Here is a 71,382-nt window from a genome sequence, read left to right as displayed (position 1 = left end):
TCATCAGCCAGGTCTCAATCTTATTAAGCACCTGTGGCCAGACAGCAGGAAGGAAGCCGCTGGCCACTGGTGGGCCAGCGGTGAGAACACCCTGCTGCCCTTGCTCTGGATTCCCCTCCGTACTGGTGAAGAAGAGGCCTCACTTCCTGTGGACTGCTCTCCACCATGCAGTGGGCATGGCAGGGGAACTGAGGCAGGCTCATTCTGGCAGGATGTGCATCTTTGGCTTCAGGACTCCCCATCAGCCTGGCTACTTTTCTTGGAGCTACAATGCAGGCTTTGAACCTTCCTACACACCGTTCCTTCCTTCCCTTCTCCTTCCACAGGTGTCGGACTTGCAACTTGGTGCATAGGCCCTCCTCACCTTTTCTTGCTTTCTCCCACAATGGATCTCTTACCTGTCTAGCCCATCTTGGCATCTGCTTCTTGTCCTAATTAACACACACACTTTCTCCCTGCCACACATCCAATAAAACAGGGCTAGGGCCAGAGTTAACAAGGGCTAGATGTGCTTCTGGAAGCTGGTGTTTTTCTTCAGTGTCTGCCCCCTCCCCTCCCCTCCCCTCCCTCCTTCTTTTCTTTCTTTCTTGTCTCGCTCTTGCCACCCAGGCTGAAGTGCAGTGGCACCATCTTGGCTCACTGCAACTTCCACCACCTCCTGGGTTCAAGCAATTCTCCTGCCTCAGCCTCCCAAGTCGCTGGGATTACAGGGCATGCACCACCATGTCCAGCTAATGTTTGTATTTTTGGTAGAGATGGGGTTTTACCATGTTGGCCAGGCGGGTCTTGAACTCCTGACTTCAGGTGATCCGCCTGCCTCTGTCTCACAGAATGATGGGATTACAGGCGTGAGCCACCATGCCCTTTTTTTTTTTTTGTGACAGGGTCTCACTCTGTTACCCAGGCTCTGGAGTGCAGTGGCACAATCTCAGCTCACTGCCACCTCTACCTCCCCAGCTCAGGTGATCCTCCCACCTCAGCCTCCTGGGACGACAGGTGTGCACCACCACACCAGGCTAATTTCTGTATTTTTTGTAGAGACAGGGTTTCGCCATGTTGCCCAGGCTGGCCTTGAATTCCTGGGCTGAAACAATCAGCCCTCCTCAGGCTCCCCCAGTGCTGGGTTAAGGGCATGAGACCCCGCACCCAACCCTTAGGAGGGTGTGTTTCTATTAAAAGAGAAGGAGGAGGAGGAGGAGGAGGAGGAGGAGGAGCAGGAGGAGGGGAAAAAGACAGTGAAAGGTCTACTTTGGATGAATGTGGTCAGGGAAGGCTGCTCTGGGGAGGTGGCCTTTGAACAGGACAAGTGGATAAATAAATTGCCTTAGAGTCAAGCAATAAGATGCCATACCCCAGCTACTCCAGTCAAGACACATAAATGTCGGCCGCGCGCGGTGGTTCACACCTGTAATCCCAGCACTTTGGAAGGCTGAGGTGGGTGGATCATGAGGTCAGGAGTTCAAGATCAGCCTGACCAATGACCAACATGGTGAAACCCTGTCTCCACTAAAAATACAAAAATTAGCTGGGCGTGGTGGCGCGTGGCTGTAATCCCAGCTACTCAGGAGGCTGAGGCAGGAGAATCGCTTGAACCCGGGAGGCGGAGGTTGCAGTGAGCTGAGATTGTGCCACTGCACTCCAGCCTGGGACCAGAGCGAGACTCTGTCTCAATGTCACAAACATAGCAGTGACCAAAATAGAAGGGAAATTGCGGAAGAATGCATCTAATGTGACACTTTTATGTACAATACTAAGATAGGCAAAAATACCATTATACTGTTAATGGGTTTCTGACTAACCAAGTTATAAAACCAGGCAGAGGAGTGATCCCTACCAGATCCTGGACAGTAGATAGGTCTGGGTGAGTGGGCAGTGGAAGGCAAGAAGTGGTTAAGAGGAGGAAAAGGAAAAGGAGGAGAAGCCAGGCAGGGGGAAAGAGCTGCAAGGAAAAAAGGAAGGAAGGGAGAGGGAGGGAGGGAGAGAGGGGACAAGCAAAAGCAGAAAATGCCAAGATAGGAACTTTGGAACCAGAAGGTTCTTTTGACTGTAGCCTGTGTGGTACTTAAAATAACAGAAGTAAACGGCGTTTGCGGTCTCCAGAAACATCATGTGTCTGCGGTCCTAGAAAGAATATTGTAGGAGTTTGCAATCATTCCTTAACTGGCGGGCTTCCTTTTACAGATTAATGTTGCCAGGGAGTGGCATCCTGACCCTGAACCGTGAGGCAACTGGGAGAATGGCTGGTTGACCCGAAGCTTATTTCAGCTTCCACCACCCCTACCCCAACTCTGCTACATTTGCAAGGTCCATACAAGTCCTGACAACGCCCCCAAGTAAAGGCTTCAGACTAAAAGGGTGGGACTGAGAAGGACGAGTCCCAAACATTTAGAAGTCGGCCTAGTTGTTGTGTTCTACCACTTGATTTCAGCTCTCCAAAAGCGAGCAGACGAGCAGTCCTCGTGGTCTGTTCCTGGGGTGGTGGCTGCTTATGCCTGTGCAAGGTTGGCGCTTTCAGGGTATTCAAGTTTAAGCAAATAGGCCAAGCACGGTGGCTCACACCTGTAATCCCAGCACTTCGGGAGACCAAGGCGGGAGGATTACCTGAGATCAGGAGTTTGAGACCAGCCTGGCCAACGTGGTGAAACCTGCCTCTATTGAAAATACAAAAAGTAGCCAGGTGTGATAGCACATGCTATGATCCCAGCTACTGAGGAGGCTGAGGCAGGAGCATTGCTTGAACCCGGGAGGTGGAGGTTTCAGTGGGCTAAGATCATGCCATTGCACTCTAGCCTGGGCAATAGAGTGAGACTCTTGTCTCAAAGAAAAAAAAAAACTCAAAACGGATCAATGACCTAAGTGTAAGAACTAAAACTATAAAGCTCTGAGGAAAAAAAATTGGAGTAAATCTTCCATTAGGCAATGGCTTTCAAATAATGACATTATGACAGCAAAGGCACAAGCAACCAAAGGAAAAATAAACTGGACTTTCTCAAAGTTAACCACTTCTATGCTTTAAATGATATCATCGAGAAAGTCAGCCAGGCACAGTGGTATGTGCCTATCGTTCTAGCTAGTCAAGAGGCTGAGGTGGGAAAATCATTTGAACCCAGGAGTTTGAGTCCAGCCTGGGCAACATAGCAAGATCTCTTTTGTCTTCCCCTCCCCTCCCCTCTCTTCTCCTCTTTTGAGATGGAGTATCTTTCTGTCGCCCATGCTGGAGTGCAGTGGTGTGATCTCAGCTCACTGCAACCTCTGCCTCCTGGGTTCAAGTGATTTTCCTGCCTCATCCCCTTGAGTAGCTAGAATTACAGGCATGCACCACCATGCTTGGCTCATTCTTGTGTTTTTAGTAGAGACAGAGTTTCACCACGTTGGCCGGGCTGGTCTCGAACTCCTGACTTCAGGTGATCCACCTGCCTTGGCCTCCCAAAGTGCTGGGATTACAGGCAATGAGCCACTCTGCCCGGTCCCTCATTTCTTAAAAAACAAAAAAAGAAAAAGAAAGACAACCCACAGAATGGGAGAAAAATATTTGTAAAACTTGTATCTGGTAAGGAACTTGTATCCAAAATATATAAAGAACTCTAGGCCAGGTGCAGTGGCTCATGCCTGTAATCCCAGGACTCTGGAAAGCTGAGGTGGGCAGATCCTCTGAGGTCGGGAGTTTGAGACCAGCATGGCTAACATGGTGAAATGCTGTCTCTACTAAAAATACAATATTAGCTGGACATGGTGGTGAGCACCTGTAATCCCAGCTACTCAGGAGGCTGAGGCAGGAGAATCACTTGAACCTGTGAGGCAGAGGTTGCAGTGAGTTGAGATTGCACCATTGCACTCCAACCTGGGTGACAGAGTGAGAATCTGTTCCCCACCCACCCAAAAAAAGAACTCTATCTGGGTTAGGAGCGGTGGCTCATCCCTGTAACCCTGGTATTTTGGGAGGCTGAGGTGTGTGTGAGAATCGCTTGAGCCCAGAAGCTGGCAACACGGAGAGACCCCATCTCTAAATATATATGTGTGTGTGTGCATGTGTATAACTCTTACAGCCCAATAATAAGACAAATTAAGTCAATCAATTAAAAAATGAGTAAATGATTTAAATAAATGTTTTTCCAAAGAAGATAGATAAATGGCCAATAAGCACAAGAAAATATGGTCAACATTATCAGCCATTAGGGAAATGTAAATCAGACCACAATGAAGCAGCACTTCACACCCATTAGGACAGCTCTAACAACAAAAAGACACATAATAGCAAGCATTGGTGAGAACATGGAGAAATTGGATACCTCATACATTGCTGGTGGGAATCTAAATGAAGTAGCCACTTTGGAAAACAGTTTGGCAGTATATTCACCATGTTAAATATGGACTTTCCATATTACCCAGCAATTCCACTCCTAGGTATACCTCCTTGAGGTATATACTCAAGAGATATGAAAACATATGCCTACACCAAAACTTGTACATAAATGTTCAAAGCAGCATTAGTCATAAGAGCCAAAATGTAGATACAAATCAAATGTTCATCAACTGACAAATGAATAAGAAAAATGTGGCCAGGAGTGCTGGCTCAAGCTTGTAGACCCAGCTACTCAGGAGCCTGAGGTCGGAGGATCACTTGAGCCCAGGAGCTCAAGGCTGCAGTGAGATATGTTCACGCCACTGTACTCTAGCCTGGATGATGGAGTGAGCTCCGTCTCAAAAAATAAACTAAGAATAAAATAACATGGCCAGGCGTGGTGGCTCACGTCTGCAATCCCGGCACTTTGGGAGGCTGAGGCGGGCAGATCACCTGAGGTCAGAAGTTTGAGACCAGCCTGGCCAACATGGTGAAACCTCATCTCTACTAAAAAATACAAAAATTAGCTGGGTGTCGTGGTGCATGCCTGTAATCCCAACTACTCGGGAAGCTGAGACAGGAGAACCGCTTGAACCCAGGAGGTGGAAGTTGCAGTAAGTAGCCCAGCCTGGGCATCCCAGCCTGGGTGACAGAGCAAGACTCCACACACACACACAAAAGAATAAAATAACACCATAAAAAAAAACTTTAAAAGAAAATACGGTGTAAACATACAAAGAATATCATTTGGCAATAAAAGGAATGAAGTTCTGATCTGTGCTGCGACATGGTTGAACCTTAAAAGCATCACGCTGAGTGAAAGAAGCCAGTGAGAAAGGACCACATATGAAGTCTCCAAAATGGGCAAATTCATGGAAACAGAAAGTAGATTAATGGTTCCCAGGGGCAGGGGAGAGGGTGGAGGGAAGGAGGATTCTGGAGTCTTTTTGGGAAGTCATGAAAATGTTCTCCAGTTGATTATAGTGATGGCTGCATGACATATACTAAAACCATTATACTAAATATACTAAAACCATTTCATTGTACACTTTAAACGAGTCAATTTTATGGTATGTGAATTATATCTCAATAAAGAGTTTTAAAAGGAACTTCTTGTCTCAAAGCAAGAGCATTTAGTTTGCTCGTGAATCTCCGGTTTGAAGAGGCCTCCCTTGGGAGAGCTCACCTATGCTCCACTTGGCGTCAGCTGAGACGGCTCAAGGGCTGGGGCTGGAATCCTCTGGGGGCTGGTTCACTCGTTCACTCACATGTCTGGTGACTGAAGCTAGGTATGGCCTAGGACTCCAGCTGGGGCTGTCAACTGGAACAATTTCATTTTGCGTGTGGCCTAGGACTCTTCCCTACGTGGTGGCTGGGTTCCAGGAAGGACAGGTGGCTGGGTTCCAGGAAGCATGAGCATCCACGGAAGAACCAGGGGGCCACTCAGAAGCTGCATTTCCTTGATTTATTTTTTATTTTTGGAGATGGGGTCCCTCTCTGTTGCCTGGGCTGGAGTGCAGTGCTTCGATCATGACTTGCCCCAGCCTCAAACTCCTTTATCTCAAGTGATCCTCCTCCCATAGCGGAGTAGCTGAGACCACGGGCTCAAACCACCAGGCCTGGCTAGTTTTTTAATTTTCAGAAAAGACAGTGGTCTCATTATGTTGCCCAGGCTGGTTTCAAAGTCCTGGCCTCAAGTGATCCTCTTGCCTTAGCCTCCTGAGTAGCTAGAATTACAGGCATGAGACATCACACACAGCTGTACTTCCTTTTATGACCTAATTTTGACAGTCACACACTGTCCCCTGTTTGTTAGAGGGCAATAACTGAGGGCAGTCCATAATCAAGAAGAGATGAATTAGATCCCACCTTTTGTGGGAAGAATATCAGATAATTTGCATTCATGCTTTAAAACATTACACTTGCCCTTCCCTATACACATCACAAATCTTTACAGAGGGGAACCCAGGCAGCACATCGAAGTCAGGGTACCCCACTGAAATGCCTGCGGAGACCACAGGGCCACCTAAATAGGCAACCTGAGCGAACAGATCCCCTCCATCTGTCTCATGGTTATCCCTGAGTGTGGCAGAGACAGACTGTGCTGAACTGAACGACACGTGACCTGTTTATAGGGACTGGGCACTGCTGCAATGGCACTCTGGGCTGCCAGGTCTTTAGACTTTTCAGAAGAGAAGCCAGAAATGTAAACTTTGAGATGAACCCTCAGAATCATTCATGACACTGATCAAACACGGAGGAAGCCAAACAAAACATCTCCAAAGTGTGTTAGGCCTGGGGCCCACGAGACTGCGAACTTTCCTGTCAATCTGTGCGGAGTTTTTCACTCACAAAAATATGGAACAAAAGGTTCCAGAAATATGCTCTTCCTTGTCTAGATTATTCACACCTTGTGTAGGGGCAAGGAGATCATTTCAAGAACCTCTGTCTAAAACCCTCCCTAGAGAAATAGTACAGTGAGTTCACTGAGCCTCAGGTCTTGGTTAATTACCTGGTAAATTAATAAGTGAATCCAGTGTAGAACATGAAGTTAAAATGTTTTTAATTTAAAATTTTTTAATTCTTTTTTACACAAGTGAGCTACCAGCTCGTGAAAGAGAGGAGGAGAAGGCAAGGTTTTGGCGAATATGCTTTTAATGTTCTGTGTCTATGCATATATCGGTTTTGCTTTGGTTTTGAAATATTGTACAGGTGTTTCATACTTGACTTTTGAAATTTAATATGTTGGCCAGGCATGGTGGCTCATGCCTGTAATCCCAGTATTTTGCAAGGCTGAGACGGAGAGATCACCTGAGGTCGGGAGTTTGAGACCAGCCTGGCCAACATGGTGAAACCCCGTCTCTACTAAAAATACAAAAAAAAAAATGTTTTAAATTTAAAGGCACATGGTGTTGGGAGTCTGTAGTCCCAGCTACTCAGGAGGTTGAGGCAGGAGAATGGCTTGAACCCAGGAGGTGGAGGTTGCAGTGATCAAGCCACTGTACTGCAGTAAGGGTGACAGAGTGAGACTCAGTCTCAAAAAGGAAAAAAAAAAAAAAAGAAAATTAACATATGATGACCACTTTTCCAAGCCCATAAGTATACTCCTCCATCACTATTTCTTTTTCTTTTTCTTTTTTTGAGATGGAGTCTTGCTTTCTCACCCAGGCTGGAGTACAAATGGTGCAATCTCAGCTCATTGCAACCTCTGCCTCCTGGGTTTAAGTGATTCTCCTGGCTCAGCCTCCCGAGTAGCTGGGATTACAGTAGGCACCACCACCATGCCCAGCTAATTTTTGTATTTTTAGTAGAGATGAAGTTTCACCATGTTGGCCAGGATGATCTCAAACTCCCAACCTCAAATGATTTGCCTGCCTTGGCCTCTCAAAGTGCTGGGATGCCTGGCCTTTTTTTTTTTTTTTTTTTTTGAGCTAGGGTCTTGCTCTGTAGCCCAGGATGGAGTGCAGTGGTGCAATCACAGCTCACTGCAGCCTCAAACTCCTGGGCTCAAGTGATTCTCCCACCACAGCCTTCCAAGTGGCTAGGGCTACAGGTGCGCGCCACCACACCCAGCTAAATGTTTCTTTTTTTTGAGATGGAGTCTGGCTCTGTTGCCCAGGCTGGAGTGCAGTGCCACGGTCTTGGCTCATTGCAACTTCCACCACCCGGGTTCAAGTGAGTCTCTTGCCTCAGCCTCCCGAGTAGCTGGGACTACAGATGTGTACCACCACACCTGGCTAATTTTTTTATTTTTAGTAGAGACCAGATTTCACCATGTTAGCCAGGCTGGTCTCATGCTCCTGACCTCAGGTGATCCTCCCACCTGGGCCTCCCAAAGTGCTGGGATTATAGGTGTGAGCCACCTCCCTAGGCCCACCTGGCTAATTAAAAAAAATTTTTTTATAGAGACAGGATCTTGCTATGTTCAGGCTGATCTCAAACTCCTGGCCTCAAGCCATCCTCCCATTTCAGCTTCCCAAAGTGCTGGGATTTTAGGTGTGAGCCACCACGCCTGGTCTTTGTTATTATTGTTGATGGTTAACTTGGTATTTGACTACTCTAGGATTTATTTCATCAGTGCCCTGCTTTACCAGTCAGGAATAACCTTGGCTTTGACTGCAAAAACAAAAAAGTAAGCAACAAGGACCATCAGAACAATAATAACAACCACAAAACATGAATGAAGCTGGGCACAGTCGCTCATGCCTGTAATTCCAGCACTTTGGGAGGCTGAGGCAGGCGGATCATGAGGTCAGGAGTTTGAGACCAGCCTGGCCAACATAGTGAAACCCCGTCTCTACTGAAAATACAAAAAATTAGCCAGGCCTGGTGGTGGGTACTACTCAGGAGGCTGAGGCAGGAGAATTGCTTGCACATTGTATTTTATAAAGTATCCTAGCTAATATATGAAGTGATCGAAGATCACCATTTGGCAGCTTCTGATGAACTAGGCATCCAGGCAGTAGTTACCAAAAGGCCTAACGTTGCAAAAACAGAGAGACAATGTCTTTCTTTTTTTTTTTTTTTTTGAGTCAGGGTCTTGATCTGTCACCAATGCTGGAGTGCAGTGGTGCAATCGCAGCTCACTGCAGCCTCCACCTCCTAGGCTGAAGCAATCCTCCCACCTCAGCCTCCAGGGTAGCTGGGACTACAGGCATGTATCATCACACCTGGCTAATTTTTGGATTTTTGTATAGACGGGGTCGCACTATGTTGCCTAAGCTGGTCTGGGGCTCCTGGCCTCAAGGGATTCATCTGCCTCAGCCTCCCAAAGTGCTGAGATTACAGGTATGAGCCACCACACGCGGCCAGAAATGACAACTTGATATAACATAACAGCGTCTTGCCAGAAAGAAAAATGAGAATTCAAATCCAAATGTGAGCAAAGCTTGCATTCTAAATACCAGTTTCTGAGAAATACATGTCAGCAGAACATGTCAACCGCCATCCTGGGGAATGCCATCAGCAAAACCCAGCTTCTGGAATGCTCTCAAGACAAATGATCTGGCTTGTTCAACACTCAAATGCTAGGTCGGAAATTACCCTTCTCACGTTATTATAAGAATGCTAGTACCCTGGCAGGGAGAGGTGGCTCACGCCTATAATTCCAGCACTTTGGGAGACTGAGATGGGTTGATCACCTGAGGTCAGGAGCTCAAGACCAGCCTGGCCAACATGGTGAAACTCCAACCCTACCAAAAAATACAAAATTAGCCAGAAGTGGTGGCACACCCCTGTAGTCCCAGCTACTCAGGAAACTGAGGCAGGAGAATCATTTGTACCAGAGAGGTGGAGGTTGCAGTGAGCTGAGATCATGCCACTGCAGGGCAGATCGAGACTCTGTCTAAAAAAAAAAAGGTTGGCCCCTGAGTCCTGGATCCCTTCCCCACACTCACCGCACTACCACCACCCTGACCCTTTCCATGGCTCATTGGGGTCGTTTCCCACACCTAACATGTAGACTAAAGATCAGACACAGCCACAACCAGGAACAGAGGCCCAAGGACACATGGTTAGGCCTGAACGCTCATGAATGCTCTGAAGTCCCCACTTTCTGGACTAAAATGTGGTCCAGGCTTAGGCCCTTTAGTTCCTGACAGATCTGCTGCTGTCACCTGGGTCTTCTAGAAACTTCTGCCTTCCCTCACATTCCTTCCTTTCTCTGCCTTTCTCCTCTCCTCTGTCCCTACCCTATACAAAACCCCTGCTCTCCACCAAAATCTCCAACCACTAGCCCTGCCCTCTTGCCTTTGCTTCTAAAATTCCATTGGGCCTATTCTTTTTTGTTTTTTGAGACAAAGTCTTGCTCTTGTCATCCAGGCTGGAGTGCAGTGATGCAACCTCCGCTCACTGCAACGTCTACATCCCGGGTTCAAGTGATTCTCCTGCCTCAGCCTCCCGAGTAGCTGAGACTACAGGCACCCACCACCATCCCCAGCTAATTTTTGTATTTTTAGTAGAGATGAGGTTTCATCCTGTTGGCCAGGCTGGTCTTGAACTTCTGACCTCAGGTGATCCGCCTGCCTCAACCTCCCAAAGTGCTGGGATTACAGGTGTGACCCCCCGCACCTGGCCCATTGGGCCTATTTTTACTGGTTAGGCCTGGCTTTGTCTCACTGTGTATCCCCTGTCTAATGTCAGACTGCCAGGTCTTAGCATCTTGAAAGGGAAAGGCATGCCTAAGAGTGGGCCGAAGGGGTGGCTGGGAGGGAGGGGTGTATAAGCACAGACTTGGTAGGGGTGGCTGGGAGGGAGGGAGGAGTGTTGGTGAGGGTGGCTGGGTAGGGCGAGGAGAGTTGTTCTGTTCTGAAAGGAACTCTCTGGAGACCAGAAGAGCACTATTTTCCATGTGCTAGGCCCAGTCTCCTCCTACTGCCCTATATCCAACTCCAGCCTTTCCCTGCCTATGGCCCATGTGACGCTCTGCAGTTTCCAGCTCAAGATGCCCTCTCTGTTTCCTGAAATCCCCAGTCAGGCGTCCCTCCACCCCTTTACACAGCCCCCCATCCCACCTGTCAGCTTTCCCCACAGCGTACGCATGCCTGAGGCCCTCCAGGTCATCCTCCAAACCAACCCGAGTTTGGCAGAACCGTCCCTGAGAACTGCTCTCCTCTTTCTCCCCCAGGTCCAAGCTCCCAGCAGAGCCAAAACTCAGGCCATTCTGGGCCTGGCAGCAAGGCTGTGTGGCCTCAAATACACACTCCCACAGCCCATTTTCCCTTCCAGTTCCTCGGAGGGACCACCACCACCACCACCACCACCTCTGCGCAAAACTTTCCAAATCTCACCTTCTCCCTCAAAACAGCCTCTTAGCCCTTTCGGAAACGAACCCCACAATTCAAAAAATAAATGAAACAAAATCAAGTGAAATTTAAGCCACCACCAGTAATCCATGCTTAAAATGAAGTTTCTGGAGACAGGGGTGGAGGTGGGGTGTCTCGGCTGATTTCTTTTCAGGGCTGGGAGCAGCACAGGTGCACTACATTTCCGCCCTTGCTGTGCTCTAAGTTCCCCAAGCACAGTCACCTAGGCCACCTCAGCCCTCTGCACACAGTGGTCCCTCCATTAAAGATGTGGGCAGATTTGGCCTGGGTTCCTTAATTACTGGTTTAAAGGAGGGAGGCGATCCCACCTCTTAGCCCTCAGCCACTCTATATACGTGCTCTGTGCACCGGCCACTTTGTATCCCAGGCAACCTACCTGCAGGAATTTGTATTGTCTGTTACTAAACCGCAAGATCTTTGAGGCTGAAGAGAGTTTTCTTTGTATACCCTCAGCCCTGGTTAAAAGTACAGAAATGGTGGGGCACGGTGGCCCACGCCTGTAATCCAAGGCCGATGCGGTTATGTCTCTTGAGGTCAGGAGTTCAAGACCAGCCTGGGCAACATGGCAAGACCCCTGTCTCTACCAAAAAATACAAAAAATAGCTGGGCGTGGTGCCTGTATTCCCAGCTACTCAGGAGGCTAAGGAAGGAGGACTGTTTGAGTCAGGAAGGTGGGGCGTTGCCGTGAGCTGAGATCGCACCACTGCACTCCAGCCTGGGTGACAGAGCAAGCAAGACCCTGTCTCAAAAACAGTAATAAATAAATGAATGAATAAATAAATGAAGTGCAGAATTGTACCCTTCTCCTGTCAGCAAAGAAAAATCACAGGGAGTCACCGGTCCCTCCGAGAAGCAGAAAGCAGGAATGCCTTTACTTTTATTTATGTTTGTTTACTAGCTAGTTAATTAAACTATCCAGCATCTTTCTGGAAAGAAGAGGCTCACCCATTTCAGAATTGAGGTCCCCACCCCAAGGCAGCAGTGCCTTTGACCCTAGAAGCTATATGCTGTATTCGCCAGCTCACCAACACTGAGAAAGTTTCTGTTTTCTTCTCCAGTTCCATTTTGGGGTGCTCTTCTCAGACCCATATCTGTCCTATCCAGCCGTCGTGCATGGTTTCCACAATTCTACGTATTCTCCTTTTTTTTTTGAGACAGGGTCTCACTGTGTCGTCCAAGCTGCTGCCCAATGATGCCATCATAGCTCACTGCAGCCTTGAACTTCCAGGCTCCTGCCTTCCTCTCACGTCAGCCTCCCGAGTAGCTGGGACTGCAGACGTGTGCTACCATGCCTGCCTAATTTTTAAAATTATTATTGTTTTGTAGAGTTGGGGGTCTCACTATGTTGGTACCGAGGCTCCTGTCATTTTAATTGGGCAATCCACAAAGCAGACAAGTCTTCCTTGAAGGTACCACCCCACCCCCACCAACCCCTACAAGAAAAGAAAAAAGAATTTCCTTGGATTTTATTGCTGGTTTTTAAACAGTTAAAAAGGCACTACTTTTCTTGCATTCTAGGCTGTTGATTTTATTATTTGTTTCATTTTATTTTTGAGATGGAGTCTTGCTCTGTCGCCTAAGCTGGAGTGCAGTGGCTCAGTCCCAGCTTACTGCAACCTCTGCCTCCCGGGTTCAAGCGATTCTCCTGCCTCAGCCTCCCAAGTAGCTGCGATTACAGGTACGCACCACCATGCCCAGCTAATTTTTGTATTTTTAGCAGAGACCAGGTTTCACCATGTTGGCCAGGCTGGTCTCAAACTCCTGACTTTAGGTGATCCACCTGCCTCGGCCTCCCAAAGTGCTGGGATTACATGTGTGAGCCACCGCACCTGACCTATTTTTAATTAATTTATTTTTTTTTGGAGATCAGGTATCATTCTGTCACCCAGTCTAGACTGTAGTGGCAGGATCATGGCTCACTTCAGCCTTGACCTCCTGGCCTCAAAGAATCCTCTTGCCTCAGCCTACAGAGTAGCTGGGATTACAGACATGAACCACTGTGCCCTGCCTGATTCTATTTTTTAATTAAAAGAAATGGCCAAATCACACTACCACTTTAAATATAACCTAAGTCCTGGGCTCTGCACAACTTTGTGACTCTGCCAAATTCGCAAATATCTGTGAATTGCAGGGTATCAGGCACAAATGGAGGACCCACAATGCCCATTCCCCAGAAACTTACATAGAGGACTAAGGCAGACAAGCCCCTGTCCAAAGCTAATTTTGCTACCTGCTTGTAAAGAAAGGGTCCAGGGGAAAGGAGAGCCCCGCACTCTCAATGGCTTGGTGTGTGATTTTATATTAGTTTCCTGGGGCTGTTGTAACAAAGTACCATATCTGTGATACTTGTAATTGTCTCAGTTATTGTCTCCTGTTCTGGAGTCTGGAAGTCTAAGATCAAGGTGACGCTAGGGTTAGTTTCTTTTGGGAGCTGTGAAAGAAAATCTGTTTCGTGCCTCTCACCCTGTTGCTGGTAGCTTGCTGACAATCTTTGGGATTCTTTTGCTTGTGGAGCATCAAGCTGATCTCTGCCCTCATCATCATCATCATCATCTTCTTCTTCTTCTTCTTTTTTTTTTTTGAGACGGAGTTTCACTCTTGTTACCCAGGCTGGAGTGCAATGGCGCAATCTCGGCTCACCGCAACCTCCGCCTCCTGGGTTCAAGCAATTCTCCTGCCTCAGCCTCCCGAGTAGCTGGGACTACAGGCATGCGCCACCATGCCCAGCTAATTTTTGTATTTTTAGTAGAGACAGGGTTTCCCCATGTTGGTCAGGCTGGTCTCAAACTCCTGACCTCAGGAGAGCCACCTGTGTTGGCCTCCCAAAGTGCTAGAATTACAGGTGTCAGCCACTGCGCCTGGCCTCATCTTTTTTTTTTTTTTTTTTGAGACAAGTCTTGCTGTGTCACCTAGCCTGGAGTGCAGTGGCACCATCTCTGCTCACTGCAACCTCTGCCCCCTCGGTTCAAGTGATTCTCCTGCCTCAGCGTCCTGAGTAGCTGGGATTACAGGCACCTGCCATCATGCCCAGCTAATTTTCTTTTTAGTAGAGACGAGGTTTCACCTTGTTGGCCAGACTGGTCTCCAACTCCTGACCTCAACTGATCCGCCCACCTCAGCCTCCCAAAGTGCTGGGATTACAGGCATGAGCCACTGCGTCCGGCCCTGCCCTCATCTTCATGTGGTCTTCCCTCTGTGTGCATATCTCCAAATTCCCCCTCTTTATAAGGAAACCAGTCATCCTGGATTAGGAGCCACTGTATTCTGGCATGACCTTCTCTTAACTCATTGCATCTACAGCCCACTATTTCCAAATGAGGTCACATTCTGATGTACTGGGGGTGAGGTCTTCAACATGTGAATACTGGGGAGACACAATTCAACTCACAGCAGATGTGTTCTAGAGAAGTGACAAAATACATTTGAAAGACAGTGGCATCCTTTTTTTTTTTTTTTCGAGACAGTTTTGCTCTGTTGCCCAGGCTGGAGTGCAGTGGCACAATCTCGGCTCATCTTTGCCTCCCGGGTTCAAGCGATTCTTCTGTCCTCAGCCTCCGGAGTAGCTGGGACTTCAGGCGCACGCCACCACGCCCGGCTAATTTTTTTTTTGTATTTTTTAATAGAGTCGGGGTTGCACCATGTTAGCCAGGATGGTCTCGATTTTCTGACCTCATGTTCCACCCACCTCAACCTCCCAAAGTGCTGGGATTACAGGCAAGAGAGCCACCGCACCCGGTCTGGACGTGGCATTTCAAAAGCAAAGTCTAGGAGAAGGGCCCTTGTAAGCAGACGCAGGAAGCAAGAGACAGAGGCAGTTAATAGAATACAGTCGAAGAGCTGCCCGCACCCTGATATTCACTTTATTCCGGAACTACTTATTGAGCACTTCCTAGGGGTCAGGCAACAACATATTGGGAGCTGGGGTACAATGTCAAACACAGTTCCCAACTTCCTGGAGCTTACCGTCTAGTGGGAAGGTGAGTGGAAAAAACAAGTTTATCTTCTGCTCTCACACCATAACAATCAACACAGAAGAATTCTGTGACCAGATGTGTGGGGCTTTGTCCCCACCAGCAAGCAAGCAATCACCCCTGCAGTGGACACCAATTGGGTGTCCTCCAACTCAGTTATTGTTGCGAACTGAACGTGAGCCCGGGAATCTCATCCAGCGAGAGGGTCCCGGGAATCTCATCCAGCGAGAGGGTCCCAAACCTGGAAGAGAGCGCACACCGAAAAAAAGGAGATAGAAAAGGCGAGGTCTGGAGGGCTACATGCGCTATGCTCATGCAGCAATTTTATTTCTGTAATGTGTTTCATTATATACTTTTCTGAAGTTAAAGTTGTTTACACAATATTAACGTACTTAAGTTACAGTAAGCAAGTTACACCCAGTAAGTAAGTTAAGCGCAGTAAGTAGGCTACGCCCAGTAAGTAGGTTACTTCCAGTAAGTAGGTTACGCCCAATAGGTCAAGGTGAGTAAATTACAGTCACGCCTTGTAAGCTATAGTAAGTTACAGTTACGCCCTGTAAGTTACGGTAAGTAAGTTACCAAGTGTAAATATTTAAGTTAATATATTACAATGAAGGTAACACGGGTCCAAAATGAACACAATGAGACAATAAACCATAAGAAGCCGAAAGTAGACACAATGCCTCCCAAGTCCTCATATCCATAAAGTAATGTCTGTTAATTATTTTGGATAACATATAGTTCCTCTCTCAGTTCCTACTTTCCCTCAGCTCGACTCCCCCAACCGGGGATCTGTGTCCGGGCTCAAGCTCACCATATGGTGAGGCCCATTTCCCAGGTGCCTCAATCGGGAGGGATCCCCACAGATCCCTCAGTTCCCCCTTCTGTTTTAGATGCAACTCAAAAAGCTTGAGCCACAATTGTTGAAGGGAGGAGAACACAAGGGAAAGAGTACCAGGAGAAGGAAATTGTCATGAGTCCAAATTCCTTGTAAACGGGCCTTAACAAGAGGCCACTGCCATTCAGTGTCATTATATGGAGTAGTAGTCACCAAGAATAGTAACAGTTTGTTCCAAAGCATTACGTTTTTCATCAATTTTCTTACCAATATCTATTTGAGTTCCCATCATCATACCAAGGTCCAGAAACATTAAGGAACTCAAAAACCTTCAGGTGTTTGATCTTCTCGTCCATGGTGATCTTATCGGTGATCTCTTTTACACCAGGAGGGTAAGCAACCTTCCCGTCAGCACTCACGACACCACAGAGGGCAGTGGCAGGCTTGGGCTGCGCGGTGAAGTCCATCCTGGGGGACAACTTTTCGTTCACAGTCCTCTACCGGCCTCTCCTCCTCATGCGGGCGGAAGGTGCATCTAGCGCCTGGGTCTCTGTCAGGTGGTTGCGCCGCCGTCCCTCCTGGGGTTGCACACAAAGCAACTCCGCGGGTCCCACCGCCGCCAAATTCTCGAGGGCTGCCTCTGCCAACTTCTCTCTGGCCGGGCCAGGGCCGCTGTCGCCTTTGCTGACTTACTTCCTGCCGAGCTGGGGCGACCGTCTCTGCTGACTTCTCTCTGGCCAGCCCCGGGAGCGGCACTGGGGTGGGCAATGCCAAGGAGCAGCCGCCGCAGGAGGAGAAGCGGGGTGAGTGAGCGCTGGGCCCACCCGCCTGCACCTAGCGCCGACCTGGGTAGCCTCCTCGGACCTGGATGCCCCTCGCAGTGGCGCGCGCTTGGTAGTCCATGTCCCGGGAGCCGGCACCTTGCACACACACCGGCCAGTCACGCGAGTGGCGCAAGAGCACGCGAGAGCAGTGCACGCTCCATGCTCCCTCAGTTTTAAGTTTAATCTCAGAATCCACAACCCACAGACAAAGCTCACGCACTATGTGCACAAATTCCTCAACAGTTTTAAGTTTAATGTCACGACCATGTGACTTAATCATATGTTGCAAAAGCTGTCCAATTTATGCTCTTTAGATTCTACTTGCCTCATGTTTTACTCCAGATGAAAAGGTTATTCACTCACTTACTCTGCAGCTTCACCTCTATAGTTTGTAGGCGTCACGGTTGTCCCTCGTGTCCAGGTCCCATGTTTGGGCGCCAGCTGTTGTGAACTGACTCGCCCCATGTTGGGCGCCAGCTGTTGCGATCTGAACGCGAGCCCGGGAATCTCATCCAGCGAGAGGGTCCCAAACCTGGAAGAGAGCGCGCGCCGAAAAAAAGGAGATAGAAAAGGCGAGGTCTGGAGGGCTACATGCGCTATGCTCATGCAGCAATTTTATTTCTGCAATGTGTTTCATTATATACTTTTCTGAAGTTAAAGTTGTTTACACTAGATTAACGTACTTAAGTTACAGTAAGCAAGTTAACGCCCAGTAAGTAAGTTAAGCCCAGTAAGCAGGCTACGCCCAGTAAGTAGGTTACTTCCAGTAAGTAGGTTACGCCCAATAGGTCAAGGTAAGTAAATTACAGTCACACCCTGTAAGCTATGCTAAATAAGTTACAGTTACGCCCTGTAAGTTATGGTAAGTAAGTTACCAAGTGTAAATATTTAAGTTAATATATTGCAATGAAGGTAACACGGGTCCAAAATGAACACAATGAGACAATAAACCATAAGAAGCCGAAAGTAGACACAATGCCTCCCAAGTCCTCATATCCATAAAGTAATGTCTGTTAATTATTTTGGATAACATATAGTTCCTCTCTCGGTTCCTACTTTCCCTCAGCTCGACTCCCCCAACCAGGGATCTGTGTCTGGGCTCAAGCTCACCGTATGGCGAGGCCCATTTCCCAGGGGCCTCACTCGGGAGCGATCCCCACAGATCCCTCAAGTTATAACACTACCTACCCGGAGACAGCATCAGATCCCACAGGTTGAGGGCTCGGTTTGCAAGACTGCTCCCAGTCCCCACCACTATGTCAGATTCCAATTGCAAACTCCAGGTTGTTTTACCTACTGGCTGTTTCACCTACATCAGGATTCCCGTGACCCTCTCCTTGGATGCAATTAATTTGCTAAAGCAGCTCCCAGAGCTCAGGGAAACACGTTTGCTGGTTTATTATAAAGGATATTACAAAGAATACAGAAGAAGAGATACACATGGTGAGGCATGTGTGAAGGGGCTCTGAGCTTCCATGCCCCCTTCGGATGTACCACCCTCCAGGAACCTCCATGTGTGCAGCTATCCAGAAGCTCCTCAAACCCTGTCCTTTTGGGGTTTTGTGGAAGCTTCTTTATGTAGGCATGACTGATTAAACCATTGGACATTGGTGATCAACTTAATCTCCAACTCCTCTCCCCTCCCCAGAAGATGAGGGTAGGGCTGAAAGTCCCAACCCTCTAATCCTGTCTTGGTCCTTCTGGTGACCAGCCCCCATCCCAAAGCTGCATAGGGGCTGCCAGACATCAGTGATCTCATTAGCATACAAAAAAAATCATCCCTTTGTTGGAGAGTCCAGGGATTTCAGGAGTAGTATGCCAGGAGATGAGGAGAACAGCAAATATATATTTCACCGTAGCACAGGGAGAAGATCCCAGAAGACACTGGGTTTGAGGACAAGTAACACCTTTTTCCTCCATCCTACAGATGGGAATGGCAGCATGATGGCTGGAGTTCAGGTAGCCACATCATGCTTAGGATGCTGGAACAATACAAGAAGACCAGGTCCCTGACGTGGAGTGCATATCAGCCCTATACATCCTCCAGTGGAAGAAATCAGCATCTCTCAACTATTATTATAGGCTTTCCATGTCACATAACCAACCCTAGTACTAATTGATACAGCAGACATATGCACACAGGGAGATCACAAGTTAACTTGAGAATGAGTTATAGAAAAAAAACAAAAACAAACAAAAGTGAAGAGAATAATGATCAGATCTACCCTTCAACTGGGATCTGAGTTCAAATCGGTTTCTTCCTCTGTAAACTAGAATAAGAATAATGCCTACCCTATAGGATTGCTGTGAGGTTTAAATGAGATCATATGGGCTTGGGACAGTGGCTCATGCCTATAATCCCAACATTTTGGGAGGCCGAGGTTGGAGTATTGCTTGAAGCCAAGACTTCAAGACCTGCCTGGGCAACATGAGGAGACACCGTCTCTACAAATAGTGTTTAAAAATAATTAACCTGGCGTGGTGGCGTGCAATTGTGATCCCAGTTACTCAGGAGCCTGAGGCAGGAGGATCACTTGAGCTTGGGAGGTGGAGGCTGCAGTGAGCAGTGATTAGTGATCATGCCACTGCACTCCAGCCCGGGTGACAGAGCAAGACTCTGTCTCAAAACAAAGAAACAAAGAAAAGCATAGAATAAAATAATATGGTTACAGGGCCAGGTGCAGTGGCTCACATCTCTAATCCCAGCACTTCGGGAGGCTGAGGCATGAGAATTGCATGAACCTGGGAGGCAGAAATTGCAGTGAGCCAAGATCGTGCCATTGCACTCCGGCCCAGGCGACAGTGTGAGACTCTATCTCAAAAAAAAGAAAAAAAAGGAAAGAATACGGTTACAAAAGAAGCCAACTATATTGAAATGCAGTTACCAAAATAATAAAAAACAGCCGGGCACAGTGACCACGCCTGGAATCCCAGCACTTTGGGAGGCCGAGGTGAGTGGATCACCTGAGGTCAGGAGTTTGAGACCAGTCTGGCCAACATGGCGAAACTCCATCTCTATTAAAAATACAAAAATTAGCCAGGCATGGTGGCACATGCCTGTGATCCCAGTTACTTGGGAGGCTGAGGCAGGAGAATCATTTGTACCCAGGAGGTGGAGGTTGCAGTGAGCCAAGATTGTGCCACTGCACTCCAGCCTGGGTGACAGAGTGAGACTCCATATCAAAAAAAATCCAAGCAAAGAAAACAAAAACAACAACAAAAAAGAACTGAAAAACCACATATTTGTGATATAATCATTGTGGCCACAAAATCTTGGACACTTCTCCCATTGAGAGGAGAGTGAGAGGGGAGGTGTCCCCTCTCCTTGTATCTAAACTCACCTTAGTAAAAGATTTACTTGACCAATAGAACATGGCAGAAAAGTGACATTCTGGAGCTTCAAAAGCTGGGTCAGAAGACACCTTGCAGCTTCTTCCTTGTTTGCTAGAGCACTCTTCTGAGGACTGTGAGACATCATGTAAGAAGTCTGTCTACCCAGAGGCTACCACGCCAGAGAGCGCACTTGAAGAAACAACAGAGGTCGGAAGACTGCCTAGAGGGACAGATTGGTGAAGATGCCCAAGGAACCTCCAGTCATTTGGGTCATTCCATCTGAGGCCTCTGACTTTGCCTGGAGTAGACAGGAAATATCCTGCCAAGCCCTGTCCGGACTGCCAGGTCAGGAGCAAAAGAAATTGTTGCTGTTTTCAGCCACTACGTTTTGGGGGTAGTTTGCTAAGGGAGACCTGTGGGGATCACTCCCGTGTGAGGCCCCTAGGAAATGGGCCTCACCATACGTTGAGCTGGAGCCCGGACACAGATCCCCGGTTGGGGGAGTCGAGCTGAGGGAAAGCAGGAACTGAGAGAGGAACTATATGTTATTCAAAATAATTAACAGACATTACTTTATGGATATGAGGACTTGGGAGGCATTGTGTCTACTTTCGGCTCCTTATGGTTTATTGTCTCATTGTGTTCATTTTGGACCCTTGTTACCTTCATTGTAAAATATTAACTTAAGTATTTACACTCGGTAACTTACTTACCGTAACTTACTGGGCGTGACTGTAACTTACTTACCTTGACCTATTGGGCATAACCTACTTACTGGAAGTAACCTACTTACTGGGCATAACCTACTTACTGGGTGTAACCTACTTACTGGGCTTAACTTACTTACTGGGCATAACTTAGTGGGCGTAACTTGCTTACTGTAACTTAAGTACGTTGATCTGGCGTAAACAACTTTAACTTCAGAAAAGTATATAATGAAACATATTGCAAAAATAAAATTGCTGCATGAGCATAGCGCATGTAGCCCTCCAGACCTTGCTCTTTTCTGTCTCCTTTTTTTCCGGCACATGTTCTCTTCCAGGTTTGGGACCCTCTCACTGGATGAGATTCCCGGGCTCGCGTTCAGTTCGCAACAGTTTGCTACATGGCATAGATAGCCACAACACGAATAGATGTGCAAAGATCAATTGTGAATTAAATAATAAGATCTAACGGGAGGCCTGATAAACATGACTCTGAACTCGTGATGAGTGCAATCCGTATGTTGAGATATCAGCATCGACTGTAATCAAATATGAAAATTCCATGCTTTAGAATGGTGTGTCATTGGTGCTGCTAAAACAATTGTATTTCACCACGCCTCCTCCAAGTCCCAGCGAGTTCTCGTGCAGCCGTGTCCCGACTCCAGCGGCCTCTTCAGCTCGCCATGGATCCAACTGCTCCTGCACCGCCTGTGACTCCTGCGCCTGTGCCGGCTCCTAAAACTGCCAAGAGTGCAGATGCCCCTCCTGCAAGAAAAGTTGCTGTTCCTGCTGTCCTATGGGCTGTGCCAAGTGTGCCCATGGCTGCATCTGCAAAGGCACATCAGACAAGTGCAGCTGCTGTGCCTGATGCGGGGACACCCCTGTTCCCAGATGTAAATAATGCGACCTCTACAAACCTGGATTTTTAAAAAATATACGACCCTGACCCGTTTGCTACATTCCTTTTCTATGAAATAATGTGAGTGACAATTAAACAGCTTTGACTTGAAAAAAAAAAAGATCGTATTTGTTGCTTACATGCATGACCAAGGGAAATGCAGAATTGCAATTAAAGGTTAATGAGAAGAAAAATACCAATATTTCCGACCCCAATTGACAAGTCCCCAAAATTCTACCTGCAGATCACAAGTTAAGAAGCCCTATTGGGCTGGGCACTGTAACACATCTGTAATCCCAGCACTTTGGGAGGCCAAGGCAGGTGGATCGCCTGAGGTCAGGAGTTTGCAACCAGCCTGTCTAACATGGTGAAATCCTGTCTCTACTAAATACAAAAAAATTAGCCAGGCATAGTGGTGCATGCCTGTGATCTGAGCTACTTGGGAGGCTGAGACAGGAGAATCACTTGTACCTGGTAGGTGGAGGTTGCAGTGAGCCAAGATAGCGTCATGGCATGATCTCCAGCCTGGGCAACAAGAGCAAAACTGTCTCAAAAAAAAAAGGAAGGCCTATTTTACACAAAAATCAGGGCATCCCTTTGATGACTGATTCTGTCCTTAAGAATTCAGTGAAGCTGCCTTTATAGATAACTGAACAGACCCTATTTTTATGTGTAACTAGAAGCTTTAAAAATACCCCATCTTTCATGCTCCTTCTTGCTCCCTGACGTTCTTTCGAAGCTTCTATAGCTCCTCTTCCAGTTCCTTCATGTTCTCTGCTCCTCTCCAGTCCTATTGCCCAGCGGGCCATGCCCCCTGCCTCTGGCCTGGACCTCACTTTGGGAGGTTCTCTCAGCCTTCAGTCTTGCCAGGTGCTACCCGCCACCTACCCCACTGCTTGAGCTTGGCATTTCTTCTTTTTTTTTGAGACAGAGTATCACTCTGTCACCCAGGCTGGAGTGCAATGGCACAATCTCAGCTCACTGCAGCCTCTGCCTTCCGGGTTCAAGCAATTCTGCTTCAGCCTTCTGAGTAGCTGGGATTACAGGTGTGTACCACCACATTTGGCAAATTTTTATGTTTTTAGTAGAGATGGCGTTTCACCATGTTAGCCAGGCTGGTCTCGATCTCCTGACCACAAGCAATCTGCCGGCCTCAGCCTCCCAAAGTGCTGGGATTATAGACATCAGCCACTGTGCTGGGCCATCAAGGGAGCTTTTGAGAATGCAAATGTCACTCTGTCCCCTCCAGCTTTGACTCTTGAGTGGACACTGGTAAGCATGGGGAAGGAGCAGCTTCTCTGACAGCACTTGCCCGAGGCTGGCCCCTCTGTCTTGGCCACTGTTAGTTTACAACTCTTCTCTTGCAGTTCCCAGGGCTCAGGCTGTTTCTGGCCTCTCTGGTTTTGCTTTTGCGCTTCCTGTCTTTCTGAAAACCTTCCCTCATCCATCCCCAAGGCTAAGGTGGACTTACCTGTGAAGACCAGGCTTGCCTCACCGCCTCCAGAAAGCTTTTCCCATGCTCTCCACACTCACCACTCCTTCCTCACTAGCTTTGTTGAAGTACTGCACACGTACATAAAACTGCAAGTATTCTAAGTATATGGCTGAGTCTGGGCTTGGTGGCTCACACCTGCAATTCCAGCAATTTGGGAGGCCAAGGCCAGTGGATTGCTTGAGCTCAGGGGTTCAAGATCAGCCCTGGCAATATAGTGAGACCTGGTCTCTCTAAGAAAAAGAAAGATTGAGAAAAGGTGTATGGCTCAATGGACTTTCATAAAGTAGAGACTTGCTGCAATTGTACATAAGCCACACCCAGATGAAGGAACGGAACTTTCCCAGTCTCCAGAGGTGCTCTTCGGGCTGTTTCCCATCACTGCACCCCTCCCCACAAAGGGCAATTGTTTTCCTGACTTCTAACTACAACGGTTAGTCTGGCCTTCAACACTTTATCTGCATGGAATCATGCAGTCTGTGCCCTTTTACATTTTACTTATTTATTTATTTTTGAGAAAAGGTCTCACTCTGTCGCCCAGGCTGGAGTGCAGTGGCACGATTTTGGCTCACTGCAACCTCCGCCTCCAGGGTTCAAGCGATTCTCATACCTCAGCCTCCCGAGTAGCTGGGACTATAGTCGTGCGCAACCACGCCCAGCTAATTTATTTATTTATTTTTTGTATTTTTAGTAGAGACAGGGTTTTGCCATGTTGGCCAGGCTGGTCTTGAACTCCTGACCTCAGGTGATCCACCTGCCTTGGCCTCCCAAAGTGCTGGGATTATAGGCGTGAGTCACGGTTCCCGGCCACTGTATCTTCTTCTATCTGGCCCATTCAATATTATGAGACCGCTTCGGGTGGTTATGGGTAGCTGTCGATGGTTTATTCTCATTGCTGCTGTGTAGTACTTCATTGTGTACACACTGCAGTTTCTTTTCGCATTCCGCTATGCGTGGGCATCAGGATAAAAGCCAGCTTGAGGCTATTACCCACAGTGCAGCTTTTTGGTGAACATGTTTGTTGATGAACATGTTGTTGAACTGGACACCTGATGACCCCAATAGGGATGATACCAGGCCCTAGAGGCTGAAGAATAAACTTGGAGCTAGCAAATGAGACATAGGGCTTATTGAGGACTTACATAAAGGGGTGGTCGAGTGACGGCGAGCTGGACAGGATAACCGCTGCAATTTGTAGCAAGCATGCTGTTTACATGGCATTTTCACTTAGCACCCACCACCTGGCGCCCTCCACCCAGCAACCTCCATCCAACCCCAAACACGGCCTCGATCCCTTGGATGGCCTGCATTCCAAAGGATGGGTTAGGGGTTCAGATGCCCTTCATTGATAAGGAATAAATCTCAGGCTTGGCCACTCCCAGATTCCTTAGTTCGGATCTCCAAACACACATTCTTCTTAGACCATGACTCTTCAGTCTAGGAAGAGGGCTTAAGGGTATACTTAAGTTAATTGCTGTCAGGTGTGATGCTATGCAAGTATATACAATTTTGGTGGCACATACACTGACTAACCTACAAAGACTTATTTATTATTTATTTATCTATTTATTTAATTTGAGACAGGGTCTCACTCTCTTGCCCAGGCTGAAGTGCAGTGGCACAATCACAGCTCACTGTAGCCTTGACCTCCTGGGCTCAAGCAATCCTCCTGCCTCGGCCTGCTGAGTAGCTGGGGCAACAGGCATGCACTATCACATTGGGCTGACTTTTGTATTTTTGTGCGGAGATGGGGTTTCACCATGCTGTCCAGGCTGGAGTGCAGTGGTATGATCACAACTCACTGCAGCCTCGACCTCCCAGGCTCAAGCAATCCTCCCACCTCTGACTCCCAAGTAGCTGGGACTACGGCATGCACCACCTTGCCTAGCTAATTTGTATGTATTTTTTTGTAGGGCTAAGGTTTTGCCATGTTGGCCAGGCTGATCTTGAACTCCTGAACTCAAGTGATCCACTGGCCTCAGCCTTCCAAAGTGCTGAGATGATAGGCGTGAGCCACTGCGCCCAGCAAGCATCTTTAACAATGGGCTGTGCCTTGCATGTTTTTTTGCTATCATTGGTTTCTAGTTTGTAGTAGCTGCTTAATAGTGTTCAAATAAATGAATACTGAATACTGACAAACTGCTAGGAAAAAAGTATTCCTCTTCTGGCCATAGTATTGTCTCATCCTTCTATTCTTGGTTAAATTCACCCTGATTCTGGATTTTTACTATGTATACTTTTCTATCAGTTTATTACATTTTTATTATATATTTACTCAAATTCTTTGTGGAGGTACACACACACACACACACACACACACACAGATTTCCCTTTTTCCAGCTAAGCTGACTGAAAGAGTGGTATTAAGTAATTTGAATATGGGATGGTCTACCTACTACTTTAGCTAGAATACAATGTCCCTGCTCTTGGGACAGGAAGGAACCTGAGTCATTTAGGTCACACTCTGAATGTTTTATCATTTCAGTTGTTGAAAAACACCATGCAGATAGAAAGGAAGTTATTTTAACTTGAAGTAACTCTTCAGGGCATGCCTATGGGAGAGTCACTCCTCCAGAACTTAATCATCCTAGTTTTACTCTTCACACCTTCCGGGGCTTCTTGTAAGGTATGAATGTGTGTTTGGTTTTGTTTTGACTCTACCCACAAGAATGGTTCCTATCTGTAAGTTAAAATGCTAATGAATTCTTACAAAGCTCTGACTTTCAACTGCAAAGTGATCAAAAGAACTATTTAAAACAGTTTTCCTCTTTCTGCAAGTTTACCATCACTGTTATTGCCGAAACTTTATTTTGCTAAATATGTTCATGCTTTTCTCTTGCTCCTAGCAATGTAATTTAGGTTATTCCTCATGGCTTTTAGAAAATGGTTCTCAAGGTTGAAAAAAATAGGTGAATGTCTTGCTTTGGAGGTTGGAAGAGGGATAGCCAACCCCCTAAACAAAATAGAACTGTGTTTAGTGTTATTTGGTTTAGAGCTATGTCCAAATGCAAGATTGACTTGTGTATTATTATAGTTATCTATTGCTGTGTAACAAGTCACCCTAAAATTCAGTGGCTCAAAACAGCAAATATTTATTATCTCAGAGTTCCTGTTGGTCAGGAATTCAGGAGTGTAGCTAAATGGTACTAGCTCAGTCTTTCATGAGGTTGCAGTTGCGATGTTGGCTATCACTACAGTCATCTGAAAGTTCGACTGAGGCTGCAGGATTTGCTTCCAAGATGGTTCACTTACATGGCTGTTGCCAGAAGGCCTGCATTCTTTGACACATGATTCACTCCATAGGGCTGCTTAAATGTCTCTATATCAGGGCAGCCGGCTTCCCTCAGATAACAAGGAGGAAGCCACAATGCCTTTTATATTCTAATAATGGATGTCAGTACGACCACTTGTGTCACATTCTATTCATTAGAAGTAGGTCACTAAGTACAGCCCACAACTCAGGGGAGGAAAATTAGGCTCGACCTTTTGAAGGGAGGATTATTGAATAACTTGTGGACATATTTAAAAACCACTACAGGTGGTAAATAGATTACTAGAATCCTATCAAGTGTTGTGACTGCTAGGCTGGGTGTGGTGGCTTATGCCTATAATCCCAGCACTTTGGGATTATAGGTGAGAAGATTGCTTGAGCCCAGGAGTTCAAGACCAGGCTAGACAATAGAGTGAGACCCCAACTCTACAAAAAGCTTTTTAAAAAATTTGCTAGGTGTGGTGGCACTCATCTGTAGTTCCACCTACACAGGGGCTGAGGCAGGAGAATCCCTTGAGCCCAGGAGATGGAGGATGTAGTGAGTTATGATCACACCACTACACTCCAGCCTGGGTAAGAGACCAAGACCTTGTCTCTAAAAAAAAAGTGTTACAACAGTATGGGTAGTAGCTACACATTATCTTTTCCACCCATCAGATGACAGAGCTGAGAGAGAGAAGAGGTTAGAATGAATCAGGTAAAAATTTACCTTGGGCCAGGCTCAGTGGCTCATGCCTATAATTCCAGCACTTTAGGAGGCCAAGGTAGGTGGATTGCTTGAGCCTAGGAGTCTGATACCTGCTTAGGCAACATGGTGAAACCTCATGTCTACAAAAATACAAAAAATTAGCCAGGAGTGGTGGTGCATGCCTGTGGGTCCCAGCTACTTGGGAGGTTGAAGTGGGAGGATCACCTGAGCCCAGGAAGTTGAGGCTGCAGTGAGCTGTGATTGTGGCACTGCACTCCAGCCTGAGTGTTAAAGTGAGATCCTGCCTCCAAAAAAAGAAAAAAAAATATTTACCTTGAACTGGGTACCTGAAGTTGAGAAAAATATTCCACTTGAAGGATATAGTCTTGGAGCTTCAATTGTCATAGAGACTATAAACAGGATAAAAAGGGCTCTGTTGGTCTGTCTGGGGTATAGGAAAAGTCTCCTTGACCATTTACAGGTCCCATATCCTGCATCTTGGCTTCTAATTTATAACTGGCTATAACTGTTATCTATATGGAATGATAAACTATTGACCAAATTTATTTTTGAGAGGGTATCTTGCTTTGTCACCGAGGCCGGAGTGCAGTGGCACGATCTCAGCTCACTGCAACCTCTGCCTCCTGGGTTCAAGAGATTCTTCTGCCTCAGCCTCTTGAATAGCAGATAGCTGGGATTACAGGTGCCTGCCACCATGCCTGGTTAATTTTTGTATTTTTAATAGAGACAGGGTTTCACCATGTTGGCCAGGCTGGTCTTGAACTCCTGACCTCAGATAATCCGCCCACTTTGGCCTCCCAAAGTGCTGGGATTACAGACCTGAGAAACCGCCCCTAGCCTGACAGAATGTTAAAGGTTGATTTTCTTTCTTTTTTTTTTTTTTAAGACAAGAGTCTCATACTGTCACCCAGGCTGGAGTGCAGTGGTGTGATCGCCACTCACTGCAACTTTCGCCTCCCAGGCCCAAGCAATCCTCTCACCTCAGCCTCCAGAGTACCTGGGACTACAGGCATGAGCCACAGTGTCAGCCTGATAATTTTCACCAAAAAGGCAAAATCATGACTTTCATACAAATATAAAATGAGCACATGTCAAAGATTTTGTTTAATTAATTAACTAGATGAGGGAAAGGGTAAAGATAGTACAACTAATTCAAAGAAGAATTCACAGAACAGACATATTTATACATCAAGAATATTGAAATAAATTTGCAAATGGATGCAAAACTGGCTTTTGGGATGGGGTGAGGGTTCTCCTCTCCCTAGATAGAAGTTACTTGCTTATCTAGAGGCAAGAACTATTCACATTGCTATTAGTTATCTGCACTTCCAGAGTTGTAAAATAGCCTAGTCAAAGACAAAGACTTCTTTCCCTCTGGGCTCAGACAATCTACCCCTCTACCCCCATGAAGCATTCCATTGAAAAAATAGCCAGTAATCTCTTTTGCTTATTCCAAAGCCTTAAATTTTTCCTTACATCAAGTAACCTCAACTCCCTTGAGATGGCAAAACACATTTTTCAGAGGGTGTCCTTTTAACCTTGGGAAGGTTGAGAATTGAATATGGAGAAGATGAAATGAATCAAATATACTGTAGTGATATTTTAGTGTTAAGTTCAGGAATGATTTACGTCTGTGATTTAATTTCCCGTGTTTATGACAATTTGGATATATTAAAGACTTAGATTAGCCTTATGGTTGCAACTTAAAATTGTGTAAAACTGGTGATTTTAAGGTAAAAGGAATTGCAATTCGACTTGGATAGCAGAGTTGCATTTTTAAGACAACTAGGTACTAGAATATTTATGTATTTAATTTATTTGATTTACAAATGTCATTGCTTGACCCCAAGAGTTCGCGGCTGTAGTGAACTATGACTTTGCCAGTGTATTCTAGCCTGGGTGACAGAGTGAGGCCCTGTCTCCAAAAACAAAAAGAAAGCCCTACTGAAAAATGACTGCTCTAATTTTATTTAAAAATAGCAAAGTTAATAAACTGAATTTGGCCAGGTGTGGTGGCTCATGCCTGTAATCCCAACACTTTGGGAGTTCGAGGTGGGTGGATTGCTTGATCCCAGGAGGTTGATGCTGTAGTGAGCCACCATCTTGCCACTGCACTCCAGCCTGAATGACAGAGTGAGACTGGCTAAAAAAAAAAAAAGATTGGGCATGGTGGCTCACGCCTATAGCCCCAGCGCTTTGGGAGGCTGAGGCAGGCAGATCATCTGAGGTCAGGAGTTTGAGAGCAGCCTGGCCAATGTAGTGAAATCCCATCTCTACTAAAAATACAAAAATTAGGCAGGTGTGGTGACGTGAGCCTATAATCACAGTTACTCAGGAGGCTGAGACAGGAGAATCGCTTGAACCTGGGAGGCGGAGGCTGCAGTGAGCCCAGATCTTGACACTGCACTCCAGCCTGGGCAACAAGCAAGACCCTGCCTCAAAAAAAAAAAAAAAAAAAAAAAGAATATGGCAGATATGAGGCAGATATGGTACCGCCATAGGGTGCATGGTGTGTTGTCTTAGTGTGTGTGATCAGGCACGTTACGTCTAATTCTGTATTTAGGGTCTGAAACCCTGTCCAAAGAAACAGAGGCCAAAAAAGTTTTGGGGAATATCTAAGCTGGGTGGGGAAAACCCCCCAAAAAATCTGCTTCCAGTCTCAGGCCTTAAGTAACTGACAGCTTCCATTTCCTTTCTCTTGGGAGGCTTGGTTCCCAACCACCATGCTGTGAGGAAGCCCAAGCCACCCTGTGGAGAGGCCCACAGGGAGAACCACAGCCAGCAACAACCAGCCAACAATGTGTGTGAGCCATCTTGAGAGTGGAGTCCCAATTGAGCTGCCCCAGCTGACAGCTTGAAGCACCAATGAGTTGTCCTGCCAAGCCCTGCCCAGATTGCAGATTTTTGAGCAAAATACTGTTTTACACCACTAAGCTTTGGGGTAGCTTTTTTACTTAGTCATAGATTAAGCATAGTGAAGTGCACAGATCTTAAATTCTCAGCCGGATGAACTTTTAAATATGTATAAAACCATGTAACCATTAACTAGATCAGTTATAGAATATGTGCATCTTTCCAGAAGGTTCCCTAGTCAAATAGCTTCTTGAAATGCTATCCAGGCACCTGAACTATTCGTTCACAGTTCTGGGCAGCACAACATTTATTTTTTCTCAGCTATGTTTCCAAACTTAACTGAATTAGAAACACTCTCTTCAGCATCATCGATGAAATAAAAATAGGCTCTGGTGTGTAGTCCAGAAAAGAGCGAAGGCTCAAATGGAAGACAACCAGACTTCAGTCTGTAACCTCTGAGAAGTAGGTCGGCAGGAAAATGAGCTGATCTGCTCTTAAATCTCCAGTCAGCAAAGTCACCTCGTAAAATTCAAGTGCATAGGGTGCTCTCTTAATACCTGTGATCAGGCCTGCGAGGGCTAATTTGCTATTTACGTCCTCAACCCTGTCCAAAGCAACAGAGGTCAAAAAGGCTTTGGGGAATCTTTAAGCTGGGGGGAGGGGACCCCCCAAAATCTGCTTGGCCAATTGCTTTACTTCAAACTGTGGGCTGATTTCCATTAATCACATTTGGCCCTAATTACCCTGGAGCAGCCTTTCTTCCTCTGGCCTGGAGCAGGAATTTACAGGGGTTCCTGACAAAGCAGGTCCCTGAAACCAAACAATAGTGGAGGCTCCAGGAAAACGCTGAGTGAGGAGTCCATCCCCAGTCCTCTCCTGCCTGGAGACTCAAGTTTCAGGCTTGCCTGTGATCTCCCCAGGTAGGAACCCGAGTTCCTCCACTAAATAGATTTTCCTTTTGTTGTCACATTAATTTGCAACTCATTAATAGTGACAGAAGTGAGGTACTGCACCGATGCTATTTGCATATTCATGAGTGACTTATTATTAAACAAATAAGATTTTCCTATCTTCGAGAGCACCCAAAGTAAGGTTGAACAGTACATTACACCGGCCCCGATGCTTTATTCTCTCTTTAATATGTTAATACATGCAGTTGATTTCTTTAAGTAAATACGCATCTATAAAACAACACGTACTTTATGAAAAAGAAATCATTTAAATAATAATCCATTAGCAAAGTTGGCAACAATTTAAGAGGAACAACCCATTAATACCAACGCGTGGGAATCAATTTGCAAATTTTAACTGGGTTGGGTGGTGGGTTACCGACGACCAAGGAGGAGGACCTGTGAGTGTGTGAGCGCTTAGAAAAATATTTTAATGAGTCTCCGGACATGAGGAAGGACTGGAATCCTTCGCATTTCAGGTGCCGGCTCTCCCTGTAGGTCGAAAACTGAGTCCTCACGCGGATCAGCGTTTTGCCGGCGTCCTCTGGAGACTGGAGTCGTGTGCCGAAAGCAGGCCAGACCGCCACGTCGGCCCCGCGGCTTTTACGGTGCCCATCGGTTCCCCCTCATCCGCAACGGGTTAAGCGACGTGGGGGCGGGGCAGGGCCTGGTCTCCTGGCGAGGCTCCCCCACCGAGCTGGGACTGGTGCCCTGTTCTCCCTCCCCCCTTCCCCGTACGGGTTTCGTCACAGCCGGTTCTTTCCAGCCCGGGTCAGGGTGGGCTCGGCGACGCGGAGCGCGGGGCCAACCGCGCACCCTTATCTCGGCCGAGTCAGACACTCGCCGCGCGGAATCTGTTGACATTTACTATTGTTCGCAGGAGTCCCGAGCGCGGGGCGGGGGCGGGGGCGGGCCGAGGCGAGGCTAGGAGAGCGGGCGGCGAGTGTGTGTGTGCGTGCGCGCGCTCGCGGAGGGGGGAGGGGCCGTCTTCACGGAAAATAAAAGTGGCCGGCGGGCCCGGAAGCTTCCAAGCCAGCTCACCGGCCCACGCCGGGAATTGAGGTGGTGGTGGTGGGGTGCGCAGGAAGGAAGATGGGGCAGCCGGCGGTGGGGTCCGCTGGGGTCGGGGTGGGGACGGCTTCAGCCGCACCGCCCCCAGTGACCCGCAGGACACAAGTGCATTTGTGCCGAGCCGTGGCGGGGATTAAAGTGCCATACGGCCCGAGCAAGGGGGGCGAAGCGGGTGGAAAACAACTCCCCGCGCGCACAAAGCGCGCATTGTTCCAGCCACCTCCATCATGCCGCGCTGCAGCCAAGAGCCCGTTTCGCAACTGCCCTCCCGGAGCTGGAGCGCGCGCGCGCACACACACACACACGCACGCACACACAGAGGAATTCGCCCCGGCCGACGCCGGGGGTGAGTTCGCTCCGCCAGGACAGGGATTGGCCGTCGGGGCGCGGGGGTATTCGCAGGCGTCTTTTTCAGGTCGCCTGGTTGTCTATTCAGGGCTGGCCTTTTTAATGTCTTCTCTTCCTAATCGCCTCCCCGGCACTTCTCCGTTTCTCTGGCTCTTCGGGCATGCCCCGAGCACATCCAGGAGACTGGAGCTCCCCAGGGTAGGCGGCGACGGCGGGGGTGGAGAGTGGAGAGGGCGCGCTCTCAGTCGCTGTCACCCGAGGATCGCAGCCCCAGGCGCGCAGTGCTTGCCTGCTCTGCTGAGGACACGTGCGCGGGAGGAACGGGGAAAGCATCCCGCCTTTCAAGGAGAGGCTCCCGGAGCGCCCCCTCCCCGGGCTCTCTTGCACTCCAGGATTTCCCCCGGTCCGGAGCGGGAGCTGCGGAATTCCGCGCCGCGTCGCCTGGCCTGCCTGCCCTTTCGTGCCAAGTGGGCCAGCTCGGCCACCCCCACCCTAACCACTCCTCCGCTCTGGCCCTGTCCTCCTCCCCCATCTCTGACTTTCATGGCACTGGATAGGCGCCGAGAGGAATGTAAGGCTTGCCAGCCTCTTGGGACCCTGTTCTACCCCGGGAGCGGAGCGGGGGCGATAGAACCAAACCCACCCCCTGCCTCCAGTTGCGCCCTCCTGGTGGGCAGGTGGAGAGCGAAGGAGCCGGAGCGCGGCGAGGTAGCGCGGTCTGGTTTCCTTTACGTTTACAAGCTATAAATAAACTTCCCCTTGGGCGGATGCGCGCTGTGTCCAAGGGCGGCTTTCCGCCGAATCGGGCGGGTGGTTTACGATCTGGGCCGGGAGCTGGTCCTAGCGCGGCCTGAGCCCAGGGTGGGGCGCTGGCTCCCGGAGAGCGCAGAGGTCGGCCAGGAGTGGCCGAGTGAACCTCCTTTTCCCCGCGGGGCTAGGGCGCCTCGGCACTGAGGCCTGAGGGTGGGGCTGGATGATTTATGAGCCGTCACCCCACCCCGCCCCTCCCGTTTCACTTGTTTTCCTCGTCTTCTCCAGCTCAAACCCGGTTCCCAAAGCCTCATCCCCAACCCTGCCCAGCGACGATTTGGCAATTTCTGGCTGTTGGGGCACCGCTCCAGCACTGGTGGGGCGCGTGTGCACAAGGCGTGGGTGAGGCCCCGGGTGCTTTTCACCAACCGCGCTCCTGCTCCGGGCGAGGAGCGGACTAGCTGAGCCCGACCAGGCTGGGCGGCTGAGTGCGGCCTTGGCCGGAGAGGCTGGGAGGAAGGGCTGGCCGCGCGACTCCGGAAACCACGGGCCTACCGGGTGGATCCCTGACCCTTAAGGTCACCGGGCGCGAGGAAACCGCCTGCCCATACCAGAGCAGAGGCCACTGCACCAGTCGGAACGAAGCCGCAAGAAACCCAGGAGGAAACCCAGAGGTCGGGATAGGAGACGTAGCGTGGAGGCCACCACGAGTCCCAACACTGTCTTCCACCACAGGGGTGCCGTTTCCCTCGGCTTTGGTGCTCACTCTGCGAGCGATGGAGGCAAAGCATCTACGTTTCCCGCACACGTGTGCCTGTTGTGTGTGTGTGTGGTGGCTTGTGTATGTGTATGGGCCTACGGGGATAATAAAAGGAATGGGGTGCTTTTGGCAGCCTCTACGTTTCTTTCCGCTGAGACTTGGGAGGCCAGGGGGTAGAGGCGGCCAGCCGAGTGGGCGAGAGCCCGGCCTGGCGCGGGGAGGAGGCGTCTTCCCGTCGGGAGGCTCGGTAGCGTGCTCCCGCTTGCCTCCCGTCCCCTCCCCGCGTCGTGTCGCGCCGCGCCGGCTGCAGCCCACAGGCTCGCTCCTCTGCCCGGTGTTTGTTTAACCCTCATCCCCTCCGCGGCAGCTGCGGGCAGAGGGATTCCTGGCCGAGCTAATTCAGGGACTGGACCCCAACCCCGGTCGCCAGGTGGGCCCTTACCCCTCCCGACCCTCGGGGCCGAAGGTCCCAGGGTGCCGGCACCCCCGCAACCCGAACGGGTCTGGGGGCCTTCAGGGGTCGACAGAAGGGGACCCTTGGCAGAGTCCCCATTGTTCCCCCAGGGCTGGGAAGCTGACTCACGCTCTGAGCACAGAGCGGTGCGGAGTGTTTTCTCGGTAGCCTTTACCCAAGTGCTTTATTTAGACAGGCTTTATTTACAGTACACATGTTTTCGGCTCGTTATTCTGGAGGCGGGAATGGAAACTGGGCAGAGCAGGAGTTCTCCCCGACAGCCTCACGTTTGGAAGGAGTTGAGACTCAGCGGAGTTGAAGGATCCCACTCCCGCTTGCTGTGTTCTCTAGGGAGATAATGTCGAAGAAAACAGTGAAGGTGGGGGGGAGTGGAGGGCGCTGGGGGACGCCCAGCCTCTGCCTTTCCCATAGTGCCCAGACTTCAAAATGCGTAACACCCGGAGGAAGGTGAGACAGACATCCTCATGCCCATTTTAGAGGGTTCAGAGAGGGCCAGGGTCACAGAAGGGCTAGGGCCACAGACAACAATCGGTGGTGTGAAAAGCGTCTTTAACTCCATTTTTTGGGCTTCTTCCTCATGGGGTTAGACCTCCAGAGTTACCCAGGTCTTAGCCTCTCTGGATTCCAGGAAGGGTCTTCCTGGCGCCTTGAGCAGAGGTCAAGGCCAGCCAGGCGGCTGGAAGGCCTCTGGTTGCCAGTCTGCAGTCAAGCATCCTTTTTGGCAGCGGCTCAGTAAGTGGGGTGGTCCAGTTAGGTCCTGCAGGAAATTGTCTGAGTTAGATTAAATATTTTACAAAACCTTCTGGGGGCCTACGGTTGACTTGAAGCTGGCAATGTTAAACCAAACAAAAGTTAACGAGTTCTCTCCTGACTTTTTAGGTACAGTTCAGAGAAAACGGTGGGTCGTGCTCTTTACAGGAAGCAAGTTTAATGGCGTTTCCTCTCATTTTTCTCCACTTCATTCTCTCTGCTGATTGCAGAGCCTCATAGCCTCTCTGGGGCTGGGGTGGCAGAAAGGCCTGTCCGGGGTCCCTCTTTGAAAGGGCTGCAGCCACCTTGAGCTCCTGTGGCCACTGAATTCCAGGCTTCTGACTCCTGCTGGGAGTAAAATGCAGGCTCAAGGGAAGCTCCTGGCCCGGGGAACTGCATGGGACAACGTGCAGACACCTGAAGCCTCTTCTGGCCTTCCCGTAGGGTAACCCGTCGCGGGGCGGGGGGGTGGGGGGGGGTGGTGCGAGGAGAGAAAGACCTACACTTCAGGCCTCACGACCTCATAGTCTTTTCCTGGCTTTCTCTCCTTCTCTTGAGTCTTTAGCTGCAAATCCTGCACTGCTTTCTGAGGGTTGCCCTCCATGTTTCCCTCCCTGAATTGAACACCCCTTTGTCTCTGCCCCCTGGCTTGAGTCTGACTGCTCCCTTGCACGACGCCCACCCCATTCCCATGTTCAAGCTGCAGGGTGGAAGCTCTGCAGGCCAGAACTGAACCGCGGTGCTTCGAGAGAAGGAGGCGGCTTGACCTTTGCAGGAAGGGAAGAGAAGGCAGATTCACAGCTCGCAGCACTGCAGGGAGACACAGAGCTGCACCGGGAGCCGCAGGCATTGCCACAGCCCCAAGCAGCTCTAAGGGGAGCCTGTAAGAGGAAACCAGCTCCGGGAGGCGAGGGAGCTTTGTGCGGTGTCTGTGCCCCAGCGAGTTGCACAGGCCGCTTAGCGAGAGAGGAACTGCCTGGGGGAGCTGTGGCTGCTGCCAGCTCAGCGCAGGGTGGGGGTGGGGTGGGGGCTCAGAGAGGCTGGGGGGCTAAGGTGGGGGCTGCCGTGGAGGATGAGGCCTCTGGAGAAGACAATAGCTAAAAGAAGCTGCTCTGAAGAGGCGCAGCCACCTGGGTATGGCTCATCAGATGGGGACAAGGTCCCAGCAGCTTAGGAAAGTATGCCCTAGGAAAGATACATTTGCCAAAGGACGCAGAACCTGGAGCCCGGATGGGTTTTTAAACATTCATTTTTGGGGGTGGTATCGTTGAGACAGAACCTTCCCAGGGAAAAAGAGCCCTGTACTTCTAAATCCCAGGGACCCCGGGCACAATGACCTACTCAGCGGGCAGCCCAGGCCCACCTAAGGTTTGTGTCCCGGCAAGGAACTCCGGAGGGTGCAGCCACCTAGATCCCTTCCCAGGCTGTGGGGGAGGGGTGGGCAGTGAAGGGGTGTGCCCGCTGGATATAGAGGCAGCTGTCATTTGAGGGTGGGGGTGGGGAAGGTGCTGCCTCAGCTTCGGCGCTGGAAACCATTGTTTGAGTCTGCACCCAGCGCTTCTCCAGCAGGGCTAATTCTCCACGTGTCCAATTTTCGTGTCTGAAAAAAAGCAGCAGCACAGAAACAAAACCATATGACAGGACTGGGCTGCAAACCTTGAAGAATCGAGAGGGTGGGGGAGGTGGTGGCTGGGAAGGGGGAGGGTAAATGATGTCTGTGTGTGTTGGGGGTGGGGTGGGGTGGCGCACAACTCAAAGTTTCGGCTATTTCCTACCCGATCTCACCTCCCGGCGTGCTCATCTGATGCAGTTCCAACTCCCTCAAACGATTCCGCAGTCCCAGCGCTTTCGGGAGAGTGGAATTACAGTCTGGAGGAAGCGAGGTGCTGCCGCGAGAGGCTACGCACCGAACCCGGGAGTGCGGAAGCGCAGGCCGGCAGCAACGCGACCCCTGGGCCGGCTCCGGGTCTTGGTCAGTCTCCTGCGGCTCCGTCCTCCTCCGGGTCCGGAGCGGAGAGGTCGGTCAAGGCAAAACCCTCTGCAGGATGGGGGAAGGGGAAAGAAAGGAGACAAGGCTTTTCCCAGAAAGCGGAGGGGAGCCCGCCTCCCTCTCCGGGGCGCTATGCTGTCCCCATCCACTGCGCCCCGACCTCCCTGAGATCCATTTCCTTAAAAAATAGCCAAAGGCCAAACATTCAGCTACGGGTTCAGCGTTTCCCTCCCACCCCCACCCCATGCCCTCTCTGAGTTCTCTAAACCCACGAGGCGTTTTAGGCCTGGCGTTCCCCGCCCTCCCCCGCTTCCGCCAGTGCACGAGCCAGTGGCGGTCACTTCTGCGACTCTTTGGAGGCCGACGGCCGGGAGCTTTGTTCTCCCGGGTCTTTCTCCCTCCCCCTTCCCCTCCTCTTTCCAAGCCATCCAGGTCTCCACACTTTATCTGCGCCCCCCGCTTCCACGTCCGCGCACACAAACAACCCGGGCGCATAATCTCATTAGCATAGGCCTCGGTCTGGGTGACCGCGAGGCTCTCTGTGCGCCCCGCCGCAGCGCTCTGTTTCGCCCCAAGCCGGAGTTTCCACCATGCAGGCGCCCGGGGCGGGGGATGGGGACGGTCCGGGGGACAGTGTTGGCTTTGGGGCAGGATTGGGGCAAGCCAGGAAGAGGAGGCTGCCCGGGGCGGCGGGAGTCGTTGGAGGAAGGCCCCTCCCAGCGCCCAGTTGCCTTGGTCCCCGGAGCAGATGGCAACTTTGTCTCCTGGTGTGCGCGCAGCGACTTTCAACACATTCAAAAGGCAGTGCTCAGGCTGTCGGGGAAGCCTCGCTGACATTCAGAACCGATTAAAGACCCGAGACGGTGCCAGGCGCAGTGGAGAGTTATGAATTAATCATGGGGGTTACCGATATCTGAGGCTCCCCAGGGCAGCCCCTCTATTATTAAGCAGCCCCCACTGCCCACTCCTGATACCCCCCACCCCCTCCGCAAAGGAGTAGCCGCGGTGTCTTTTGCACTGCCCCAATTGACAGCCACCCGGTAATGTGAAAAGTGTTTGCCCTGCCACCCTCAGTGCGGTCTCAGGCCGGGGCGCTGGACCTGTCAGACGCTCCCGGAGCAGCTCAGCCTTTGGGACAGGCCCGGACTGAGCACTCCGCTCTGACCCGGGGTTGGGGTGGAGTGATGGAGTGGAGGGGTTCTCTGCCTGTGTGGCCCAGGTTCGGCTCCCTTCACCACAGTAGGAGGCCCCAGATAGTGGGCGACGTCGGGGACCACCTACAACCTGGGTGCTTGTCCTGGGTCTTTGGAGCTGCGAGAGGCTTGTGGTTTCGCGTTGTGGCTCTGGCGATGTTCCAGATATGGAAAAACGAGGTTCGTGTGTGCTGTGAAACTCCACACAGTCCCTGGGCCTACTAGGAGGAACCCTCAGTTCTGGAGTCACCCTAAATGATCCGCACCTCTGGGAACCGAAGCACACATCTCGACCACCGAACTTGCCGTTCTGCGTATTGTTAAATCACGCACACAGTTCTAATCTCCCCTATTTATTTCCCAGGCCTGCCTGGCCACAGATTTCTGCAAGACGGAGCAGGCTTCGGGTTCCTCCTGCTTCCAGAGGGGCCATAAAAAACAGATGGTCTCATTAGGAACAATTTATGCATATATATTTCGAAGAGTTCAGCAGAGCCGGCGTAGGTTTGCAGCCCCTGCGTCAGGCAAGAGCAAAATATCACCACTTGCAAATGTTTCCAGTTTGCAAAATAATGGCCTATCCAAAGTAGCTAAGCAACGAATTACTCAAACACTAGAAGGTTAGATGCCAATATTATCACATTTCGAACTGTTCCTTAAACCGTCTTCCTCCGCGGCCTTTGGATTTCGGAGGGAGGCTCCCGGGCCTCACACCCCTACGCCCGCGGCTTCCTTTCATGACTATTTCCAATCTCCAAGTCAAATCACTTATTAATTATAGAGGCAACTCGAGCAAACCCAATTACCCGTAGGCAGCCCTTCCCAGATGGGAAGTCTGTCTCGCACAGCTCCCACGGTGGCCCAATTTCTTCTGGGGAGGCTTCTTTTGCGTCCGATTTCTTTTTGTCAGTGGTCCGCCAGCGGCCCTGAATGTTTCCTCTCCCTGATTCTTCTTCCTAGAGGCAACTCCATTTTCTTACCCTGTTCCCTTTCCTTTCTCCAAGGAGACATCCCCGCCCCTTAGGAGCCTCTGCCTTCAGGCTAAATTTACCGCCGCGCCAGGTTTAAGCCTTAGGCGTCGCAGATCTGGCGTAGGAATGGCGGAAGCGGTAGACAGAGCCCTATTCATTTGCAAAGGCCGAAGGCAGAGTGATTCGCTCTGTTGGCTGCCCCTCGCCTCGTTTGTCCTCTCTTCAGAGGTAGCTGGTGGCTTGGGCTCACCTCGATTTGTGAGCTGTGTCCTAGGATTCCGCCAGGCTTACCCCTGGTGGGAAAAATCCCACCTAACTTTTAATGTCACCACAGTTCTTACCATATGGTAATAATAATGCTAACCACCAGGACTTTGTGCTAAGCGTTTGATATATACATATATCTTCTTTAAACCTCACAGCGACACTTATACGGATATCTCTCCCATTTTGTAGATAAAGAAACTGAGGTTAAGAAACTGGCCTCAAATCACACAGCTAGTTGAAAACGAAACCCTTAATCCAAAGCCTGAGTTTGCACTTACAGCTCCAAAGACACCTTCCAGAAGAGTACAAACCATAGGGGGCGGTTGTGTGTGTGTGGGGGGCGCTGTTTGCTTGTAGCAGAGGAAGCCTGGGAGTGCAAAGGCCTCGGAGGTCGCAGACAGCAGGTCTAGGCGTCGAGCTGCGAATAGTAAAGAACGCCGGCGGGTCGCCAGAGAAACAGGCGCACCTGGGATTTGGGGCGCTAGGGGAGCTGTGCCGGCTAGGGGCAGAGTTTTGGGGTGAACCGCGGCTGCTGGGTCTTACAGCGCGTGGAGATGGGTACTGCCACCCTTTTGCGACCGCAAGAGTCACATCCTCTGCTGTGGTGCCCTTGGGACACGCTGTGGGGTGCGGTGGGCTCGCCTTGGCGATCTTGGGGGCGCGCAGGGTGCGGAGAGCTTCGGGAAGATCCCCAGGGGCAATTGGCCTCGGCTGCGCTGCCGGGGCGCCCTCGCTAAGATGGAGCCAGCAGTTCCGTGGAGGAGGGGAGGAGAGGAGAGGGAAGCCGAGAGAGGGATGCGCGGGCGAGCTGGTAACCGTCTGCAGCGAGGAGTGTAATTGCCCCTGTGACCGCGGGCGGGGAGGGCGGGGCGCTCGCCCGGCCTCCTCCCTCCCACTCCGCCGGCAGCGCGTAGCTGGCTTTTGGCTGAGAAGGCGCGGAGCACCTCCAGGGCCTGGCCGGCTCAGCGCTAGGCGAGGCCACTCCTAGCCCTCACCGCCTGGACAGCTGTCCCCGGCGCTCCCGCCTGGGGCCTTCCACAGCGCGCGGCCCACTTCCCTTTGCCCCCCGGCCCGTTCAGGCAGTAACCTCCCTCTTCTTTAGGGTGCGCCCTGGCCGGGGCCTGGGGCTGTCAGCTGCGCCCCGGTGACCCCGCCGTCCCTTCCCTGCAGAGAGACGTTGAGGGGCCTCGGATGCCAGGTGGCCTACGTGACCCTCCACCCCACCCACTGGCCAGGGCGCACCCTGAAGCAGGAGCGGTTCGGGTCGCCCTGGGCCACCACAGATCAGCAAGGCCGACTTCGGCTGCGCGGCACTTGGCCGTGGGTCCCCGGATCAGAACATACAGGGACCATCGGGGCAGTCCCCACGTCCCCAGATCTCCCTGCGCATTCGGCTTGTGAGCCTTATCCTTTAGTGGGGCTTATGGACCCCGGCCGAACAGAGGGGGCCGAGCCGGAGGTGGGGAGGGAGGCCAGGGCCGGCCAGGGATTCCGGAGTTTGTAACCCGTGTAGTTTCTGGCTTTCACGGCTCGTTTGAAATCCTCCCACAGGAAGATGTCTGCCAAGGAGGCCTGCGCCGCTCGGAGCCCCGCGCGGCCACCCGGGTGTGTGAGTGCGCGGTGTGTGTGTGTGTGTGTGCGCGCGCGCGCGCGCCCGCGATTCCCGGTAGGGGAGGGAGACCCAGTGCCGGCACTTTCCCGGCGAGCGCTGCGATTGTGGCTTGCGGCGCCGGGCCTGGCACCCCGGGCTCGCCCGCGCCCCGGCCTCGGCCCCGTCGGCATCCCGCGCCCTTCTAGCGCCGTCCTCCCTGCCCCAGCGGCAGGAACTGTTAACCCAGGCAGGTGACGGCGCCCCGGCGCCCGTAGTGCGTTGGTCTTTATACCTCGTGAGTTCAACACTAATGAGTTATGGGTTGGCCCACGAAAACATAATGTGTAAATTAGGAATTTAATGATGTGTAAGATTAAAAGCTGCGCAGGGTTGCATTTATTTAAGGCTGCCATCTTGTGTTCGCAGAGAAATTACTTGAACGACATTGACCCCCCTCACCCAGAGGACTGGAAATGGCTCGGGGGCGAGGGTGGGTTGTGGGGTTCCAGGCTGTGGGACTTGAGGCCCCTCAGGGCTGTTGTAGGGTAGGAGGGAGGCCTGCGCGCGGGCTGGGGCTGACTTTGGGTGGGTCCCTTCGCAGGAAGCCTGTAGAGCGGCGGATTAAGACCCCTCCCGCCCCATCCACTTTCCTGGGTCCAGGATTGGCAAGACTCAGGGGGGTTGTCAAGTCCTGGAAAGGTGATTGCTCTAACCTGTCTTGGTGCCCCTCTTTCTTTGTACTGGTTGTTTCCAGAATTCAAAAGCACCTCTTTTTGTACAGTTATGGTTATTTCATTGTCTTTTAACCATTTCTCTTCAGTTGCCCAAACCCAAGCTACAGAGGTTGGATCTGCCCTCATTAACATAAAACTCATCCCCTGAGCTAACAAGGGTTCCCCCAGATCCAGAAAGGCCAGGACTCTGGATCCTGAATCCTCGGGTTTACACAAATTTGTGTCACTTTGTGTGAGATATTTTCTTCCTTTTTTGCAAATTTGATGGGAATTTGAAAGCAGAGAGATTCCCTACTCTTATGCTCTGACATTGGGGCTCCCTGACCTATCTATGCCTTCCTGGCTGGGCACAGGCTAGCAACCACCTCCACCTTTGTCATGTTGATATCGGGATGGTGTCTCTGGAACCAGGGAGATTTGGCTCCTGCAGTTTCCTTTCTCCAGCAAAGGCTCCTGTTGCTGTTTATGCCTTGAGGCTTCCTCCCAGGTGCTTCTCAGACCCAGGGGAGGCCTGTGATACCATCTGGGGAGCCCAGATCAGAATGGCCACCAGGCCAGGCCTTCCATCTGGTTCCACCGCTAGGTGACTTGCAGATGGGATGCCTCTCATGGCCACCAGATCTGAGGTTTCTGGAACAGTCTCTGGCCAGCCCTGCAGCAGTTGTCTGCCTCCCTCAGGACTGCTTTCTGCTTGGAAGAATGAGATGGCCTGGGATGGATGGAGTTGTAATGCTTTGGTGGATCCGGCAGGCATAAAAGCAGATGAAGAAAGGATCGGTTCATGAACTTTTATTGAAGGAATGAAGGTTTGTCTTGGTAAACTATAGAGTATCAGTGCCCCGAGGGACTTTCCAAGACTTCCAGGGTATGTTTTCCAGGCCTTGAAAGAGTTAATTGGAGAAATGCTGCTCCTGGTTTGTCTGTTTGCTCAGGCCCCACACTTATCTAACCAATCACTGACGGGATATAACTTTAGAAGTTTCATTCTCTTTCCCACTTGGCTGGGAGTTTCAGAAAACCCCTGCTTAAGTAATCATGATAATCCTTTCAGATTCCTTAGGGACTGAGGCCATTTGGTATTCCCAGTGGAGTCTTATTAAAAAAAGACAAGGAGAGGAAAAGCATGTAGTAAGGAACATTGCAACTCATCTCCCTGAAAACTTCCTCCTGACATGGATATGGTGCTCAGATAAGCTTACCTTGTCCCCAAGTTTCTGGAAATGCTACTGCCAGGCCTGGATGTTGGCCAGGAAGGGAAAGATCAAAGTGAAACCAGGTGAGAGACCATCTTTCCCCTTTTGTCGAAAACAAGAAGGGGACATATGGCTTCCTTGGGGGCAGGTGGGAAACAGATATCATTGCAGGGAGCAGGTCAGAGTGGTAGGCCTTTGAGGTACCACTGATCAGAGACCAGGAGTGCTGTTCTCAGGAAGGTGTGTGTGGTTATCTGAGCTGCTTCAGCCAGCTCTTTTTTTATGGGTGAATGTTTTATGATGTCCACGAGGGGATCTTTCAGCTCAAGACCTCCCCTCCTCCACCCAGATCAGCATGTCTTGGAAAATTGCTAGTTCCCTAGCCACGCCGTTCCTGATCTGGGCCGAGAGGGTCCCAGACGTCCCAGCCTTTTGTGCAGCCCTGGGCTCCTTCAGTCCAAGAGGATTTTGTATTCCCCAAAGAAATTCTTCACTGAGCTATCCCAGTAGGCTGGCCGGAACCTGTTCCCATTTCTGATGACATTCTTTGGGATTTTGTTTAGTCCTTTATGCACGATTTCCCGGGAGGCTGCAGGCGGAAGTGAAAGAACGCTTGGCTGCAGTTTTGTAGGTCTGTTCACGTCCTGTTCTGCGGCTGAGCTATTCCTGCACACTTAGGCAGGCTTCCTCCCCTCTCTGCACCCTGGTGAGCTGAGGGGTGGGGAGGAGGATGATTTGCAAGGGCCTTTTCAGCTTAGACATTCTGGTATTCTCTTTGATAAGGCCAGATGTAGCTAGAGTTCTAATCCCAAAACTGGATGTAGCTGGGTAGAGGGGAATGGCAGCTTTTGATGGACTGGGGAGACTTTGGTACTTATGGCTTTTTCAGCAACTCCTCTGTGGTAGACAGCCTTGGCTTTGCTTGTTCAATGTTTGGTTCCTCCTTCTAGATTCAGAACCCACACTTTGGGGGAACCACTGCTCTGTGACTCTCAGTCCCTGGGCTTTGTGCGGAGAGGACCGACTCCATCTCTTGGCTGTAGAAGTAGGATAAATGGAGCATTTGAACCTGCTCCCTCACCCCACCCTGGGCCACAATGATTGGTTTAGAGGTGGGTGTGGCCCTCAAGTGGGTCCTAGAGAGACAATTTCGGAACTTTCAGAACTTGCTCTTTCTTTTTTTTTTGAGATGGAGCTTTGTTCTTGTTGCCCAAGCTGGAGTACAATGGTGTGATCGTGGCTTATTGCAACCTATGCCTCTTGGGTTCAAGCGATTCTCCTGCCTCAGTAATCCTGAGTAGCTGGGATTATAGGCGCCTGCCACCATGCCTGGCTAATTTTTTGTATTTTTAGTAGAGACAGGGTTTCACCATGTTGGCCAGGCTGGTCTCGAACTTCTGACCTCAGGTAAACCACCTGCCTCAGCCTCCCAAAGTGTTGGGATTACAGGCATGAGCCATGCACGTGGCCAGAACTTGCTGTTTCTAGTGGAAAAGAGAGTTACACTTTCTACTGGGGTTATCAAAAAGATACGTTATAAGCCTGGGATGACTGGCAGCATGAGAATGGAGCCAACAAAGACAGAGTAGAGCCTGGCAACAGATTATTCATTGTTTGAGCCCCTGGATCCAGTTGAACCTGAAGCCAGCCCTGTCCCAGGATATTTCAGTTACTTGTGCCAATGAACTCCCTTTATTTGCTTACATCACTTTGAGTTTGGTTTTCTGTCACTTGCAGTAGACAGAGTCTTCATTTACCTGCCACCTCGGGGAAATATATAGATTTGGAGAAATTAAATCTAAGAGGCATGGAACCTGGATGGAAACCCAGATCTCTCTCTCTACCACGGTGCAGAGCTCAAGAAGCTTTTTCATTATTTTATTGTTTTTCTGGTCCTTTTATATCTTTCTGAAGGACCCACCCAGAAGTGAGCCTGGTGTGCTGGGGCATCTTTTATCCTGGTTGGTGCTAGGGAGAATGTTTGCTTTTATTTCTGGTGGAGCTTGTTCAGGATTTCATGCTTTGCTTTCAAACCCTTTCCTAAGCTGTTCTCCTAAGATTAAGTTCTCTTCTCTTAGTTTTCTATTTTGTTTTCTTGCCTCTTTCCAAGGACATTTTCTTGACTTCTAACCATTCTCTTAATTTGACCTTTTTTTTTTTGAGACGGACTCTCACTCTGTTGTTCAGGCTGGAGTGCAGTGGCGCCATCTCAGCTCACTGCAGCCTCTGACTCCCGGGTTCAAGCAATTCTCTTGCCTCAATCTCCCGAGTAGCTGGGATTACAGGCATCTGCCACCATGCCTGACTAATTTTTTGCATTTTTAGTAGAGACAGGATTTCACCATGTTGGCCAGGCTGGCCTCGAATTCCTGACTTCAAGTAATCTGCTTGCCTCCGCCTCCCAAAGTGCTGGGATTATAGGCGTGAGCCGCCATGCTTGGCCATTTCTCCGAATTTGATCTTCTATATTCTACCCAGATCTGGGTCTGAATACAGTGCTTAGCACATAGTAGTAAATGCCTGGTAATCGTTAGTTTGTTGTGGGGTGAATTACATTGCTCCTTCCCCTTGTCCAGCAGACATTAGCAACTTGTCTCCCTTCTTTTGAGCAGTTCCTAACTTCCTAAGAGAGGCATTATCAACATCTGGGAAAGAGGTGGCCATCTTCCCTGGCTCTGGTTGAGATAAACGTGTGTGATCCCCTTCTCCTCCCTACCCCACTGCAGCCAGTCTTGTCATGATGTAAAATACAAGTCTTGGACCAGACGATAAGAGAGCTGGCGTCAGGCAAAGACTCTTAGCCTTGCTCACACCCATTCCAGCTTCTTTCTGCCTTCTCATCCTCTACCACAGAGGCTACATAAGTGAAATTCTCAAGTCCCCATGCTCCTTTAGAGTTAGTGGTAGCCTGTGATTCAGTGCTGGTCAATTAGAGGTAAGCAGAGATCTCTGGGAAGGGTTTCCCTTCCCAAATAAGGCAAAACCTTCAATGGAGAAGACTTTTTTGGTTTTGTTTTGTTTTGAGCGGGAGTCTTGCTCTGTTGCCCAGGCTGGAGTGAAGTGGCGCGATCTCGGCTTACTGGAGCCTCCGCCTCCCAGGTTCAAGCGATTCTCCTGCCTCAGCTTCTTGAGTAACTGGAATTACAGGTGCCCACCACCACACCTGGCTAATTTTTGTATTTTTTAGTAGAGGCAGGGTTTCACCATGTTAGCCAGGCTGGTGTTGAACTCTTCACCTCAAGTGATCTGCCTGCTGATGCCTCCCAAAATGCTGGGATTACAGATGTGAGCCAGAAGACTTTTTTGAGACAAGGTCTCACTCTGTTACCCAGGCTGGAGTGCAGTGGCTCCATCTTGGCTCACTGCAACCTCCACCTCCTGAGTTCAAGCAATTCTCCAGCCTCAGCCTCCCGAGTAGCTGGGATTACAGGGCGCCTGCTACCACGTCTGGCTAATTTTTGTATTGTTTTATAGAGACAGGGTTTTGCCAGGTTGCCCAGCTGGTCTCCCAACTCCTGAGCTCAAGTGATCTGCCTGCCTCAGCCTCCTAAAGTGCTGGGATTACAGGCGAGAGCTACTGTGCCCAGGCCCTATCATTCTTAACTGATATCCCTGGACTGGGTTCCCAGCTCAGCTCTTAACTCACTGTGTGGTCCTGGGAAAGTGACTTCACATCAATGGACCTCTGTTTCTTCATTTGTAAAATGAATATTAGTGAGTACTTGTTTTAGAAGGTTTTTTCTGACTCTAATATATTCTGACTTTTTTTTTTTTTTGAGATGGAATCTTGGGCTTCCAGGCTGGAGAGCAGTGGTGTGATGATCTCGGTTCACTGCAACTTCCGCCTCCCTGGTTCAAGCAATTCTCCTACCTTAGCCTCCCGAGTAGCTGGGATTACAGGCGCCCTCCACTGCACCCAGCCAATTTTTGTACTTTTAGTAGAGACAGTGTCTCGCCATGTTGGCCAGGCTGGTCTCGAACTCTGGACCTCAGACGATCCACCTGCCTGGGCCTCCCAAAGTGCTGGGATTACAGGTGTGAGCCATTGTGCCTGGCCTATTCTGATTTTAAAAGTGTAGCTTTCTGCGTTTTCCCGTTGTCTCCACTCTGTGTTTAGGCCTTATTGTCTGAGGCTGCCATCTAGTCTCCTGAGGTCCAGGTCTGCTCTACCTTTATATTTTACGCATGATCCCCAGATTAACCCAGAGAATAGGAGGACTGCTTTGTCATACTTGAAAATTGCTAATGGTTCTTCTTGCCCACAGGACAGAGTTGTGAGTCTTTTGACGTTGAATACCTCTGTGAATTGGCTCAGTTTACCGTTCCCTTAACTAGTCTGTTCCATGCATCACCCCTTAAATCTTCCGTGAGCACACCTGAACTCACTGCCTAGAATGTTGGCCCTGAGCCTCTATCAGAGACCAACTCTTTCTTTAAGAGTTATCTCAATTTCTTCCTTTTCTGTGAAACCTTTCTTGGTTCCCACCAGTCCCCCTAATCCTGAAAGTGATTGTTTTTTCCCCTCTTGAATTCTCAGCATTTTGTATCATTCACTTGGGCTTTAAAATGTTTTCCTTTTTATGAACTCGAGTTCCCAACAGTAGCTGTGAGTTCTTGATTATAGGGTCCAGGTGCATGACACAGTGTCTGGTATACAGTAGGTACTTAGCAAATGATGCATTGTCAGAGACAAAGCATACATGAAATGCCGTCGCTAATTCAGGCCAGTGTATGTGTGTGTAATCACTGGTAGCCAAAGGCACGCATACATCCTTGCAGTACCAGTATACTTGGAAGTTGATTGGCAAGGTCTCCGGCACCATATTGGTGAGAGGCCAAGTCTTCTGCAGAAACAAGTTGGTAAAGGCTTTATATTTAAACAAACAGGAGTGGATGTAATAACGATCACTGCAAACCAGCTGCATAACAAACGAGCCCAAATCCCTGTGGCTTACCACAGACACTCATTTCTCAATCACGGATGGCTGTGGCTTCTCTACTTCAGGCTTGGGGTTGGATTTAGGTCAGCATCATCCATCTCTCATTCCAGGGTTGGTTCCAGGTTCAAGCAGCAGCAGCTACCTCAGGGGAAAGTTCTTCTTGTGGCAGACGGCAGGAGTGTAGGAGGCCAACGAAACAACCACTTCAAAAACCTCCAAGTGAAACACATTTACTGTCCCCACCCCCCTCCAGACAGGGTCTCCCTCTGTCACCCAGGCTGGAGTGCAGTAGCATGATCTTGGCTCACTGCAACCTCTGCCTCCCAGGCTCAAGTGATACTCCCACCTCAGTCTCCCAAGTAGCTGAGACTACAGGTGTGAGCCACCACACCCAGCTAATTTTTGTATTGTTTGTAGAGACGGGGTTTTGTCATGTTGGCCAGGCTGGTCTCAGACTCTTGAGCTCGAGCCATCCTCCCACCTCGGCCTCCTAAAGTGCTGGGATTATAGACATGAGCCACTGTGCATGGCTGGATCACATATACTGGTATTCCATTGGTTGAATTGTCATAGAACTGAATCCAACATCCATGGGGCTAGGAAGTATACTCCTTCCACGGAGGGGTCGGAGTAGGGACAGGGAGGTGAAGTTTGCTGAGCAACCATACAGTCTGCCAGAGTGCATGAGCAAAAACCAAGGTTTCAGTTACAAGGGCTGGAAGCCAGAGAGGTGGACCCAACCTGCTTGGGACCACATAAGGAATTCCAAAAGGAAGAGGGGACAGGCAAAGATTATCAGCAGAGCTGGGGTCAGTGGCTCATGCCTGCAATCTTGGCACTTTGGGAGGCTGAGGCAGGTGTGTCATCTGAGGTCAGGAGTTCAAGACCAGCCTGACCAACATGGAAAAACTATCTCTACTAAAAATACAAAATTAGCTGGGCGTGATGGCGTATGCCTGTAATCCCAGTTACTCAGGAGACTGAGGCAGGAGAATTGCTTGAACCTGGGAGGTGGAGGTTTTGGTGAGTTGAGATCGTGCCATTGCATTCCAGCCTGGGTAACAAGAGTGAAACTCAGTTTCAGAAAAAGAGAAAAACAAAAAGATTATCGGCAGGTCCTCAGTGAAGAGGAGCTGGAGGCTGGCATTGGAACCCTTCGTGGCTTGGATGCAAAGTGCTGGTAGTGAAACTGCACACTGCTTTGAAAACATCCAGGCTCTGGCAGAAGTGCTGGGTTCCTCCAGATGCTGCTAAGGCCACTGAATCTGCTGTGGCTATTGCAAATCATTTTGTCCACCTCAGTGACTTCTCCATCTCAAATTTCACTATTCCTTCTTAGTGGGGACGAATTTTGATTCCCATTTTCTTATTATGAAATATTGCACTGTGTGAATGCATAGGCTTTGTAAAAAAATCACAATTCACTTTCTGGAGTGTGGAGTCTCTTCTCCCGGGTGTTTACCATTCAGGTCCTTTGAAAGCAAGAAGAGAGAGAAGCCAGGAATGCTGTCTAAACTCGGGAAGTAGTTGAGGTTCTGCTGGAGTGATCCCAGGTTTTCCTTCCTCTTTCTCATGGGAACAGATTTTGGAGGGGAGCAAGACAGTCCCTGAGATGATGGTACTGCATCTCAGCGTCAGTACAGCCCTGGGGAAACAGAGACCTGGCTCTCTGACCACCGATGCTCCCCTTTGCTTTCCTGCTGCATCAAGGAAATGCCAGGCTTGTTTCTGAAGCTCTCAAGTGGGAGCTGGTGCTTGCCGGACGATGAGAGCGGATGACACATGTCTCTTCCCAACCCCTGCAGTCAGTGATGTGACGTTGGTAGCTTGGAATCGGCCCTGGTGCGTATATTTACACCACAGAAATCAGCAAATGCTACAATTGGCCTTCCCCCTCCACCCTGAGACTCAGTTGTTTAATATTTACCAGCACATTGCTGCTGCTGAGGGAAAAGTCCATACCCTTGAAACCTTAGAAGAGTCTTTCTTAAGGTTTCTCAGAAGTCTACCATCCTCCTTGTAAAGGCAAAGTGAAAGTTTGTGAGATGGAGGTGGGTGGGGTGAAGGGATGGATATAGGAGAACCAAGGTGTGTGTGTGTGTGTGCGCGTGCGCGCGAGCGCGTATGTGTGTGTGTGAATGAAGAAGTCCTATCCCAGGTTTAGCCAGCTCTTGATACAAAAAAGAAGCCTTCAGACACTTTTTATTTAGAGATGGGTTCTTGCGGCTGGGCGTCGTGGCTCACGCCTGTAATCCAAGCACTTTGGAGGCCAAGGCGGGCGGATCACCTGAGGTCAGGATTTCAAGAAATGGGTTTGTGCTCTGTTAACTAGGCTGGAGTGCAGTGGGGCAGACCATGGCTCACTGCAGCCTGGACCTCCTGGGCTCAAGCCTCCTGCCTCAGCCTCCTGAGTAGCTGGGACCACAGGCATGCACCACCATGCCTGGCTCATTTTTAATTTTTTCTAGAAATGGATTCTTGCTACATAGCCCAGGCTGATCTCAAACTCCTGGGCTCAAGTGATTCTCCTTCCTCAGCTTCCCAAAGTGCTGGGATTATAGGCATGAGTTCTTGTGCACAGCAACAGTTTATTCTTAAATTTAGCCAAGTCCCACATGAGGCTGACTGGCTGCCCTGGACAGAGGTAGACTTGTTTGGGGAAGAATAGGAAGAAGTGGCCCAGATCTGTAGGGGCCACTCATAGCCATCCTTTTTTTTTTTTAGACGGAGTCTTGCTCTGTCACCAGGCTGGAGTGCAATGGCGTGATCTCAGCTCACTGCAACCTCTGCCCCCCCGGGGTTCAGGTGATTCTCTTGCCTCAGCCTCCCAAGTAGCTGTGATTACAGGTGCATGCCACCACACCCAGCTAATTTTTGTAGTTTCAGTAGAGACTAGGTTTCACCATGTTGGCCAGGATTGAGGGAGATCTACTGAGGGAGATCTGTGGGGATTGCTCTCGTGTGAGGCCCCTAGGAAATGGGCCTCACCATATGGTGAGCTTGAGCCCAGACACAGATCCCCGGTTGGGGGAGTTGAGCTGAGGGAAAGCAGGAACTGAGAGAGGGACTATGTTATTCAAAATAATTAACAGACATTACTTTATGGATATGAGGACTTGGAAGACATTGTGTCCACTTTCGGCTCCTTATGGTTTATTGTTTCATTGTGTTCATTTTGGACCCTTGTTACATTCATTGTAAAATATTAACATAAGTATATACTGGGCGTAACTTACTTACCGTAACTTACTGGGTGTAACTTACTTACCTTGACTTATTGGGCATAACCTACTTACTGGGCATAACCAACTTGCTGGACGTAACTTACTTACTGGGCTTAGCCTACTTACTGGGCGTAACTTACTTACTGGGCGTAACTTACTTAGTGGGCTTAACTTGCTTACCTTGTGACTTGACTTAAGTATTTTGATCTGATGTAAACAACATTAAGCAGAAAACTATATAATGGAACCTATTGCAAAAATAAAATTGCTACATGGGCATAGCGCATGTGGCCCTCCAGACCTCACTCTTTTCTTTCTTTTTTCCAGCGCACGCTCTCTTCCAGGTTTGGGACCCTCGCTGGACGAGATTCCCGGGCTCGTGTTCAGTTCACAACACAGGATGGTCTCCATCCTTTGACCTCATGATTCACCTGCGTCGTCCTCCCGAAGTGTTGGGATTACAGGCGTGTGCCACTGCACCTGGCCTTAAAAATGAGATTTGGTTTTTTTGGAGATGGAGTCTCACTCTGTTGCCCAGGCTGGAGTGCATATCTTGATCTCGACTCACTGCAACCTCTGACTCCCGGTTCAAGCAATTCTGCCTCAGCCTCCCCAGTAACTGGGACTACAGGCACATGCCACCACATCCAGCAAATTTTTTATTTTTAGTAGAAACGGGGTTTCACCATGTTGGCCAGGCTGGTCTCGAACTCCTGATCTCAGGTGATCTGCCCGCCTCAGCCTCCTAAAGTGCTGGGATTATAGGCATGAGCCACCGCACCCCATATCCACCCTTTTCTATTGAGCACACATTCATCATCCATCACCTGAAAAGGCTATAAATCTACCCAGCGTTGGAAGGCCCCAGAATGAATTGGGTGGAATTAAACATTGGCTATGTGAGAAGGCTCTGTTGGCTCACACCCCTTCATCTCAAGTCAGGATTGTTTAGGGCTTTGCCGACACAGTGAGAGCCCGAGAAACGTTTACTGAATGAATAAGTGAATGAATGAATGAGTGAGCAAGTGAGGGTGGAAGGAGTCTCACATAACTCTGCTCCTTTCCTTTTGTGTTTTCATTCAGTAAATATTTTTGGATCCGTGCCAGGTGCTGTGCCTCCATGGATCCCTGAGCCCCAGCTTGCACAGCCTTGCCTGGCTGTGGCTTGTGGCCTCACCTACGTGATCTAAGGGTAGGGCCTGGGTTTTCTACCTCCCGGTCCCCTGCCTTGCCCACACAAAGGCCTTCATCAATTCCTGCTGGTGCTGCCGCCACCCCCGCCGATCCTTTGGCATGGTGTTGGCAATCTCCTAAGGAGAAAGGAATAATTTAGTCTTCTGTCACGTAGCAAAATAAAAGCTTTTGGCAAGCATGAAGACTGGGAGGCCTTCGCTGCCACACGTATAATTAGAACTTTGGGCTAAACCCATCCCTGAGGAGTGAAACATTACATTTTAAGGCACATGCTTATTTATTTATTTAAAAAAAGCAGTTCCCTTCATTCCCTCTGATGACATCATGGCTGAAAACAGCACCCGGTTCTTTACCACTTTAAAGGGGTAACATTTTGCATGCCTTATTTTACTTCAAACCTTCTGAACCATGACGAGAGTATCCCAGACGCTCGGGGCCCCTGGATGGGCATTTTTCTTCAGGTGCAAGGATCATTACAAGGAATGCATTCTTAAACCAGGCCAGCTCCCAGCACACCATTTCCACATATGGATATTAATTTATGTGATCACTTGAATACAAACGCTCAGCTGTCTCCATAAGTTATAGAAGCAATCATCCCAGGGAGCATCGGAGACACCGAGAGTCAATTCTTGTGTAATAATTTCATATTCGAGCCAGGGATGCCAAATCACAGCCCCTTTGGATAAAATGTGAGCCTGTGGAAACACTCCCCTCCCCCTTTTTATTATTGTGCATTTTATTTCTCCATAAAATACATTTATGCCTTGGAAAAACAAACCAACCCAGGGGGCCAGGCTGATGATGTGATGCAGGGTGTACCTTGTTGGTGCTGCTGAAGCTTCTGACCTGGCCACTAGCAGGCACCGTGGCAGGGAAGCCATGGGGCGCTGCTGAGGAAGCTCTCCTGGAGCTTGGAACTGGAAGGAGGGAAAGACATAAGAGATCCCTCCAGGAGCCTTGGAATGGAAAGACATCACATTTGGCCCCACCTCCATAATGCCAGCACTTTGGGAGGCTGAGGTGGGTGGATCACCTGAGGTCAGAGTTCGAGAGCAGCCTGGCCAACTTGGTGAAACCCCGTCTCTACTAAAAATACAAAAATTAGCTGAGCGTGGTGGCTTATGCCTGTAGTCCCAACTACTCGGGAGACTGAGGTGGGAGGATTGCTTGAGCCCAGGAGGTGGAGGCTGCAGTGAGCTGAGATCATGCCACTGCACTCCAGCCTGGGCGACAGAGTGAGACTCTGTCAAAAAGAAAACAAAACAAACAAACAAAACACACACACAAAAACAGTTTTACTGATATAATTCACATACCATGCAATTCATCCTTTTAAAGTTTACAGTTCAATGATTTTCTCTAGTACATTCAGAATCGTGCAACCATCACCACTTTGTTTTTGTTCTGAGATGGGGTGTCACTGTGTTGCCAGGCTAGAGTGCAGTGGCATGGTCATGGCGCGCTGTACCCTCAACTCAAGTGATCTTCCCACCTCAGCCTCCCGAGCAGCTGGGACTATGACCAACTAATGTTTTTTGTATCGACAGGGTCTTGCTATGTTACCCAGACTGGTCTTGAACCCCCAGGCTCAAGTGATTTTCTCACATAGCTGGGACTACAGGCACTTGCCACTGCACCCATCACTTTTTATCACCCCAAAAGATACCGATTAACACCCACTCTTAATTTGCCCCCAAGCTCCTAGCCCTAGGCAACCTTTAATCTATTTTCTATGTCTATGGATTTACCTATTTTGGACATTTCATATGAATGGAATCATGCAATTATGGCATTTTACGTCTGGCTTCTTTCGCTCAGCATCAGTACTGTAGCGCGCATCAGTACTTCATTCCTTTTTATGGCTGAATTATATTCCATTGTATGGATGCACCACATTTTGTTTACCCAGTGATCTGTTCGTGGATATTTGGGTTGTTTTCACTTTTTGACTATTGTGGATAATGCTGCTACGAGCATTTGTATAAACATTTTGTGTGAATGTATGTTGCCCAGGCTGGAGTGCAATCTTGGCTGACTGCAACCTCTGCCTCCCAGGTCCAAGTGATTCGCCTGCCTCAGCCTCCTAAGTAGCTGGGATTACAGGTACCCACCACCATGCTTGGCGAATTTTTTTTATTTTTAGTAGCAACTGGGTTTTGCCATGTTGGCCAGGGTGATCTTGAACTCCTGACTTCAGGTGATCCATCTGCCTCTGTCTCCCAAAATGTTGGGATTACAGGCATAAGCCACTGTGCCCGGCCAGGGTGTATGTTTTCATTTCTCTTGCATCTATACCTAGGAGTGCAATTGTAGGGTCATATGGCAACTCTCTATTTAACTCAACTGAGAAACTGCCAGACTGTAGGCCAGGTGTGGTGACTTACACCTGTAATCCCAGCACTTTGGAAGGCCGAGACGGGTGGATCACCTGAGGTCAGGAATTCGAGACCAGCCTGGCCAATCTGGTGAAACCCCATCTCTACTGTAAATACAAAAACAATTAGCTGGGCATGGTGTCAGGCGCCTATAATCCCAGCTACTTGGGAGGCTGAGGCGGGAGAATCACTTGAACCTGGGAGGCGGAGGTTGCAGTGAGCAGAGATCGCGCCATTGCACTCCAGCCTGGGTGACAGAGCAAGATTCTGTCTCAGAAAAAAAGAAGAAGAAAAAACAAAAGAAACTGCCAGAGTGCCAGAGTGTTTTCCACAGTGGTTGTACTATTTTTCATCCCTACCAGCAGTGTATGTGGGCTCCAATTCCTTTCTTTTTTTAAAAAAAATTGGGGTAAAATATACATAACACAAAGCTGACTGTCTTAACCTTTTGAGTTTACATTCCAGTGACATTACGTCTGTTGACAATGTTGTGTAGCTATCACCACGATCTATTTCCAGAACGTTTTCCTTATCTCAAACAAAAACTCTGTACCTACTAAACAAAAACTCCTCATTCTCCCTTGCCGCAGTCCCTGGTAACCTCTGTTCTACTTTCTGTCTGTGAATTTGTTTATGTTAGGATTCCAAGTTCTTTTACAGTTTTCCTGACAGATGCTTGTTTGAGTTCTGCCTAAATACCTTCAGTGACAGAGGGCTGAGTCCTTCAGCAGACGTCCCATTCCAGTATCAAAAACATGTGGTTAAAAAGTTTCTTTTTAAAATAATTTTTGCTTCAATCAATTCCCATCAGGTCCTTTTACTGACCCTAGTGCCCTCTGGTTATAAGACTTGACCACTAAGTTGACTTTTCTACCCACAAGATAACTTGTAAGGGAATACCCAGGCTTTCCTTTTTTAGACAAAACCTAGGGCCTCTAGGACCTAACTTGGGAAAGACAATCTCTTAGCAGGATGAGAAGTGAACAGTTCCGACCTCGTGCCCCCCACCCCAGTCTTCTTCCCCTAGGGGACCATCATTTTCAGGTCCCCTGATACCACAGCGCTGGGTCCCCTGCATGGACGAACTCTTCCCTCATTGGCTCCTCCTCGCTCAGCTGAGACCACTAAATAGGGAGGGAGGGAGAGGACAAAAGGGAAATCGACACGGAATACAAAAAGCATAAAAGCAGCCAGGCTTACAAAGTACAGGGGTCACACCCAGCTCCACAGAGCCTGCCCAGTACCGTCTGCAGGCTCTTTCCCTCTGCCATCTATGTTCTTTCTTTCAGAAAATCCTATTATTAGTCATACGTTGGACCTCCCAGAATGATTCTCTATATCTCTTATCTTTTCTCTTACATTTTCTCTCTTTCTTTATGCTCTATGCTCTTGAAAGGTCTCTTGATTTTTTTTTTTTTCTGTCAGACCTTCAATCGATGTCATTCACTCTGTCTCCATGTTTTTAATTTCCAAGGGCTCTTCTTTCTTCCTAATTGTTAGCACCATCTTCTTGTTTTATGGATGCAGTAGCCTCACAAATCTCTCTGAGGGTACTGTGTAAAGCTTTCTTTTTTTTTTAAACAGTTCTCCTCTCTGCTTTAAATTATCTCTGTTTCTTCCAGGATCAATTTTTCTGTTGTTCACCTTAGTCTTTCTCTTTTATGTTACAGGCTTTCTTTAGATGAGCAACCATGGTGGCTGTGACTTCCTGCAGAGCAAGAGGAACGTGGACTGTAGGCGTCCTGTGCACAGCGTGGGGAGACCCCAGCTGGTGGGTGAGCTGGGATTTCCCAAATGATGGATTGTGGGGGAGCTTTCTTTCAAGGTACTAATAAACACACAGGCAGCTCCAGTTCTTGGAAAATGTGTTTAATTGCTTCAGAAAAGTGTTTCCCATTCTTGTTGTTGCTGTTGTCGGGAAGTGTAAGCATCAACTCTAGTGGCTGATTAAGAAACCAAGAAGTGGTCTGGCTCGGTGGCTCACGCCTATATCCCAGCACTTTGGGAGGCTGAGGTGGGTGGATCACTTGAGGTCAGGAGTTTGAGACCAGCCTGGCCAACATGGTGAAACCCCGTCTCTACTAAAAATACAAAAACAGTCAGCCAGGGCTTAGTGGCACACACCTGTAATCTCAGCTACTTGGGAGGTTGAGGTGGGAGAAATGCTTGAACCTGGGAGTCGGAGACTGTACTGAGCCGAGACTGAGCCACTGTACTCTAGCCTGGGCGACAGAGTGAGACTCCATCTCAAAACAAAACGAAACAAAACAAAACAAGAAACCAAGAAGCTTGCTTCTGGCTCTTCTCTCTGTCCCCCCGCTTCAGGCAGATGGAGATGGTGGTAGGGTGACCAGCCGATCCAGCAGAAGCCCTCCAGTCAGTCCAGTCTCCAGCCACACTGCCCACTCCTGCCCTCAGGGACCCCCTCCTGGGTCTTAGCCCGGAGCCTTTTCCTCATATCTCCCTGCCTGGGAAGGTTCCAGCTGTGGCTCTCCCTGTTCTCTGTCACCTGTCACCACCCTTCCTTCTGTTCTCTGTCTTCCAGAAACGTGTTGAAATCTCTCATCTGCTGACACCTCCCCTTCCTTATTGTGGCTTTATAGTTTTTTGTTCCTTCACCATCCTATTGTAGGGATCTTGGGCGGGGGAAGGGAGATAATGGCATGTGCCCCAAGTATGTAAAACAGTTAACATGCACAGTGCATTTTGCACAGTGTCTGCTCCGCAAATGTCAGCTCCTCTTAAAATGATGACCTGCTATTGTCATGTCCAAGGGTGTGTGGAGGCAGGTGTGGGAGTCAGTGGTTCTGTGGGGTCTCAGTGCAAGAGGACAGGGAATGGAGGATACAGGTGTGGTCTCTTTCAGTGGCTTCTGTGTCCTCCATCTGTAGTTTTTCCTCTTAAAACATTTGTTATTTAAAATGGATTTTCAATTGCATTAATAATAAATGAATACATACCAGCATAAGAAAATGTAAAACATTGAAGCAATCTCATGCCAACTGCAATCTCTTGCACGTTTCTATCTCAGCTTGGGTCCAGTAAGGAGGCTCTGACATGAGAATGTGAGTGCAAGTCATTTATTTGGGTGGTAGTCTTAAGATGCACCAATGATGGCGACAAAGTAATGACCAGGGAAAAGGAAGGTAAAGAAAAGGAAGGAAACCCATAAAGGAGGGTGTATTAGTCCGTTCTCATGCTGCTATAAATAACTGCCCGAGACCGGGTAGCTTATAAAGGAAAGAGATTTAACTGACAGTTTCACAGGGCTGGGGAGGCCTTAGCAAACTCACAGTTATGGCGGAAAGGGAAGCAAACACATCCTTCTTCACATGGCAGCAAGAAGGAGAAGAATGACAGTGAAGGGTGGGAAAAGCCCCATATGAAACCATCAGATCTCATGAGAACTCACTCACTATCACGAGAACAGCATGAGGGTAACTGCCTTCATGATTAAATTACCTTCCACTGGGTCCCTCCCATGACATGTGGGGATTATGGGAACTACAATTTGAGATGAGATTTGAGTGGGGACACAGCCAAACCATATCAGAGGGTTATCAGGCAAGTTATTACTATTGCCAAGTGGAGCCCAGTCTAGCTGGGACTCGTGGAAGTCAGCAGAGAGCTGATCCACCCAAGGAGCGTGGAGCTGGGGCATTTATCCACGCTGTTTGCTTCTTTGTTGGGCTTGATGATGGGGATCTTTGCCATGGCTCCTGAGCCCACAGCTTGTATGATTCAATTCACCCCAGACCTTCCTCTTAGAGGTGAGAGGTTGCCAGTGGAGATTACTGACTGGAAAAAACATGTTATTTATCATATCTGTAATATATATATGTATTTATAAATATATATGTACCGAGAAAGATCTGGAAACATATTGTGGAAGGCAGAATACCAAAAAATGGCCCCTCAGGATTCCACACCTTAATCCCCAGAACCTGTGAATGTGATGAGGTTTCACTCCTGTGACTGTGTTATGTTCAGTGACAAGATTATCCACATGGGCCTGATCTAACCACAGGAGCCCTTTAAAAGCAGAGAATATTCTCTGACTGGTAGCAGAATAGGAAGGTTGGTTGGGAACAGTGGCTCAGGCCTGGAATCCCAGAACTTTTGTGGGGGGCGAGGTGGGAGGATCACTTGAGCCTGGGAGTTTGAGGCCAGCCTGGGCAATATAGTGAGACCCTGCCTTTTTTTTTTCTTTTTGAGACAAAGTCACACTCTGGCGCCTAGGCTGGAGTGCAGTGGTGCAATCCTGGCCACTGCAACCTCTGCCTCCTGGGTTGGAGCAATTCTCCTGCCTCTGCCTCCCGAGTAGCTGGAAATTACAGGTGTGCACCACCTGTATCTTTAGTAGAGACGGGGTTTTGCCATGTTCACCAGGCTGGTCTTGAACTCCTGACCTCAGGTGATCCACGCATCCCGTCCTCCCAGAGTGCTGGGATTACAGGTATGAGCCACCACGCCTGGCTTATGACCCTGTCTTAAAAAACAAAAACAAAAAAACCCAGAAATGCAGAAGGAGAAGCCATAGAGATTTGGAGCATTAGGATTAGAAGTGCTGGTCCTGGCTTGAAGATGTGCAAGAATCTGAGAGTGGCCTCTAGAAGCAGAGAGCAGTCTTTGGTTGGCAGCCAGCAAGGAAATGAGGACTCCCATCCTGCAGCCATGAGGAGCTGAATTCTGGCAATAGCTTGAATGAGTTTGGCAGTGGGTTTTCCCCCGGCCTCTCTAGATGAAAGCCCAGTTTGGCTGACACCTTGACTTTGGCCTTGTGAGACCCATTGCAGAAAACCGAGTCCACCCAGTCTTCTGACCTACAGGACTGGTAATAAATAGGTGGTGTTTTAAGCACTAAGTTTGTAGTAATTTATTATACAGCAGTAGACGAGAAAGATATCTATACACTAGAGTGTTGATGGTGGGGATACCTGGGAGGTGACTGTGATATTTTTATTTTAATATTTTTGATTGTCTGTATTTGCTAATGTTCTAGAACAGTGTGCCTGTTCTTTCATCATATTAAAAGGATCTTTTTGGTTTTTTTTTGGAAACAGAGTCTTGCTCTGTCCCCCAGGCTGAAGTGCAGTGGTGTGATCTCTGCTTACTGCAACCTCCACTTCCTGGGTTCAAGTGATGCTCATACTTCAGCCTCCTAACTGGGATTACAGGCACGTGCCATCATGACTGGCTACTTTTTGAATTTTTAGTAGAGATGGAGTTTCACTATGTCGGTCAGGCTGGTCTCGAACTTCTAATCTCAGGTTATCCCCGGTCCTTGACCTCCCAAAGTGCTGGGATTATAGGCTTGAGCCAATGCGCCAGGCCTTTTTTTCTTGTGTGTGTGTGTGAGACAGGGTCCCACTCTGTCACCCAGCTGGAATGCAGTGGCGTGATTGTGGCTCACTGCAGCCTCGAATGCCCAGGCTCAAGGGATCCCCCTGCCTCAGCTTCCCAAGTACTGGGATTATAGGCACGAGCCACCATGCCTGGCCTGAAAGGGAGATTTTTAAAAAACCTTTCAGATAACTGTGTGGAAAGCCCTCCCCTTTGTCTCCTTCCTTTCTCCTGAAACAACCTACCATAGGCTCTTCTCTACCTCCCCCATGATATCTGCTGTATCTTGTATCACGTATGTTATTATTAACATAATATTTTTTATAGATCATCTTTTTTTCTTAAAAAAGAAGAACCCTAAATACTTTAGCCTCTTCCTGAGCAATAACACTCATGAAGTTATGGGTTAGCTCTGCCATTTCTTTCTCTTAGCACATTAAAATACATGACTATAATTATTAAAAGAATACGAGTCCTCTGGGAGCAGTGGCTCATGCCTGTAACCCCAGCAATTTGGGAGGCCAAGGCGGGAGGATCACAGGAAGTTAGGAGTTTGAGACCAACCTGGCCAACATGGTGAAACCCTGTCTCTTCTAAAAATACAAAAATTAGCTGGCCGTGGTGGTTCATGCCTGTGATCCCAGCTACTTGGGAGGCTGAGGCACAAGAATTGCTTGAACCCAGGAGGCAGAGGTTGCAGTGAGCTGGGATCACACCACTGCACTCCAGCCTGGGTGACAGAGGGAGACTAAGTCTCAAAAAAAAAAAAACCAACAAAAAAAACCAAAAAACAAAAACGGGTCTATCCCAGCAAGGTCGCCCCGCCACAGAAACACACACACACACACACACACACACACACACACACCCCACACACACACACACGGGTCTGTGTACCTCCATCATATACAAAATAGGCTCTGGGAATGGCTGATCTCATATAATCCTTTTGATGCTTTGGTTTCAGTTGAAAAAAGCCTGGGAGGGAGGGTTGGCTCGTGGGTGCCTGAGCACATCAGATGCAGCTCTGCCTATAAGGACCAAAGACAGAGGAACCCCGAGGCCTGGCTACTGCCTAGGGCCACGGAGGGAAAAGGACCCTACGACAGGAGGAGGTAAAGCCCAGATTTGTGTTTCTGTTAGCTGCCCTGCCCATGGGTGGGTGGCAGAGCTGGGAATCAGCCCAGCCCATCTGATTCCTCAGCTTGGGTTCATGCCACTTTGCCTCCCAAGGAAAAGACTAGAAGGAATGTGGCATGAACTCAAAGACCAGTGGATGAAACGGGTGTGTGTGTGTGTGCGTGTGTGTGTGTTACCTGAAAGAAGGAGGAAGCAGCAGGAAAAAAAGTCAGAAATTTGGGTTTTCATGTTCCTGGGCCTCATGGGAAATTCATTTCAGAGCTTTCCTGGTCAAAGCGTCCACCAACCGGCCTGTTTCTTTATCTTCGAAATGAGAATAATGAAGGTAGGTTTTGCAAAATGCTCGTAGTGGAGTGAAAAACACTTCTTGCTAAAATAACGTTTATGACTACATTCTTGGTTCTGAGTATCTGGCTATGGAGAATGACTGGTCACTGGGGTCCTCCCTTCTGTCCTCACTCCTTACCATCTGTTCTGGAAACAACAACCAGAGGGATACCCTGAAACCCGAGTCAGATCCTGTCCCTTTTGGCATAGAATCCTCCAGAGCCTTCCTGTGTTATATGAGTGAAAGTCAAGTGTGTTAGGAAGGCCCTGGCTGGTCTGGTTCCTGTTCCACTCCCTTCTCTGAGCTCAAGGCCACTCACCTCCTCTCCCTTCCTCCCCTTCAGCCACATGGGCTGCTTTGCCGTTCCTGAAATACACTGAGCTTACTCCTCCCTCAGGGCCTTTGCAGTGGCTATTCCCTCTGCTGTTATGCTGTTCCCTGGCCTGCTCTTTCTGTATTGTCCGCAGGGCTCCCTCCTGCATCGTCAAAGTCTTTGCTGAAGTGTCAGTTTCTCAGTAAGTAAGTCCCTGGCTACTCTTTTGAAAACTGCAAGCTTGTCCCAAGCCCCCAGCTCCTATATTCCCTGTTTCCTTTCCTCCTTCCCACTCACCACCTTAAAACTACATGTTTGGCTTATTTATTTGTTTGCTACCTTTCTTTCCCACAAAAATGTAAGCTCTTGACTGCAGGGATTTAAAAAAAAAAATCTGTTTTGTTCACCACAGTTTCCCAGGACCCACAACAGCGAGTGACATATAGCAAGTGCTGGGTGATTATTCGTTGCATAACGAATGACTGAGCCAGCGAATGACGGGTTGGATTAAATGAGACCATGCGTGCAAGGCACGGAGTGGGGGCACAGTGGCCTGATTTTCCGAGGGTACGGCCTCGGGCTCATGCCTACCTTAGCCCATGGATCCCCTTTCTCTCCCAGGACCCCTTGTGGTTTGAACGCCGGTGGCCACGCTATCAGACCAGCCCTCTGTTGGCCAGGCTTTTGCTGGATTTTCAATACGTGATTTCCCCCCATGGACAGAGCAAGAATCATTTAAAATCATTCATGAGAAACTCATGGCTGTGATTTCTGCAGGCGGCTTTGCAGACCACGAGAGCCTGCGAGGGCTTGTGGGGCGAGCAAGGGGAAGTGACAAGCAGAGAGCAAAAAACATTCAGCCTGCTTCCCTGTGGCCTCCCGCCTCCTCTTTCTTCCTGAGACTTGGGTCAGAAGAACAGTTTGAAGCAGGAAAAGCTCCTAGGGTGAATGCCCAGGCCCAGCCATACTCCAATCTGCCAGGTCCTGGACTGCAGCCCCCACAGAAGGGGATGTGGTTGTGGTGGACCCAGCTCCCCATTGCCCCGCTCTGTCTTTCCAGGCCAGGAAGCGTCAGCCTGGAGCTTGGTTGCCTTGGTTCCCTAGCTACATGGTTGTGGCGTGGCCCCTAGGGTTCACCTCTGTAGCCCCATGTACCCTGCAGCCCTTGCTAGTGGTTCAACCTGTGGGATTGGAATTTTGCCATGGGGCATCTCTGCTTGAATTTTACCCAGTTGCTTGCCTTGACCTGCCCTTTGTAGCAGACACTTCTGGTGCCCCACCCGCCTGCTCGTAGCCTGGCCTCTGCGCTCAAACACCCATGCCTCTGCCTGAGGGAGTTTTGCGGGCTGTGCATTCCTCCTGCACACAGGGCAGGCCAGAAATGCAACCCTGACGGAGCGGGGGGATCAGCAGATAAATACTTCAGCTGCCTCATCCTTCTGTTGGGGAAACTTTGAGGCGTGTTCTATGCCGTCTCACAAAGATCCCTGGTAGGATTGAGCCCCAGTTGCCCACAGTAACAGCTGCCTTGATTACATAAGCTTTCTTGGCTTCCTTCCCTTCTCCGCTGGATTCCACGCTTCCTTTCCTGGGATCATTCTGACTGGGGTGGAATAGCGATGGTTGCGAATTCTTTGTCATCCCCCTTGCTAAGAGGTAGGGTATTGTTATGGATTGAATTGTGTCCCGCAAAAAGATATGTTGAGGTCTTAATCCTCAGTACCTGTAAATGTGACTTCCTTTGGAAACAGGCTCTCGGCAGATGTAATCAAGTTAAGATGAGGTCATACTGGATTAGGGCGAGCAGCCCTGAATCTAATGACAAATGTCCTTATTAGAAGAGGAAACATGGACACAGAGACACACAAACACAAAGAGAGAAGAAGTCACGCAAAAAGGCAGAGACAGACGCACAGACATGCCATGTGACCACAGAGGTGGAGATGGGGTGATGCTGCCGAAACCGAGGAATGCAAAGGATTGCTGGCAACCACAGAAGCCAGAAAAGAAGCCTGGGACAGATTCTTCCTCAGAGCCCCCATGGAGGAACCAACCCTGTTGACCTTTTGGATTTGGACTTCTGGCCTTCACAACTGTGAGAGAAGGAATTTCTGTTGTTAAACGTCACTCAGTGTTGGCTGGGCATGGCGGCTCATGTCTGTAATCCCAGCACTTTGGGAGGTTAAGGTGGGGGGATCATTTAAGGTCAAGAATTTGAGAGCAGCCTGGCTAACATGGTGAAACCCCATCTCTACTAAAAATACAAAAAATTAGCCGGGCATGGTGGCAGACGCCTGTAATCCCAGCTACTGGGAGGCTGAGGCAGGAGAATCACTTGAATCCAGCAGGCAGAGGTTGCAGTGAGCTGAGATCGCACCACTGCACTCCAGCCTGGGTGACAGAGCAAGACTCTGTCTCAAAAAAAAAAAAAAACAACAAAGCCACTCAGTCTGTGTGGCACTTTACTAAGGCAGCCCTAGCAAGCTAACAAGGTGTCTTTCTCTGTTCCCTTGAACCTGGGCTGGGCCTGGGATGATTTGAGCAATAGCACGTGGCTACATGAGGCTGTGCTGGTGCTGGGCCTAGACCTTTAGAGGCATGGTGGCTTCTGTTGTATCTGTCTTGGAACCTAGTCGCTGTGCTGTTGGGGGAGGCTGGGCAACTGCATGGAGAGGCCTGCATAGCCCCCGCCAGGCTGCCAGGAAACAGCCTGCACCAACTTGCTAGCTCTTTAGAAAACAAGTCTTCCAGCTCCACTCGAGCTGCCCTAGCTGATGCTCAAATTGTAAAATTGTGAGCAAATAATGGTTGTTGTTTATTTTAAGCCACCAAATGTTGGGGTGGTTCATTGCCCAGCAATAGATAACTGAAACACGTATGCACTGTTTGCGCTGGAATCCTTGTCATAATGTATTCCTCTGGGGGAACACTCCAAAAAACCTATTTTGCTATGGTCTGAATATTTTTGTTTCCTCCTCCAAAACTCATGTTGAAACTTAATGGTCAATGCAATAGTGTTGGGATGTGTGTCCTAGTGAGATGTATGTCGGTTAAGAGGGCTCCATCCTCATGAATGGATTATGTCGTTATAAAAAGGGCTTGCAGGAGTAGGTTCCTTTCTTTTCTGCTCTTCCACCCTGTGAAGACGCAGCAAGAAACCCTCATCAGATGCTGGTGCCTTGATCTTGGACTTTACAGCCTCCAGAACTGTGAGAAGTAAATTTCTGGTTTTTTTTTTTTTTGAGATGGAGTCTCGCTCTGTCACCAGGCTGGAGTGCAGTGGTGTGATCTCAGCACACTGTAACCTCCACCTCCTGGATTCAAGTGATTCTCCTGCCTCAGTGTCCCGAGTAGCTAGGATCACAGACATGCACTACCACCCCCAGTTAAGTTTTGTATTTTTAGTGGAGACAGGGTTTCACCATGTTGGCCAAGATGGTCTCGATCTCTTGACCTTGTGATCCTCCTGCCTTGGTCTCCCAAAGTGCTGGGATTATGGGTGTGAGCCACTGCGCCCAGCAATTTCTGTTCATTATAAATTACTCAGTGTCAGGTATTCTGTTTTAGCAGCAGAAAGCTAAGACATCTTTCATGTTCCTTCTTGGAGATTGAGCCCCCCTTCAAACTCAACCTAGTTCTTTCCACCCTACTTTTCCAGGCCTGACCCCTCTGGACTGCTCTCTGCTCTCAGTTACCCACACACTGACAGCTGGCTCCCTTGCCTCAACTGGATGTCCCCTGCAGGTCTTTCCCAGAGGTAGGACTGGGACTGTGAGCTAGCATGCACACTGTCCCGGGCTGCCCTCCAAGAGCTAGCCTCCATGTGTGGGTCAGGGTGGCCCTGGGGGAAGTTGATCTCTGCCCATTCCTGGTTCGCAGCCCTGCTCCATATGGATGGATACCCAGCATGACTTCCATACCCACACTCCAGCATTATCGCGGAGCAGCCATTGTGGATCCCTGTCTGCTGCCACATTTAACCCTGTCAGTCACCTCTGCTGAAAACCCCACGAGTTGCATTTCTTGGCCGGTATCTATAATGAGAGCATGCCCTTGTGGGCTTTTGGAGGGCGTGGTGACTGACTCTTTGACACCTATCACCCCACTGCATGCTCAATCTGTTTCTCTTGCTGGGGACTGGGTTGGAAATGTACTTGTGGCTCAGGCCTGACCAATGAGGTGGGATCTACTGGGTGGAGGCTTTTGGGAAATATTGACTCACTCTGAAGAAACATACTCAGAGTCTAGTCTACCCTTTTGTTTTTCTTTTCTTTTCTTTCATTCTTTTTCCTCCTCCTCCTTCTTCTTCTTCTTCCTCTTCTTCTTCTTCTTCTTCCTCTTCTCCTTCTCCTTCTTCTCCTTCTCCTTCTCCTTCTCCTTCTCCTTCTCCTCCTTCTCCTTCTCCTTCTCCTTCTCCTTCTCCTTCTCCTTCTCCTTCTCCTTCTCCTTCTCCTTCTCCTTCTCCTTCTCCTTCTCCTTCTCCTTCTCCTTCTCCTTCTCCTTCTCCTTCTCCTTCTTCTTCTGAGACAAGGTCTCTGTTGCCCAGTGAGGAGTACAGTGGCACCATCTTGGCTCACTGCAACCTCCTGGGCTCAAACAATCCTCCCACCTCAGCCTCCTGAGTGGCTGGGACTACAGGTACATGCCACCATGTCTAGTTAATTTTTTTTTTTTTTGTAGAGACGGGGAGGTCTCACTATGTTGCCCAGGCTGGTCTCAAACATCTATGCTCAATCGATCCACCCACCTTGGCCTCCCAATGTGCTGAGATTAGCCTACCCTTTTCTTCCTCTGGAAGTGTGAGCCACTGTGCCTGACTAGCCTACCCTTTTCTTCCTGTGGACTTGTGTCTGCCAAGATATGTCCTCTGGGGTGGCTGTGAGCACCTCAGAACCATGCTAAGCGAAACCAGTCTTACTTAGCATGAGGCTGACGGGAGGCCGGCTGAGTGGGCAAATGGGGACAACCAGTTCCTTGTTGACATCATTGAGCTGCTCAGTGGCCTCTACCTGGAGCCAGCCCAGCTTTTCACTCCATGTGACTGACATCAATTTCCTTAGTATTTAAGCCAGTACTTTTCCAGTTGTGCATCAGAACCGATTGGTGGGCTATGAAATCAATTAAATGGCTCACAATCACCAATGAAAAAATGGAGCTGGAATAGGGAAGAACAAAATGGAAAATGTCAGAGTGTGTCACATGTGGTAGTGCTTTGTGAAACTTTTGTCTAGTGCGTTCAGAGCCAAAGTGGAAACTGTATTCCTTACTGTGGGTCATGGCCAAAGAGTTCTAAAGTCACTGGTATAAGCCAGTTTGAGTGGAGGTTTTCTGTAACTTGTAGTCAAAAATATCTATGACATCCTCTTTTCCCATCCCCCACCCAATGACACAAATTCTTTTCCACCCTAGCCCTTTTCTTCCTGGCGGTAGCCCTCATTTCTGCCTTAAGTCTTTGTTCACATTCTTCCTCCCACCCGCAGAGCCCTTCTCTCTCCTCCTCCACCCATCCTATTCAGTCCTTGCAGTCCCAGCTTAGGCTGGCTGGACCTCTATCTTGTTATTTGTAATAGTTTAGAGTGTGTGGCTTTGCAGCCACACTTCCCGGATTTGAATTTCAACTCTGCCACCTCCTAGCTATGCAATCTTGGACAAGTCAGTGATCCTCTTTGAGCCTCAGCTGCTGCATCTGTGAAATGCGAATAACAGTATATGTCTCAAAGAGTTATAAGGATTTTTTTTTTTTTTGAGATGGAGTTTTGCGCTGTTGGGCAGGCTGGAGTGCAGTGGTGTGATCTTGGCTGACTGCAACCTCCGTCTCCCAGGTTCAAGTGATTCTCGTGCCTCAGCCTCCTGAGTAGCTGGGATCACAGGCATGTGCCACCATGCCTGGCTAATTTTTGTGTTTTTAGTAGACACGGGGTTTCACCATGTTGCTCAGGTTGGTCTCGAACTCCTGATTTCAAGTGATCTGCCCGCCTCGGCCTTCCAAAGTGCTGGGATTACAGGCGGGAGCCACCGCGCCAGGCCAACTTAAGAGGATTTGGAAGCACAAAAACAGTGCCTGGTACAGCCAAAGTGCTTTAAAAATGTCTGTGCAATAAATTACTGAACCGAAGGTTATCATTGGGCAACGCAATTCCCATTGCATGAGTCTGTGCCTGAGTCAAAGCCCACTCCAGGGCCTCTCTCCCCAGGACTGGCCTTGGGTCTTGTCGCTCAGTCACTCTTGTTCTTTTGGGGTCTTATTTTCTTTAATTTTATTTTTGTTAAGAGGCAGGGTTTTGCTCTGTGGCCCAGGCTGGAGTGCAGTGGCATGACCATAGCTCACTGCAGCCCCAACCTCCTGCACTCAAGCAATCTCCCCACCTCAGCCTCCTGAATAGCTGGGACTACAGACATAAGCCACTAAGGCTGGCTAACTTTTTAAAAATTCTTTGTAGAGACTGAGGGGCTTGCTATGTTGTCCAGGCTGGTCTTGAACTCCTGGCATCAATGGATCCTTCTGCCTTGGACTGCTGAGTAGCTGGGCTCAGAGGTGCAAGTCACAGTGTTTGGCTCTTCCAGGGTCCTGAACTTCTCTCTAGGTTCCTGGGTGGCCTTGTCCTCAGCCTTTTTGCCTCCTTCTCCCATTTAGCCACTCTCCCACTGGATGGCCATACCCACTCTCAGCTGCCTGCTGCTCAGAGCCACGCCTTCCACCACAGCCTCAGCCCAGCAGCCTTTCTTGCCAATCTGGGTGGGGACCCTGGAGATGCCCTTCTCAAGTTGATTTGATGTAGGCCCCATCTTTTAAGCCGTAAGAGTTTCTCAAGGGGGATGCAAGGGCACTCAACTGTCAGTTCATTGCTAGTAAGGTGACATGTGGGATCCTTTCTACTGCCTAAGGTTTAAGACCTACAGCAATAATACCAGTGATAGTCAGAAAATACCAGTGGCACCTCTGAGCAGCCAGTGAGCCTGGCGTGGTGCTGACCCGACGGCCATCTGTATACGGAGAAGGCTGCAAGCTGTATACAGAGCCATCTCACTAAAGCCGCCTGACATTCTGGCAAAGTGGGCACCATTATCGCTCATTTACAGATGAGACAACTGAGGCACAGAGAGGAGGGGAGGAGTCACTCTTGGAAGACCACACAGCCAGGGAGAGGCTGGGCATGGGGAGGAAGTGGAGGAGCCTCGGTGGCAGCTCAGGTTTGACTTTTCCCAGAGCCCACTGTTGCTGTCCTTCCTCCTCCCGTGACCTTCCTTGTACACTGGTCTAGATCCTCCTGAAAGTCGGGAGCCCTCTGTGGCATTCCAGCACCTCCTCGCCTGCTCTAAGTCCGGCCTGGGCTGTCCCTCCTTAGGCTAGCTGGGTGTTGCTCCAGGAATTCTGTTTACAGTTGGTCCCTCCAGAGAGGGTCTGTGTTAAAGAATTGAAGGCTTGAAGCAAGGAGAATGTTCAGAATGTTCATGGGAATCTTTGTCACTCGGGCTGATTTCCAAGGCCCTGTGCTTGGGCAGCTGTGGAAATATTAGACTACACAGCAAAATTTGCAGGCTTGTCAATTCAGAAATGGAGAGGTAAAGATGAAAATAAAAACACAGCCCCATCTCCAGTGAATGTCAGAAATCCGATGGGCAACCAGGCACTTGGAATCCTTACAATGCGAATTCAGAATGAAAAAAAAAAAATACCATACGTCTGTGAGAACGGGAGTCTCTCGGTCCCACTCTTAATTGCACCTGGAAAGGGGCTTAATACCTCAGCCAATTTCTCCATCATCTTTTGCAAATCTTGGGCTGCTCAGGTCCCGGGGGGTCTGTGTAATAAAACGGGATGGTTAAAGGGCATGTTTCTGCATTAACGAATCTTTCTGCACTGGCTGGGCCTAAGCATTATGTAAATGTTTACTGTAATTAAGAGATGAAGTTGTCACGGTGCAGCGTTTCGGTTGCTGGTATGGAGTTCCTGCCATGAATAGTCACCCAAAAGGAGAGGAACAGGAAGAGGCAGAGAGAAGAAAAGGTGGAAACGTATGCATTATATGTGCTTAACTCTGGGAATAATTGCTTGGTCTTAAAGTGCTCCTAGCCTGTGATGTAAGTGAGAGCCCGGACCACATCACAGGAAGGCAGGGCTAGGCTCAGCTGTGTAGACTTGCCTTCCTGTCACTGCTGCAGAGCGGCGACCACAGTTATATCACTGACTTGGGCTTAAAGTCGGATTTTTCTTGCTCTATCTCAAAAATCGGATGAGATGAGGAATTTTGGAAATTGTATTTGTCGTTATGTGTTTGGATTTTTCTTTTCTTTTTCCTGAGATGGAGTCTTGCTCTTGTCACCCAGGCTGGAGTGCAGTGGGGCTGTCTTGGCTCACTGCAACCTCTGCCTCCCGGGTTCAAGTGATTCTCCTGCCTCAGCCTCCTGAATACCTGGGATTACAGGCACGCGCCACCATGCCTGGCTAATTTTTGTATTTTTAGTAGAGATGGGGTTTCACCACGTTGGCCAGGCTGGTCTGGAACTCCTGACCTCATAATCTGTCTGCCTTGGCCTCTCAAAAGTGCTGGGATTACAGGCGTGAGCCACTGTGCCCGGCTGTGTTTGGATTTTTTTTTTGAGGGGGTTGGTTAAAAATTCCAGCACCTAAAAAAATAGAGGTTACTTTTCGAACAGTAAAACACATACCTCTTTTAAAAAAACAGCCTTATTGGCCGGGCGTGGTGGCTCACACCTGTAATCCCAGGACTTTGAGAAGCCGAGGCAGGCGGATCACTTGAAGTCAGGAGTTCGAGACTAGCTTGGCCAACACGGTGAAACCCTGTCTCTGCTAAAAATACAAAATTAGCTGGGTGTCGTGGTGGGCGTCTGTAGTCCTAGCTACTTGGGAGACTAAGGCAGAAGACTTCCTTGAACCTGGGAGGTGAAGGTTTCAGTGAGCCAAGGTTGTACCACTGCACTCCAGCCTGGGTGACAGAATGAGACTCTGAAAAAACAAACAAACCAACATACATAAAAACCCCAGCTTTATCCAGGTATACTAGATATATAATAAACTGCACATATTTAAAGTACACAATTGGAGCCGGGCGCGGTGGCTCACAATTCTAATCCCAGCACTTTGGGAGGCTGAGGCGGGCAGATGACCTGAGGTCAGCAGTTCAAGATCAGCCTGGCTAACATAGCGAAACCTCGACTCTACTAAAAATACAAAAAAATCAGCCAGGACTGGTGGCAAGTGCCTGTAATCCCAGCCACTTGGGTGGCTGAGGCAGAAATGCTTGAACCCAGGAGACAGAGGTTGCAGTGAGCCGAGATGGCACCAGTGCGCTCCAGCCTGGGTGACAGAGGAAAACTCGGTCCCCCAAAAAAGTATACAATTTGATACATTTTAACACACACATACAACTGTGGAACCATCACCATCATAAAAATAAT

General features: G+C 49.3%; 1 long non-coding RNA gene across 1 annotated transcript; it reads right to left on the bottom strand.

Moving 5' to 3' along the window:
* Positions 1-34,575: 34,575 nt before the first annotated feature.
* LOC108589963 (uncharacterized) lies at positions 34,576-37,408 on the bottom strand. The gene is made up of 3 exons (XR_001909314.4): positions 36,949-37,408; positions 35,015-36,763; positions 34,576-34,739 (listed from the first exon to the last, which is right to left on the bottom strand). It is a non-coding gene; the product is annotated as an uncharacterized LOC108589963 (long non-coding RNA).
* Between the last annotated feature and the right edge of the window lie 33,974 nt (positions 37,409-71,382).

The sequence above is a fragment of the Callithrix jacchus genome, chromosome X, assembly GCF_049354715.1.
Source record: "Callithrix jacchus isolate 240 chromosome X, calJac240_pri, whole genome shotgun sequence".
Taxonomy (NCBI): Eukaryota; Metazoa; Chordata; class Mammalia; order Primates; family Cebidae; genus Callithrix; species Callithrix jacchus.
This window is presented reverse-complemented; position numbering and strand designations above follow the sequence as displayed.